Below are 72089 nucleotides of genomic sequence, written 5' to 3'. Positions count from 1 at the left end.
GTTTAAACATGATAAACACTATTCATACATCATAATTTTAAGATCTTCGAAACTCATAATTTTACAATCATTAATGTTAAAATAAAACATACCTTGGTCCATAGCCTCCAAATATATATATATATATTTCAAATTGTGTTTCTCTCTCACAACCCTTACTCTTCCTTATGCTTCAACTTAATTTGATGGATATATTTAGCATAAGCACCATAGGCTGAGATAGGACCAGCCCCTAACCTCTCTTTTATAATCATGTCCATCAAGTGATTAATAATGTATCCTAATTATATCATAATTATAGACTTCTCAAAACCCAAGATGTCATTAAAGTTTTACAAAATTCTGAGATCATTAATCAGAAAACATAATTACAATTATGATAACAATATTTTATTTAAATACCTTTCATATTACCTCGACAAATATGATTATAATTTCATTTGAGGCAATTAATGTCTTACATTCTCCTACTTGGCTCAAGTAAAATTACTAAACGTAGTTGATCATAATGCACATAAATTGGTTATCATTAATATGTAAAAAACTTTTAGGAGTCATGGCGGTTCCATATCATCTTTATTAACATAGTTCCTTCCATGCACTACAATACAAGTTCCACTACACATAATGATCTTTTAGTTGAGAGGCATACATTAGGTCCAAATTTAATCATGTTATCATTATTCCATAACAATTATGTATAAAAAATGGAAAACAAAAATAACAAAAACATTTTCATTATCGAGCTCAAATATTAATTGAACAACATACATTAAGATTTAATAATGCACATTTTTCAACATGACCACTAAATGTTTTGGGCGGCAATCCTTCGTCAAAGGATCAGCTATCATACAGTCGGTGTTAATATGTTCAATTGATACTTTTTGTTTTTGTACGTCTTCTTTAACAACAAAGTATTTCAATTCCATATGCTTAGCACGTAAGAACCCAAACCGTGATAAATGGGTTAAATAAATGAGAGACAAGCAAAATTGGGAATTTGATAGATTTCGTCGACGAAGCCATATTTTGTCGACGAAGCCTTTGTTCTTCTCGTCGACAAAATTCAGAGACTCATCGACGAGGAGAAGCCGAGGAGTTTCAGAAAAATCAGAGATGCCAGATTCGTCGACGAAGCCACCGATTCGTCGACGAAGTCAGTGAAAGATTCGTCGATGAAGGCACCATTTCGTCAACGAATTGGGTCAGGTCAAAGGGCTATAAATAGGAAATTTCATTACTTCTTCATTAAGAAACTTCAAATATCTCTCTCTCTCTCTCTAAACCTCTCCCTACTCTCTTTCTCTCTAGATTTCTTTGCCGATCGTTGATGGAATCAAAAATTTGAAGTTACCACGAGGATCATGGAAGGATTCTCTACAACTTCTTCGAATCGGAATCTCGTTTCGGAAATTTTTGGGTTTCGGCGTAAAATCGAGGTAAGGCTCAGTTTTCAATTATGATCTGGTAGTTAGTAGTTAACAGTCTTGTGAGTATATTCTATACTGAGATTTGTAGGTTTTGGAACTCGGTTTGTTGTTTAGGGGCCTTGGAGTTTGGGATTTGTTATTCGGGGAAAAGGTAAGGGGAACTATGTTTATATTGGTTATTTTTTAAATCGGACTCGGTGGAACTATGATTCACAGTCTTGTGTATGTTTTGGCTACTCATTTGGGGGGATCTAACGAGGAAAACTATGGATTTTTCATTATTACGGTTTTGGGAAAAGGGGGCGATGGGCTGCATCCCTAGTTTTTTTGAAAATCGTGGGTATATGTTGATTTACACTGTGATATTGGGATGGTCGTGCATTGACTTGTTTAAATAGTATTTGTTTGGAAAACCATGATTTAGATTACCAAATGGATGTGGTTTGTTTGGTTATATGAGCATGCATGTGTGTGTGATATGTTAAATGGATAGTAGGAACGGGGTTCCGAATTGTCCAGGTACTGAGAGTGTCCGGCTTTATATCCGAGGGCGTGTGTTTATCACTTGCCACGTAGGCAAGAGTGTCCAGCTCTATATCCGAGGGCGTGAGCCTATACCGGCAGATCAGGCCGAAGGGTGTGGATCCACCAGTTTAGCGTCGGTACGATGTCATGGGAGTCAGGGACTAGCCATGTGCCGGTGGCGCTGTGCTTCACGGGTTGGCTACGGGCCAAAGCCGGATTATCGTGGACCGGCTTCGGGCCAAAGGGTGTGTTGACACCGAAATTGCTGATCATGTGTATGTGTATGTGTGCGTGTATGCACTGTGGAAATTAGTACTGTAATGCATTTAACTGCGTGTATGTTGTATCATGATAACACTCAAATGCCACACACCGATATAACATGTGTTCTTCCTTACTGAGAGGTGTCTCACCCCTGTTGTACGTACATTTTTACAGGTCCTTCGAGTAACCAGAACTAGCGTCCTGGTGTAAGGAGCGTAGTGGCCGGTGTACTGCGTTTAGCACTTAGGTAAGTGTTAGGACTGTAATTTTGGTGGGTTGCCATTTTGAGATATATTTGGGTACCCGTTTGTACGTTTTTGATAGAGTCATGTTATGCTCTTGTATAGACTCTCGTATGGTACTGCATATGTGTATATAAATGACTTTTTTTCCCGCTGTGTATATGTTTGTGATTGGATGTGTTTAGGGTGCCTGGGAACCCCACAAGGTCGGACCCTCATCCATTGTACTGTATCTTTTGGATGTTTTATCAGATACAGAGACAGTTTAGATTACATTTTCATCCCCGAGTCCCATTTCTGGGTTCGGGGCGTGACAGAATGGTATCAGAGCTAAGCAGGTTACTAGATCTTATAGACTTTGTTACGCTTAGTTGTAAGTACATACCAGAGTATAGGATGTGGATATGGGTAGAGTTGCTAGACCGAGATTTGTCGATGGTATTCCATGTTTTTCCTGGAATGACGATTCCAGTAAAAGTAGGGCAGATCATTGATGACTTTCATGTCAGTGTGATAAGACAGACCTAGACCTGGCAGGGAGTAGTTAACACCATTAGTGTAGATCATGGTGTTAACTGTATGTGTCGTAGGGATACTGATAGATTCCTATTGTGCTGCAGAATGGAGCTCAAGGATAGAGACTTGGGAAGTGGCTCCGAGGAGACTGCGAGTGATGAGTCTCCTTCTGTGCCTCGAGGTTTGACGAGGCAGGTGTTATAAGAGATTGGGCAGAGTGTGAGGAGACGTGAGCACTCTCCTACTGCTGCGTGGTGCACCATTGAGAGGTTCACACGCATGCATCCTCCGACGTTCTCTGGGGGACCTGATCCGACGATAGCAGAGGACTGGATAGAGAATACTGAGAGGATTCTGGAAGTCTTGCACTACACAGATAGGCACCAAGTTCTCTATGCTACGTTCTAACTGTCTGGGGAGGCAGGTCGATGGTGGACTGCAATGAGTTTGCTGGAGAAGTAGAGGGGTAGTCTTAAGGAGATGTCATGGAGCCGTTTCAAGGAGGTATTCTTCGACAGATACTTTTTGGCTTCCGTACGTGATACGAAGGCAGATAAGTTTTCTCCTCTGACTCAGGGGAGTTTGACGGTGCAGGGGTATGCGGCTCGATATATAGAGTTGTCCCACTTTGCACCATGTATGATCTCGAGCGAGTATGAGAAGACTCAGAGGTTCGAGAAGGGTTTGAGGAAGGATGTCCGTAAACTGGTGGGTATGCTTCAAATCTGTGAGTTCTCGGTGTTGGTGGATAAAGCCACGGTGATTAAGATCGGTATTCAAGAGGACGAGGTGGATCAGGAATTGAGGAAGAGGACAGTACCTTCTAGTTCTTAGACAGGATCTCATAAGGGATCGTGGAAGAAGAGGAGTAAGGGCTTGGGTTACCGCCAGAATACCGAACGCCAGGATTCTCAAGGGAACTAGACTGGTGGTCGTTGTACGAGGTGCTTCAGACGGCACAAGGGTAAGTGTCGGCCTTTTGATGGTAACTGCTATAATTGTAGTCGACCTGGTCACATGGCTTGTGATTGTCGTGCACCGAAGCGACATGTGCCTGCATTCAGTGGGGAGTGGGGGAGCAATCAGATACCTCAGGGAACTGCTCAGATGAATATAGCTCTGATCAGAGTATACTCTCTTACTCCAGCGGACGCTGAGCATGCAGGTAACGTGGTGATAGGTACCTTGTTATTGCTTTCAAATAAAACTTCTATTTTGTTTGATTCGGGCGCAACCCATTCCTTTGTATCTGTGAATTTTGTGGGACGATGTGGGGTTGAGACCCCAGACATGAATGAGGTGTTATCTGTTACTACGCTATTTGGGAGTGTATCTTTCTGTAGGAAGATGTTGGTAGACTACTCAATGGAAATTCAGGGGAAGCTGTTACCAGCAAATCTGATGGTATACGACATGTTGGGATTTGATATTATTCTGGGGATGGATTGGTTATTCTCCAGTTACGCGGTGATCGACTGTCGTAGGAAGGTAGTAGTGTTTAGACCACCTGGGGAGCAGGGATATGAATTCGTGGGATTGTGTGTGCGTTTGACACCACAGATTCTGTCGACATTATAGGTGAAAAGGTTACTCTTAGACGGATGTCAGGGGTACCTAGCTTGTATAAAGGAATCGCCACGGGATGAGTTGAGGCTAGAAGATATTTGGGTAGTCAGCGAGTTTCCGGATGTGTTTCCAGATGATTTACCCGGTTTACCTCCGGATCGTGAGGTGGAGTTTGCTATAGAGTTACTGCCTGGTAAGGCACCGATCTCTAAAGCTCCGTACCAGATGGCTCCAGCAGAACTTCAGGAATTGAAGGAGCAATTGCAGGAATTACTGGATAGGGGATTCGTTCGACCTAGTGTTTCGCCCTGGGGAGCTCCAGTATTGTTTGTGAAGAAGAAGGACGGGTCGATGCGGATGTGCATTGATTATTGTGAGATTAATAAGGTAACTATGAAAAATCGCTATCCTTTACCTCGTATAGATGATCTCTTTGACCAGTTGCAGGGGATGCAAGTCTTTTCAAAGATCGACTTGCAGTCAGGATATCATCAGGTGAGGGTTAAATCAGAGAATGTAGCGAAGACTACTTTCTGAACCAGATATGGCCACTATGAGTTCTTAGTCATGCCTTTTGGGTTGACGAATGCTCCGGCGGTGTTCATGGATCTGATGAACAGGGTTTTCCATGAGTACCTGGATCGGTTCGTGGTGGTGTTCATTGATGACATTCTAGTATACTTGAGGAGTACGGAAGAGCACGTAAAACATTTGAGGTTAGTATTACAGATTCTGCGGGAGAAGAAGTTGTATACTAAGCTGAAGAAGTGTGAGTTCTGGTTGAGTTAGATTGCGTTCTTAGGCTATGTGGTTACTGGGGATGGTATATCAGTTGATCTTAGTAAGATTGAAGCTGTGGTCGACTAGGTAAGGCCGAAGAATGTGCAGGAGGTTTGGAGTTTTCTAGGACTGGCGGGATACTATTGTTGGTTCGTAGAAGGTTTCTCTAAACTGTCTGGACCTCTGACTTGATTGACCAGGAAATGAGTATAGTTTGAGTGGACCAGTGATTGCTAGTAGTGCTTTCAGGAGTTGAAGCACCGGTTGGTCACTACTCTAGTATTGACCATTCCTTCGGGGGATAGTGGGTTTGTAATTTATAGTGATGCATCTCTGAAGGGCTTGGTATGTGTGCTTATGCAACAGGGTAAGGTAGTGACGTATGATTCTCAACAATTGAAGGAATATGAGAAAAACTACCCTACGCACGATCTGGAGTTGGCTGCTGTTGTGTATGCATTGAAGATCTGACGACACTATTTGTACGGGGTGCAGTGTGAGATCTGCACTAACCATAAGAGTCTCAGGTATTTCTTTACACAGAAGGAGTTGAACATGAGGCAGAGGCGGTGGCTAGAGTTGATTAAGGACTACGATTGTACGATCAGTTACCACCCGAGGAAAGCTAATGTGGTAGCTGATGCATTGAGTTGAAAGTCAGGGCCTACGGATGTATGTGCAATTGTGACTTAGTATCATGTCAGGCAAGATCTGGAAAGCCTTGGCGCGGAATTGGTGGTTGGTGAGCATCAGGCTTATCTTGCTGGTTTGGTGGTCCAACCGACCTTATTTGAGCGTATAAAAGCCACGCAGACTAGTGATGTAGAGTTAGCAGAGGTTATGGAAAAGATACAGCAGGGACTGGCTATGGAGTTTAACATCTCTGAGAGAGGTGTGTCGAGGTTTGGGACTCGACTATGTGTTCCGAATGATGATGAGATTAGAAAGACGATTTTAGAAGAGGCGCATCATTCTATGTATACGGTACATCCTAGTAGTACAAAGATGTATCGGGACTTGCGCGAGACCTTTTGATGGTCTGGTATGAAGAGGCAGATTGCTCAGTTCGTGGACCAATGTCTGACGTGTTAGCAGGTGAATGCTGAACATCAGAGGCCGGCAGGGCTATTGCAGTCTTTGCCTATTCCGGTGTCGAAATGGGAGCATATTTCCATGGATTTTGTGACCGGATTGCCACCAGTACTTCACGGGCATAATGCTATTTGGGTGATCGTGGATAGATTGACGAAATCTGCTCATTTTATACCGATGAAAGTTAGCTATCCTTTAAGTAGGCTGGCAGAGTTGTATGTGCATGAGATTGTGAGAATGCACGGGGTACCAATGTCCATTGTGTCAGATTGAGAGCCGAGGTTTACTTCTTGATTCTAGATGAGCTGACAGGAGGCACTGGGGACGAAGCTTACTTTCAGTACAACGTTCCATCCCCAGACTGATAGACAGACAGAGAGGACGATACAGATATTGGAAGATATGTTGCGAGCTTGTGTGTTAGACTTCGGTGGTAGTTGGATACAGATTATGCCACTTGTAGAGTTCGCTTATAATAACAGCTTTCAATCTAGTATAGGGATGACACTGTTTGAGGCTTTGTATGGTCGGAGGTGTCAATCTCCTTTGTGTTGGGATGAGGTTGGTGAACGTCAGGTGTTTGGACTTAAACTTGTGCAGCAGGCGTCTGAAAAAGTGGGTTTGATCCGGGAGAGGATTAGATCAACTTAGAGTCGACAGAAGAGTTACACAGATGTTCGCTACCGTGAGTTAGAGTTTGAAGTGGGAGGTAAGATATTTCTACGTATTGCTCCGATGAAAGGAGTGATGAAATTTGGGAGGAAGGGCAAGCTGAGCCCAAGGTATATCGGACCATTCGAGGTACTTGAGCGAGTGGGTCCGTGTGACAACCCGAATAAAAATGGAATTTGAATAATTAAGAGGGAGAGAAATAGAAACAGAAACAGGGGTTCGTCGACGCGTTTAGTAGAAAATTCGTTGACGAATACAGGGATTCGTCGACGAGAAAATACCGAGAGGGGGGTTTTGAGCCAATTGAATTTCGTCGACGAAATTTATGAAGGACTCATCAACGAATGACGTGGCTCATCAACGAATCCTCTGCTCTATAAATATGAAAAATCTGATTTTTAACTTACAAAAGAAGCTAACTCTTCTCCCTCTCTCTCCTCTTTGGTGCTCTCTCTCTCTCTCTCACATCATTTTTGGGTCATATTTACGCCGGATCAACAATCCAAGGTCACCACGATGCTCCTGGTGAAGTTCTTTACGAGTTTGTTAGAGCGGATCGTTGGGAAAACAAAATTGGAAATCATCCCTGAGTTGAGGTAAGACTTTTTAAGCCGAATTTGGTTTGACAATAGTTATAGGAAATGATGTACGTATGAAAATACTGAGGTTTAATACTGGAAATTTTTAGTTTCAGGGTATTGATCAGGAAATCCTACAGGGGTCAGGCTAGGATATTTTAGGGCTTTCTCAGTAGCCAGGTAAGGGAATAAACTAAAGCAGTTATTTTCCATACAAATTATTATTGATTATGAGTAAATTTATTTTTAGAAAAGCATATGTTATATTTGTTTATTACGAATGGAATGTACGATTTGGGAAAATACTGATATGATGTTAAGATGTATATGTATGTATGAGATGCCAGAAAATCACGATTTTAGAATATGAAGTATGACTTTTAACAGCGCATGTGTGGCATGAATATTATTTTACGTGAAATGTATTATGATATGAAGGATTTTACGAACAAAGCATGATTTCAGGTATTATGAAAATATGAGTTATGTTGTGATGAATTTGACAAATATATGATAAATGATTTATTTTCAAAATATATATATACCTGAAACGATTTTGGCGCGAGGCCATGTATTTATGTTATCGGCATGAGGTCGTATATATGTTATCAGCACGAGACCGTATTTATGTTATCGGCACGAGGCCGTATTTATGTTATCAGCGCGAGGCCGTATTTATGTTTTTGGCACGAGGCCGTACTTATGAAATTATGAAAGATGCAATATTACCATGTACTATGTGTTATCAAAATCTGGATGTTAGTTTAGTTTAGTTCAGGAGTTCGGTAACGTAACTATATTGTAGATTAGATATCTACATCAGATTAGTGCTAACCATCCCACGAGGGGATGGGAGATGGATAGTTGATGTGGCTTTCAGTAGAGTGTGAACGTCCACCTAGCAATACGGACCAGGGTGTGGCGGGCCCATCATACTTACAGACATATTTGATTCGGCAGTGGTCGGCCAGCCATTGTCGGGTCCTACTTTCGGGCTGCACAACCCATCATGGGGGGTAATACATAACACCAGCTAGCTATTCATCCTGATATATTTTTAGTATTACAATTATAACGGATGTTTTATGTACGTTATGAGTTATTAGGAAATATGAAAATGTATGCTTATTTAATATGATATGATGAATGTTTTCCCGATTTATGAAACGTATTGTATATGTATAATTGCATTAAATATTTATATTGCCACACAGCTGTATTTAGTTTATTTTCCCTCACTGAGAAGTGTCTCACCCCCGAACATTAAATGATTTTCAGGAAATCCAGAGAGACCGGCGGGCCAGGGACGCCGTTGAGTGATTGGAGCTTCCCTACTAGAAGGGTAAGTGTTGAACTAGGATCGGGAGTTTTTGTTATTTGATCCTAGTGTTGTTTTGAATTTTTGGAGGTTGTATATAGTAACAGTATTTTGATGATATAGTAAACTCTAGTATTATGTCTTGTGGTTGGATGTTTGAGAATTTATTTTTACTGCTGCTTAGGTTTCCGTTGTGGATAACAGGTGTCCCCGTTACCCACGGGTTCAGGTTGACCATTTATTCATTATATTACATTTTATGTTAAAGAAAATTAGGGTTGGTACAGTCCGATAGCCTATAGAGTTGCATTACCTTCAGCACTTTCGAGGGTCCACGATGTGTTTCACGTATCCATGTTGAGGAGGTACGTGTTGGATCCTTCACATGTTATTAGCTACGATAAGTTGGAAATTGGGAATACTTTAGCGTATGAGGAGATACCTGTTCAGGTTCTGGACCGTAAAGTTCAGAAACTTTGTACCAAAGAGATACCGTTAGTGAAGGTATTATGGTAAAACCACGAGGTTGAGGAAGCTTCTTGGGAACTAGAAATGGAAATACGCCGAAAGTATCCACAGTTATTTTGAGCACTTGTACATGATCCTACTATGGGTTGGGATAGGTGGTTAGTCGTCGGGAGTGTGTGTATACTGTGAACTCCTGAGACTATTGTATACGTAACCACAGTATTCCTTTGCCATAAGTGAGGGTATGTATGTGTATGTGTATGTGTATGATGGGGCTACGTTGTAGTGGTCGCCAGTTTTCTCTAGAGTTATGTCTACGTATCCGATTGTATGAATGAGTTTGTGAATGAGAGATGGCAAATTTCGAGGACGAAATTTTTGTAAGGAGGGGAGATTGTAAGAACCCGAACCATGATAAATGGGTTAAATAAATTAGAGAGGGGCGAAATTGGGAATTTGGCAGATTTCGTCGACGAAGCCATATTTCGTCGACAAAGCCTTTGTTCTTCTCATCGACGAAATTTAGAGACTCGTCGACAAGGAGAAGCCGAGGAGTCTCGGAAAAACCAGAGATGCCACATTCGTCCACGAGGCCACCGATTCGTCGACAAAGTCAGTGAAAGATTCGTCGACGAAGACACCATTTCGTCGAAAAATTGGGCCAGGTCAAAGGGCTATAAATAGGAAAGTTCATTACTTCTTCATTAAGAAACTTCAAATACCTCTCTCTCTCTCTCTCTAAACCTCTCCCTACTCTTTCTCTCTCTAGATTTCTTCGCCGATCGTTGATGGAATCAGAAATCTGAAGTTACCACAAGGATCATGGAAGGATTCTCTACAACTTCTACAGATCGAAATCTCGTTTCGGAGATTTTTGGGTTTCAGCGTAAAATCGAGGTAAGGCTCGGTTTTCAATTCTGATCCAATAGTTTTGTAGTTAACAGTCTTGTGAGTATATTCTGTACTGAGATTTGTAGGTTTTAGAACTTGGTTCGCTGTTTAGGGGCCTTGGAGTGTGTATAATTTCTAGAAGTTGAGTGCTCATTGTGGCTCATTTCTTTGTGTGTCTTGTCTGCTTTCCTTTAATACAATTTACACAAATGTCAAGGTCAGTGAAATCCAAATCTAGAAGTATTTCACTCTTTACTAATCTTTCCAATCTTTCTTTGAAAATACGACCTAACCGTTTATGCCACAAGTAAGCAAATCGCTCAACTTCATTTAGTGCCAATACTATGATGCGAGGTTAAAAGTGTTTCAACATAATGATTATCAAGTTTTAACTTATATAATCCATCACAAACCATACCACAACCAACCATACAGGTATCCTTAAATAAACTGAAACATCATTTATTAAAATTACAAGTGTATCCAGAAACATCCAATTTCGATAATGAAACTAAATTCCTAGAAATACTAGGAACATAAAAAGTCTCACATAAATCCAAACAACAACCAGTGTCTAGGATTAAACGATAGCTTCAACTGGCACTTTTATTCTGTTCCCCATGAAGATAAACTTCTCATTTGGGTTTATGTTCCGGATTGCAAGAAATCCCTACATCATATTAGAAACATGAGTTGTGCATCTAGAATCAATCCACCAAGTATTATAAGGATTTTCAGCTAAATTTGATTTGAAACCTGCATAAGCACTAGGCTTACCCTTCCTTTCGAACCAAGCTTTCTGTTTCAAGCAGTACTTCTGGTAATGTTCAGGTTTCCCACAGAAATGACACTTGTCCTTACTTGATACCTTCTTTTGGATGTGAGAAGAGGATTCATTATCCTTTAAAGATCCTTTCCCCTTTCCATGCTTCTTTACTTTCTTTTCAGCTCCTTGATTGTTCACATAATGAATAGAGTGAATTCCTTTATTGTTCAGTCATGTTTCCTCTTGAACTAGCATAGTATGCAACTCATGCACTTTCCATTTATCTTTTATGGTGTTATAGTTCATTTGAAACGGTCCATACTCAGTTGGCGATGAGTTTAAAATGATTTGAACAAGGAAATTTTCATTCACATCTATTCCCAAAGTATTAAGTTTTGTCGCAATATTTGTCCTTTCAACAACATGCTCATGCATAGTACGTGAACCATCAAACTTCATGGTGGTTAACATACCTATTAATGTCCCAGTAAGAGACTTATCTACTGTTTGGGAACGCTCCCCCACAAACTTTAAAAATTCTATAGCACTTTCAGTTTTGGGAATAGTTGTCTTGATGTTATTTGCAATACTCATTTGCATAAACATCAAACTTAACCTGTTTGATCTTTCCCAATTGTTATAATAGGTTATTTCTTCAACACTGTTAGAATCAGTAATAGCAGTAGGATGATCACTTAATAGTGCCAAATCAAGATTCAATACACTGAGGTGAAATTGAACTTGTTCACTCCAATCAGTAAAATTCAACCCATTAAACATTGGAACAGATGAAGCATGCAAGTGTAACGATCGAGGCACACATACCACAAAAATTAACCATACTTAATGCTTTGAATGAAACATTTATAAGATCACAAACATAAATATATTAATGTTTTACTTTGGGAAAAGCACTAATGTAAAGAGCTTTAAAATGATGCTAATTAAATTTTAAATTTTAACATTACTTTGGCAACATTATATGTACTCATTATAAGTATCTATTATCTTTTGATAAATAGATAAAATAATAATACATAATAATATTGCCAAAACACTATCCTTATATTATAAGAACAATTAATCGACCTTTGGGTGATTCTTGATGTCTTATAATAATTTTATATCATTCTAGCATCAAACATATGAGTACTTTTGTAGAGACCCGAATAATTATCGTAATTTATTAATAGAAGGAGGAGAGGAAAGAAGAATTAAAGAAGGAATTAAACAGGGTCTCATCAACGAATGCAGGGGATTCGTCAACGAGCACACATGAGGGGCTCATCGAAAGGGACATGTCTCGTCGACGAGAAGATACCGAGAGGATATATCGCAGATCTGAATTTCGTCAACGAATTTCCTTTTTGACCTCGTCAACGAAGTGACGAGACTCGTTGATGAAGACCAGTGTATAAATAAGCCTAAACTTCATTTTTGGTTGAAATTCACGCACAAATTCCTCTCTCTCTCTCTCTCTCTCTCTCTCTCTCGTTCATCTCTCCCATCTTCTCTCTAAGTTTTCAAGCCGAATTCTTGCCGGTTCGACAATCCGAGGCCACCACGACACTCAAGGGGAAGTTTTCTTCAAGTTTGCTGGAGTAAATCGTTGGTGGGACTACCTTTGATTTCATCCCAAATTCAAGGTAAGAGTTGTTATTCAATATTTGGCCTTACCATAGTTATAAGAAATGTAGTACACAAATAAATACTAAAGTTTTGTTCTGGGGGATGTTGTTTTCAGGGTGTTGAGTAGGGAATCCTACGGGTGTAGGACCAGACAGAGTAGGGGTTTTTCAATAATCAGGTAAGGGAAATATGCTATGCTAGGGAATTTTAGGAAAGTTATCAGAAATGTTATGTATGTTTATATATATCAGTTTATTATCGAGTTTTCCAGAATATGAGTTTTTGATATCTGTGTGGCCTGAGTAGATGTTTGCCTGATATAGATATTATATAATTTTTTCCAGAATATCATAATTTACAGTATTTATGGATATAGACAGATATTTATCAGACAAGTATTAAAAATATTTTTCTAGACTAGTATGTTACAGTAATTATAGATTGTCATGTTCCTAAAACCATAACACTCAGATTCACAGATTATACAGTCGGATATACAGTTATAATAGCCAGTTACTACAGATATGTTATACAGATGCTATAGTATCACTCAGATTCACAGATTACACAGTCAGATATACAATTATAATAGCCAGTTACTACAGATATGTTATACAGATGCTACAGTATATACAGTTCAAATTTACAGTATTATGGTTAATTTGGGAACATAATGAAAACAGTAAAAAGATTATAGTAGTATTTATATTTATACAGTATCAGATCCCTAATGAAATATTACTGACAAATTCAGTTAGTAAAGCATGGTACCGTTGCTATTTACAGATCAGAGTGCAACCACATATCTCAGATAGTATGTGGATTCCATCAACCGTGCTCAGAGAGCTTGTAGTCTCCCCAGGACTCTGGGTTAAGGGGGCTCGATTTGATGAGGTAGTTTTTCCAGTTCCGTGCTTAGGAGTGGATGCAGTTTGACCGGACTAAGGAAGGGTAGAGTATAGTGACTTACCTGGTAGGTCAATCAGAGTTAAGTCCAGCCTAAGGGCCGCACAACCCTGTCATGAGGGGTCAAATCATGACATACAATTTTTCAGGGAAAAGTCATAGCTATGCATATGTATACAGATTTACAACATTATAGTATGATATTAGTAATATGAATGATAGAAAACTCAGATGATACTGTTATGTTTTAAATTACGACGGATGCAAAGTTATACTTTATATTAATTCACTTGTTAATACAATTTTGGATATTATTATAGTATTAATGCAACTCGGTCGCCACACACTAGTAATAGCATATTTCCACTTATTGAGCGTCGTCTCACCCCATTACTCTAACATTTTTCAAGTGATCCAATTAGGCGAGCATATCAGGCTCGCAGATAGAGTGACATTTTTATTTGCCCTGTTGATAGGGTAAGCATATTTTGAGGTGTTGTTTTGATTAGGTGGTGTTGGTCGAAAAAGTAAGAATGTACCTATGGTTTAGAAACACTGGATTCTAGTATTGTATTTATATATATATATGGATGTATGACTTTATGTTTTCCGCTGCATAGGTATATTTATTATGTACAGGAATACCTCAGTTCTCTTTTGGGGCCTGAGATGCTATAGCAGGGGTATCAGAGTAATTTATTTATTTATTTAAAAAAATGGTGTAATTTTTGGGTCGTTACAACTTTACTTAATGATTTAGTCACTTTGATGATTAAAATCAAAATATTTTATAACATCACAATTGTAATGACCCGAAGAATAATGGTATTTAAATAATAAGAAGAAAGGGAAATGGAAACAGGAATAGAAGGAGGCAGTCGACTTCGTCAACAACGTTGCATTTTGGATGGGATAATCCCAAGAAATTTTTCAAGCATCGTCGACGAACACTGGGGATTCGTCGATGAGGGTTCTTCAGGATCTCGTCGACGAAGTCCCATCTCGTCGATGAGAAGATACCGAGAGAGGATTTTTGGAAGCCTGAATTACGTCGACGAGGGTTGAAGTTCGTTGACGAACTTTCTACAAGACTCGTTGACGAGGTGACATGGCTCGTCGACGAATCCCACAATATAAATAGGGTTAAACGTGATTTTCAGTGGACTTTCCTGTGCAGAAACTCTCTCTCTCTCCCATCATTCGGTTTCTCCTCCTTTTCTCTAAGATTTTGGACCGGAAAGTTCTCTGCAAATGTGCTAGAGCGGATCGTTGATGGGCTGAGGTGGAAATCATCCCAAATCCAAGGTAAGGCTTTCTACTCAGTATTTGCCTATTTGACAGTTGTAGAAAGTGTAGTACGCATAGAAATACTGAACTTTAGTTCTGGGAAATTTCGTTTTCAGGGTGTTGAGCGGAAAACCCTGCGGGTGCAGGAGCGTTTGATTTATGGGCTTTTCAGGACACAAGTAAGAGGATAAACTAAGCTAGTTATTTTATGAAAATGTATTATATTATTACAACATCTGATTTATGAGAAATAAATATATTTATATAGGATTTATATTTGGAAAATACTGTGAAAATGATGGTATGCTGGATATATGAAAAACCTATTTCGTGTGGCATGAGTAGAAATGATAATGAAAAACTATTTTCTGGGAATGTGTAAAGGATATGGATTTTTATAAAGGAAAACCAGCGTATGGGCCGAGATTTTGATATATTTGCCGGTGTACGAGTCGAGCTATGTGTATGATTTGCTAGCGTACGGGCCGAGCTATGGAAATAATTTGCCAGCGTATGGGCTGTGCTATGAATATGATTTGCCAGCGTACAGGCCGAGCTATAGGAATGATTTGCCAGCGTACAGGCTGTGCTATGATATGATTTGCCAACGTACTAACCGAACTATGGTAAAATGTGAAATACCGGTGTACGGGCCGATGATTTTCATGATATATGTATATATGCAAAATGATATGATTGATTTGATAATTGATGATATGAAATATTCATGTATCACAGTTTCAGTATATGTTATATGATATCAGAACCTAGTTGACTTGGTCTAGGCTAGCACTTGCACGGTACTGTTGCTATGTGTCCATGGTCATCATGATCATGATATTTGTGTTAACGCCGCTGTACGGAGTGGTGTGTGATTGGATGGTCGATGTGGTTTTTAAGAAGTGTGTGAGCGCCCCTGGTGTACGGACCAGGTCTGGTAGACCCATCAGACTTACAGACTATACTTTTGACTTGGCAGTGGTCGGCCAACCATTGTCAGGTCTCGCTTTCGGGCCACACAACCCAGTCATGTGAGGGTAATGCATAACAATAGCCAGCTAACCTACCAGAAATGTTTTGTATTATTGTTATATGAGATGATATATGTTTATGAAAATGCAGTATGTTCTGCCATGTTTTGATGATATATATGTTTTCCTAAATTTGACATAACAGTTTACTGAATATGTTCTGTATGGTATATGTATAACACAGAATACTCATGTTGTCACACATTGGTATTAGTTTATTTCCCTTACTGAGAGGTGTCTCACCTTAAATTTTATAAACATTTCAGGAGCCCTTAATAGGAGAGCGGGTAAAGCCCTGCTGATCTAGTACTGTTAGTCTGCCCTTCCAGATGGGTAAGTGTTTTGATAGGGTCGGTTGTATTTTGTAGAAATGGCCTTAAGACATCTTCTGGGTTGTGTTCTAATACAATGATTGTAGTAACTCTGGTATTGTGATGTATGGTATAATGAGGTGTTTATGATTTATGTTTCTTGCTGCATAAAAAGATTGTTCCGCCTGAAAAGGAATGGTATAGTAGAATCCTTCGGTGGTATTGGCCAAAGACGAGGACGTAGGCTGAGGATAAGTCGAACCTCGTAAAAACTCTTGTCTTTCTCTTTTTCCCTAACTCTTTAAATTCCAGCATACTTATAAACTGCATGCATGTTTTAAACTTCATAATCATAAATACTACGTAGTTTGAAAATTAAATAAACTGAAATTTAATTTGTTTTTGGGATTGCGAAAACCGAAAGAGAATACGTTGGTTGATCAATAATTTGCGGAAACCATAAGGGAGTACGTTGATTAGTTAACACCCAAAAACTCTTTAACTAAAAGTTTATTTAAAGTCCAAGCTTTTGGAAAGAGTGTTGATTGTGCAGCAAATTGAGAAATCAAATTTCATTATCTACAAGGCTTGAAACAAATCCATTAATACAAGACTTTTTATCAGCAAGCATACATTCTAAATCTTTACCTTGAGTGCTGAATCATGCAAAGTGTTCACATTGAATCAATCTTGATAGTGCTGCTGTTCATACGTTAACTTGTGCTTGGTAAATTGATTGGTTAATTAAGTTTTGTTTAATTGTATGGTTATGGATTGAATAATTAACTAAGTCTTGCTGGGTATTAGTTGAATTAATAAGAGGTTAAGAATTCATGAAAAGAATTAAAATAAATTTTAATAATCCAATTCACCCTCCTCTTGAGACAACTCCTTAACTTTCAATAACAGTTATTCACTCAACCAATGACAACAGTACTTTCACTATTAATTATGATAGGTGGTATTGTTTTTTTTCCCAAAATGAAATTCCATACAACATATCTCTCAATCTACTTGTTTCCTCATTAGCTGATGTCGAAGCAATAAACTCAGCTTCCATAGTTCAGTTAGCAATTATTATTTGTTTTTTATATTTTTAATAAATTGCACCACCACCTAAAGTAAAAATATATCCATTAGTAGAAAGAGAATCACCTAACAAAGTATCCCAATCAACATCACAAAAACCTTCAAGTACAATAGCATACTTAGTAAAAAACATGTAACGACCTTAAAATTCTTATCATTTTTTTTTTTTATATATAGTAAACATTCCAACGCAGCGGAAACATATATCATGAAACCATTCATACATAAACTGTACAATACCAGATTCTCGAATATACAGACCATACACAAAAATGTCACTCCAATATTATCTATCCCAAAAACATACACATCTCTGCCAAAAACTCACCCTATAACCAGGGTGACCAAACACTCTCTCTATCCGCGAGCCTGATCTGCTCGCCTATCTGGCTCACCTGAAAAATATGAGAATAAAGGTGTGAGTCAACGCTCAGTAAGTGGAAATATGCTATTACTAGTGTGTGGCAACTAAGTTAAAGATTCTTTTAAAATAATGACTAAACTGTAATGCAATAAATCATCTATAAATCATATCTTTCAAGCATATCTTTCTTTCTTTATTTAAAACATATTGTATCATCTGTTTTCTACTTTTCATACTGGTAATATCATACTATACTGTAAAACTGTAAACATATATATATATATATATATATATATAACTGTGCTTTAATCCCTAGGACTCTGTACGTCATGATTTGACCCCTCATGACAGGGTTGTGCGGCCCGTAGGCGGGACTCTATCTGGTCGGCACTCTAGATAAGTCATCATAATCTACACTACCTCAGCCCGGCCAAACTGCATCCTCTCCTAAGCTCGGGACTGGCTACTACCTCGTCAAACCGGCCCCCTCAACCCAGTGTACTAGGGAGCTGCATACTCTCCGAGCACGGCTGACGGTACCCACATACTATCTGAGATATGTGGTTGCACTCTATCTGTATCTAGCAACGGTACCGTGCTCTGTAATCTGTGTCTATCTGTGTAACTTTCCTCAGGGATCTGATACTATATACATATATACATATATATATATATATATATATATACTCTTTTACTGTTTTCATCGTGTTTCCAAAATTACCATAACTCTATCTTTCTGTACTGTAAACACTGTATCTGTAGCATCTTGATGCCACCTCTGTATATCTATCTATGTATTCTATATATATACTCAGTCTGTGTTCTGTATGTTATGGTAATAGGAAAAACACGGCATGTTATAACATTGTATATATGTGTATACCGTTCTGTAATAAATTGTAATATAAAATACTGATCTGAGCATCTGTATACATGTATTTGGATATATGTATATAATCGTTTCATGAATTATTCATATAAAACTGTATATGATTGTACATTTCTCTGCGAATATAAATCTATCCCTGTATAATCTCATATAATGGAAAACTATATCAAATATATATACTATCTATATCTTTGTATTTAGTATAGTATGATGTTTCATAACAACTGTATAAATTAATTCTTCACATGAAAAGTCTACTTAGGCCACACAAACATTTATGCTTTTTTTTTTATAAAAACAGTATAACAAACTAACATAAAAATATGCTCATGAAATCTCAATTAACTCTATTAAAACTCCTAGTATAGCATATTTCCCTTACCTTAACTTTGAAAAGCCCCTATAAAAATATGGCTCTATACCCACAGGATTCCTAACCCAACATCCTGAAAACACAATGTTTCAGAACAAAACTTCAGTATTTCTTAATCTACATCATTTTCTATAATTGTCGGAAAGTCAAAAATTCAATAAAAGACCTTACCCAGAATTTGGGATGAAACCCAACTTTGTTTTCCCGACAATCCGCTCCGGCAGATTTGTGGAGAACTCTACCAGGAGCGTCGTGATAGCTTCAGATCGTTGATCCGGTGACCAGTGAGGCTGGAAATGAAAAGAGAAGGGAGAGAGAGTCGTAGGAGGGAGAGAGGAGAGAGAGAGCTCGGTGAAAAATGAGAAATATCTCGGATTTCGTATATATATATATATATCAGGGAATTTCGTCGACAAGACCCTATATTCGTGGACGAGTAATTCACAAATTTCGTCGATGAGGTCTTGTATTCGTCGACGAAATTCAGGCTGCCTCAGAACCCCTCTCGGTATTTTCTCGTCGACGAAGCCTTGTGTTCATCGACAAAGTCTACGGCCTCCTTTTGTTTTTGTATCTATTTTTCTGTTTCTGTATCTATTTTCCTCTCTCTTTAATATTTGGATATGGATATTTTCTGGGTCGTTACAAAACAAGTCATATTTTTTTGTACAAACTAAATATTTCATTACACGTTAAAGAGCATTACAATTTTCTCTACCTGACTTGCTAAAAAAACTACTAAGTATTCCTACTACATTTGTAATGTCAGATTTATATCAGCTGCATATCTCAAACTACCAATAATGCTATTATATTGCTGTTGATTAACAACTCTGTTTTCATTCTCAATAGGAAATGAGTGATTACTTGAATCAAAATGAGTAGTAACATGCTTGCACTTATCATAGTCATATTTATTAAAAAAAAATTCAATATAATGCAACTGATCAAGAAAGATACCATCACATTATCTTGTAATTTTCATGCCTAAAATGACATTAGTCTCACTTAAATCTTTTATCTCAAACTGTTTTTTCAAGCATAATTTTTGTTTTATTTATGACATGCAAATTTGAACCAGTGAGCAAGTCATCCACATAGAGGCTAATAATAACATGTGAATCTCCAAGTATAATAGTTTTGGGTTCCTTAAAAAAAATATATACCTTAAATCAAGATTTATCATAACAGACATGTCTATTAGCACTTGAGTCTGCCCACCACCCCTCAATATTGTGGACCATATTTATATCAGTAAGTATCGCAACAAATGGTTCCATAATTATATTAGCTTTAGGAATTGGTCCATGTTTTTGAAATTTACAAATTTGAGTAATATGCCCACTTTTTCCACAAACATTGTTGTTTTGTTTGTAAAGGGTCCTTTGATCAAATATTTTTTATTATGGTTGCCCGTATTCATTTTGTGAGGTCTATTATTATGTTTCATATTTATCCTCATAGGCTTTAATCGAGGGTTCTTATGAGAAAAACCTTTGGGCAAAGTATTATGTTTAGAAGCAATTAAATTTGCCTTTGTGGTATTATCATTGCTGGCATTACCATTTTACCTTGCTCTCTTGCCTCATTAGTATCATACTTATTCTGTAAAGTCTTTCAAATTTTCTTTGCGGAGGAGTAAGTAGTATCATAATAATCATGAAAATGATTGGCTAGACAATTTAAAATGTAATATCGACATTTATACTCATTTTTTTTTCGTATTGTTCCAATTTTTCATGGTGATCAACCAACTCATCTTTTGTCACGCACTGAACCTTGAAATGGGACCCAGGGGTGAATTAAGTAACCTAACCTGTCTCTGTATCAGTATAAAACTTACATGATACCATATACAAGAGGGTCTGACCACGTGGGGTAACGGATGCCCTATATACATACATACAATACATGTCCATACTCATCAATATACGCAGCGGAATATAGTCTTTCTTTACATCAAACTGTACCATACCAAAGTCTATACCATACAGGGTTAAACATACCTACAAATACCATACATACCACGGGTGTCTACAAAATCCATTAGGACAACCCGGTTACAAAATTCGTACCTATCAGGTACTAACAGTAGCTAAACACACCCCCCACTTCCGGATGCTAGGATGCTAGTTTCAGCTACCCGAAGGACCTGAAAAATATTTGTATATATATTCGGGGTGAGACACCTCTCAATGAGAGAGAAAACAGGTTATATCAGTGTGTGACATACTAGTGTCATTTTCATACTTCATAACACATACATACGATACAGTTTGAAACACATACGTACAGTTTCAAAACAAGTTCCATTCATTCCCATACAATTCCATACAGTTTCAGTATTTTCACAAAACCATTCCAGTTCATACGATACTCAAATACATACATACATACATATGGTCAGTGTCGTCACACTACTCACAACTGCACAAGTCACCTAGTCTCACAGCGGTTACGTTCCAACACATTAAACTACGAAGGTTTCCGACTCAGGCCCAATAGTGAATCCATTACTACATATGCAACTACACAAGGTCACCTGGTCTAACCCCGATTACGTTACCATGTGCAAACTACGCTGCGTCAACCTAGGCCCACTGTGGTCCGTTGCTACATTCGGTGACCAACCGAATCATACTGGTGATATTTCGCACCCCGGATATAGAGTCGGCCACTCTTGCCCACGGTAGTTAGTCGCTACAGGGCACAACGTACGGTTGTTAGCCGCCTCTAGCCATTTTTCACAAAACCTGGAATCACTTTGGAACTCACGTCCCTATACATTTCAGCGTACGGTAATAAGCCGCCACATAGTTGTTTTTCACAAATACCTGGAACATTTACATACATACACACGTACCACACTTATTTGGTTTACGGCAAATCATATCGTTTACAATTTCAAGTATACAGTTTATGCAAATATGGATTACGGTCACCTCAATAATACAGTTTAAACAACATAAACGGTTTTCCAATCAAATAAGAGATGATACCCGAAATCCCCAATTTTCCTGAAAACTATAACCCGAAAATCCTGTATTTTTACCCAATAGATTTCTCCAAATAAGTAGTCAAAACATACATACGATAGTAGCCTACAGGCTTACCGATCCTGATTTCGAAAATGAACTGATATAAACAGAATCCCTTTACCTCAACCTGAAACCAAACCATGAACTCTACGGCCCTCAAAACTACGAACCGAGACTCCAAAATCTACAAACCACAATACTAAACATGCTTATAATCCATACTACTACACATATACCGAATTAGAAATGAAAACCAAGCCTTACCTCGATTTTGGCCTGAAACCCAAAAATGCTTGAACCGAGATTTCGATCCACAGAAGTTGTAGAGAATCCCTCCACGATCCTCATGGTAACCTAAGATTTCTGATTCTATTAACGACCGGTGAGGAAATCTAGAGAGAGAGAGAGAGAGTTTAGAGAGAGAGAGTAGAGAAACTTAATGAAGAAAAAAAGTAATTTTCCTTTTATACCCCCTTTGACCCGCCCGATTTTCGTCAACGAAAAGTACCTTCGTCGACGAAAAGTCAAGGATTTCGTCGCGGATGTCGACAACCTCGTCGACGAAGTCTGATATTTAAACTTTTCCATACCTCTCGGCTTCTCTTCGTTGACGAACCTCTGAATTTTGTTGACGAAAAGTCTACTGCCTTCGTCGACGAAATCTGCAGAAATTCCCTTTATATTTTCCGGGTTCTTACATCTTCATTCATTTTTTAGATATCGAATTTTTTCGAATCATTCTTGGTGAGAACATAAGCAATTTTGAGAAGACTAAGGTAGAATAGTACCTTGCCTTTCCACCTTTTGAAGTGGGCTCCTTTAAACTGAAAAAACTTATTAAGATCTCCAACATTCTCATTTGATTTCTTAACTGTAGGCATATATTGAAAGTCCTTATAATTGTTAGAAATTCTAATAAAATGAAAACAATAAAACTCAAACACAAATTAAAATATAAATATAAACACGATTGTTAAATAGACTGAGACATGGATATCTCGCTCTCTTTAAGGAGATTCAAGCCCTCTGCGATTTTTGGCTTAGCCCATGAACCGGTGCAGCATAATTCCTAAAGACTTGTCTCCCTCACGATACAATAGCCTAATTTGAATAGTATGACTCTCAAATTATGCACAAATGGAGGAGTCAAAAAGCTTCATAACAAATACATTTCTTTGTTTGTCAAACTCTCTAGACTTGAATGAAGGATGACATGATGAGAATGATGTGAAAAGATTGGTGTGTAATGTCAATGTAATGACCCCAAAATTATTACCATTTTTTAATATTTATTTATATTCTTTTTGCAACAACATTTATTACTCTGATACCCATAATGATTTTCACTATAGCACCCTGGACCCAAAGTGGTACCGAGGATACCTGTCCATCAATACCAACCATCTAAGTAGCGGAAAATATAAAATATCCAACTATATATACAATACTACAGTTCTACCATGTACATAAATACACATATACATCCCCAAAAAAACATAATGTCCTAGGGACATACCCAAAAATACAACTCTTAGCTTAAAAACTTACCCTGCAGCTAGGGTAGTACTAAAGTCCCCTCTATCTCGAAGCTTGCTCTACACGTCGGTCTAGATTTCCTGAAATGGTTGAATTATTGGGGTGAGACACCTTTCAGTAAGACGAAATATGTTATTACCAATATGTGGAAAATGAGTTTACATGAATAATACATTTACTAATCAAGCTGTAACTAAAATAACATTTTAGGGTAAGGCATATCATAACTCACACCTATGTCACTATTTAATCATACTTTTAGCTATAATAGATAAATCTTGATTTCTGTAAATCTACATACATATATAACTATGAAAACTTCTCTGGATGGATAACTGTATGCATGAATTGACCCTGAATGTAACGACTTGAAAAGAATAATGGTATTAAATAATAAAGAGGGAGGGAAATGGAAACAGGCACAGAATGAGGCAGCAGACTTCGTCGACGACGTTACACTTTGGGATGTAATGACCCAAGAAAATTTGTTAGGACCTCGTCGATGAACACAGGGGATTCGTCGACGAGGGTACAAGTGGGTTTCGTCGACGAAGACAAGTTTTGTCGACGAGAAGATATTGAGAGACTGTGTTCAAATTTTGAATTTTGTCGACGAGATGATGGTGTTCATCGACGAACCTCCTTCTTGGCCTCGTCGATGAGATGACGTGACTCATCGACGAATCTCGCAGTATAAATAGTATGATACTCAGTTTTTTTACGCAGAAACGACAGAAATTCACTCACTCTCTCTCTCTCTCTCTCTTTCTCTCCTATGGCTCCACCTCTATCTCTCTTCGATTTCAGTCTCGTTGTTCACCGAATCAACGATCTGAGGCCACCACAACGCTTTTGGAGAAGTTCTCTCTAAGTCTACCAGAGCGGATCGTCGATGGGATGAAGTTGGATTTCATTCCATATTCAGGGTAAGACCTTTTTGTTGAAATTTGACTTTCCAACAGTTGTAGGAAATGCTGTAAATGTAGAAATAGTGATATTTTGTTCTGGGATATATGGTTTTCAAGGTGTTAAGTGGAGAACCCTGCGAGTGTAGGACCCATCAAGTAGGAGATTTTTAACAAGAATCAGGTAAAGGAAATATGCTATGCTAGGCAGTTCTATAATGATTTTCAGTATGAAATGTATATTTTTACCATGTTATTATTCACAGCAGAACTTTATACAGTTTATCAATTATGAATAATATGTTTTAAATTACTGTGTGGCTTGAGAATATAGATATAGTACAGAAACATGCTTTACAATATTTTTCAGAGTTATGTTTTACAGAATATACAGACAGTGGATGTGTTTTATAGCAATTATAGAACACTATGATTATACAATTTACAAGACCATGACATACAGATTTACAGTTAATTTCTGAAACACAGTTGATATAGATACAGTTTACTACAACATCATGGTTAATACAGTTATTACAGAATCATGGTAAAACATATAGTTGTATATAGAAATGTATTATGTAGTATCAAACCCTGATGGACCATTACATATATTGTAACAACCCGAAAAATAATGGTATTTTAATAATAAAAAGAGAGGAAAATGGAAACAAGAACAGAAGACATCGCACTTTGGAGATAATGATAATTTCGAGGAATTTACTAGGGCCTCGTCGATAAATATAGGGGATTCGTCGACGAGGGTACAACAGGACCTCATCGACGAGGGCGAGCTTCGTCTACGAGAAAATACTGAGAGAAGAATTTGGGCTACTATGAATTTCGTCGACAAAGGGTAAGGTTCGTCGATGAATACGAGAAAATACCGAGAGAAGAATTTGGACTACTATGAATTTCGTCGACAAAGGGTAAGGTTCGTCGATGAATTTCCTTAAGGACTCGTTGACGAGATGATGTGGCTCGTCGATGAATCCCGTAGTTTAAATAGCCCTAAACTGATTTTAATCGCAACATTTTTTCGTAAACCCTCTCTCTCTCTATCCCTACGGCTCCTCCCTCTTCTTCCTTCGATTTCGGCTCCGCCAGTCGCCAGATCAACGATCTGAGGCCACCACGACGTTCTTGGAGGAGTTCTCTTCAAGTCTGCCGGAGTAGATCGTTGGTGAAACGAAGTTGGAATTCATCCCAAATCCAGAGTAAGGTCTTTTATTCAGTTTTTGGCTTTCTGGATGCTGTAGGAAATGATGTAGGCCAAGAAATATTGATGTTTTATTATGGGATTTATGGTTTCAGGGTGTTGAGTGGAGAACCCTGCGGGTGTTGGACTCGTTAATAGTAGGGGATTTTTAGCAGGAAACAGGTAAGGGAAATATGCTATGCTAGGTTATTTAAGAATGTTTTAAGTATAAAATTATAAATGTTCTACCAGAGTATTGTTTACAACAGAGATTTATACAGTTTATCAAATATGATTAATATGTTTTAAAATTACTGTATGACTTCAGAATATAGATATAGTACAGAAACATGCTTTACAGTATTTTCCTTAGAATATACAGACAGTGAATATGTTTTACAGCAATTACAGAAATACCATGATTATACAGTTTTACAGTACCATGACATACATATTTATGGTTAATTACAGAAACACAGTTGATATAGATACAATTTTCCATAACGTCATGGTTTATACAGTTATTACAGAATCATGGTAAAACAGATAGTTGTATATAGAGATGTATTGTATAGTATCAGACCCTATTGGACCATACAGTTTACAAAGCACGGTACCGTAGCTACATACAGTTTATAGAGTGCAGCCACCTATTCAAATAATACGTGGTATAAAGGTCGATCGCATAGAGCCCACGAGTGGACAGGCTCCCCATCAAATATGGGTTAAGGAGGGCTAATCAGACTATGGAGTATAGTGATTTATTCCTGATTGGCCAGCCAGGGTAAATCCCGCCTATGGGCTACACAACCCTGTCATGAGGGGTTAAATCCTGACACACAGTTATCCACAAGGAAGTTTACAGTTATTATTATGTTTATATAGTTTTACAGAAACAAAAAATATATACATATATTAGCAATATTTTGAATAGAAACCTAAAGTACAGAAATGTCAAGTAACAGGTAAAAGATGAAGATTATATTACTGGTATTGTGCTTTACAGATTCATTGATACATGACTATATAGTAATAGATTTTCACAGTATTGTAATTCATTTGCCACACACTAGCAATAACGTATTTCGTCTTACTGAGCTTTGGCTCATCCCAGTGTTGAATTATTTTTCAAGTGAGCCAGTTGGGCGAGCGGACCAGACTCGCAGATAGAGGGGTCACAGTACTGCCCTGTTAGAGAGAGTGAGTATATTTTTTGGAGTATTTTTGTATAGCCCTCACCAGTTGAGGATATTTGGGGAACAGTCATATATGTATATTTGGGGAAACCTGTTAGCACTATGGTATTGTATATAATTATATATGGATATGTTTATTTGATTTCCACTTCTCGCTACTTAGGTTGATGATTAAGTTTATTCCAGTATGGTATTAGAGCATGTTAAATGTCATAGTATAAAAATAAAATAAAAAACCCATTTAAATAGCAGGTCGTTACATATATAGTTTACAGAGCACGGTATCGTAGCTATATATAGTATAGAGTGCAATCACCTATTCTGATAATACGTGGTAGGTAGTTCGATCGCATGCCCACGAGTAGACAGGCTCCCCATTAGATATGGGTTGAGGAGGGCTGATCAGACTGACGGAGTATAGTGGTTTATCTTGGTCGGTCAGTCAGGATAGATCCCGCCTACGGGCCGCACAACCTTGTCATGAGGGGTTAAATCATGACATACAGTTATCCATCTAGGGAAATTTTCGTTTATTATTATGTATGTACAGTTTCACATAAACATGGAATATACTTATATATATTAAAAGTATTATGAATAAAAACCTAAAATACATATGTGTTAAGCAACATGGTAAAAGGTGGTGGGTTAAATTACTTGTATTGTATTTACAGATTCAGTTATACATGATTACATAGAAACAGATTTTTATAGTATTGTACTCATTTGCCACATACTAGTAATAGCATGTTTCGTCTTATTGAGCGTCGTCTCATCCCATTAAATTAATATTTTTCAGGTGATCCAGTTAGGCGAGCATATCAGGCTCGCAGATAGAGGAGGTTACAGTTTAGGTCTGTTAGTAGAGTGAGTATTTTAGGAAGATTACTCAGTTGAGGGAATTTTGGGAAACAGTCGTATATGAATATTTTGGGAATATTTTAGCACTCTGGTATTGTATATTTTCTTGATTGTGTTTATATGAATTCCGCTTCTCGCTGCTTAGGTTGATGGTTTGATTTAATCTAGTAGGTATTAGAGCATTATAAATTTCATAGTATATATAAAAAAAAAAAACAGAACTGAAAAATAAATAGCAGGTTGTTACACTGCATGCTCGGGTTGTGCGACCTGTGGGCTGGACTTAACTCTAGCTGGCCTACCAGGTAAAGTTAAACTGTAAACCTCTATAGTACTATTGGCCTGCTCAACCTGGTCCTGACTGCCAGGGAGCTCTTCGTCTCTACTCTGGGCACAATCGACTGTCATTCCACACTCTATCTGAGATGTGTGGTTGCACTATCTATACTGTATTAGTTACAATACCATACTTTGTAATCTGTTCTAGTCTATCAGGGATATGATACTTTATAATACTATGTTTGTATATTACCATTTTACCAAGATTTTGTATAACTGAAATAACCATGATTCTATAATATTTATAATACCATGATTTTGTAATATTTGTATTTCATGGTTTTGTAGTATCTGAATAATCATGGTTATGTAAAGTTGTATAATCATGATTCTGTAAAACCTATATAATCATGGTTCTGTAAAAACTGTATAATCATGGTACTATAAAAGTTGTGTAAAACTTTGTACTAAATTGATAATTCTCATGTCACACAACTAAATAAACTCATATACTATAATATGTATTTTTTCGCTGTATAAGAAATATATATAATTTGTAGAATTTTTCCTGAAATCCATATTTCTGAATTTTTCTGAAAATACATAATTTCATACCCACAATATCATACTTCTAAATTATCCCAAAAATCATATTTTGAAAGCACATAACTATATATAATATTTTACTGGTAAAAATTTCTAAAACAACTGACATAACATATTTCCCTTACCTAATTCTTGAAAATAAGCCCGTAGGGATTCTATTCCAGTGCTTGCGGCACTTGCACAAAACCCTATATTCCAAAATTTCTAATTTTATTAGTTCAACCCCAAATAATGTTCATATTCACATTCCTAAACCTCTACACTCATTAAATCAAATTAATCAATTAAACATCAATCAACACCTTAATCACTTCCTTATCTTGGTTTTGGGGTGGTGCCTGAGATCCTCCAAACACAATTATGCTCCGGTCAATTTGATGAGGATCGCCGCTAGGCCTTAGATTCGGAGTCTAATCATAGATGGAGTGAATTTAGAGTGAGAAAATGAGGAGAGAGAGAAAAAATTCACAGTTGGGAGAGGAGAGAGAGAACCCTTAGGAATTTACAAAGAAGTTTTTCATGCGGACCTTATATGCTGTTCTGTCCTAGAGAAAAATCGTCAACGATTTTCTTAGGTTCATAGAAAACCGTCAATGCTTTGGTCTTTAACCAAACCAATTTTCACTATTTATCCTTAACTGGCAGCAGTAAAAATATAATCGTCAACGGTTTTCTTGGGCTCTCCCAAAATCGTCGACGGTTTGGCCCTCACCAAAACCATTTTCCTCTTTTTCTTTATTTCTTTATTATTTTTCAGGTCATTACAGTCAATGTCTTAAAATTCTATTTATAGGCACAAAATGACATTTCATTCTCCATGCACTTAATAAATAATATGTATATATATATATTAAATAGATACACATATAATTTTAAGATACACTCGCATAATTAATCTTATGAATTTATGAGACGCATGAATGAATGACCTAATTAACCTTAGGTACATAACCCATTCAAAGATACATGCTTTTTTCCCAATATAATAAATAAAATAATAATATTCAAATGCACTACCATATAAATACACACACACACAGATATATATATATATATATATATATATATATTTTTTGACAGTGGTCCATTAGTTTTTCAAATATAACACTCCACCCTCTAAGTTTACAACATTTGCTAGGTGACAATTAGTCACACACACACACACACACACACAAATATATATATATATATATATATATATATTTGACAGTGGTCCATTAGTTTTTCGAATATAACACTCCACCCTCTAAGTTTACAACATTTGCTAGGTGACAATTAGTCAAACATTAAATAGATGTGAAAACATAAAATTTATTTTTAATAAAATGACAATTTTCTCATTTTAATCAATTTTAATAAAATAACTTAAGAAAATCGCAGTAATTTAATAAATTAAGCTGGAAAAACTATTCAATTAAGTGAAATATGTTTAAAAAATTGAACTTGTAAGTGAATTAGACACACAATTCTTAGGTTGACCAGTCTAACTAGTATATATTTGACAGTGGTTCATTAGTTTTTCGAATATAACACTCCACCTTCTAAGTTTACAACATTTGCTAGGTGACAATTAGTCAAACATTAAATAGATGTGAAAACATAAAATTTATTTTTAATAAAATGACAATTTTCTCATTTTAATCAATTTTAATAAAATAACTTAAGAAAATCGCACTAATTTAATAAATTGAGTTGGAAAAACTATTCAATTAAGTGAAATATGTTTAAAAAATTGAACTTGTAAGTGAATTGGACACACAATTCTTAGGTTGACCAGTCTAACTAGCTGAATTATTTCAAGTCAATCAATTGACATAAGCAAACAACACAATTAAATGATTGTTTCAAAGATTTTGAAAATATATGAAAATAAAAATAATACTCAAAATTCTGAAAATTTATTGGAAAATGATATTGTTCCAACATATTTCTTACATACAATTTCAATGCAAAGTAAATGACTAACCATATTTCTAAAAAATAAAATATAGTTTAAACATTAGCCTGGATTACTCGATTAATCAAATTGCAGCTCAATTTTTATGGGTTTGGTTAAATGTCATATTTAATAACATATTAACTCGAATTAAATAGAAAAAAACGAGTTAACTGGTTTGATCAAAGGTCAACAAATTAATATATAAAGTTTGAGTTTTTTAAATCTACTTGGTATTTATATTTTACACACAAAATAACCAACTTTCAACCTTATAATGTAATCCATGAAGTATGAATTTTGAATTTTTTTTTTTTAGCACTATGTTTGATAGGTTACTTTAATTTAAAAATATTGAACCATTTTTATTTGTTTAGTCATTAACTTTTTATGGAAATTATACCTAACAAACATTTGGTAGCATTACAACTATTATGTACTTTTATGATTTATTAGTAAATTTTTTTTATATATATTTTAATTTTTTAAATAATAATATAATTATTTTATGATGTTGACAACAATTGGTTGGCCCAAAGGAATTGGACAAATTGACTATTTAATTCGAAAATTGGTTAGATTTTCGATTTGTTTATTTAGTTTTCAAGACATTATCTTAGTAGTTTTCTTAATTTAATTTATTAAATAGATGTTGTTAGCCCTAGTGGCTAAGGGTCCTCGTTCCAGTTTGTTTTGATGACAACAACCCATTAGTGGTTCTTAGGTTTACTAATATTTTTCCTCAAGTTTAGCTTAGATATATAGGACATTTCCAAAGCAAGCACAAGGGTCAGACGTATATCAAAGAAGTAATGAGCAAGTGACCATTACCAAAGTTCAACACATAGAACAACCAGAGCATAACCAACCAAAGCGTATATGAAATCTCACATTGTTTGTATAATTGTTAGGTTGTCTGAGAGGTAGGATTAATGTTGTAACTCTTATATGTGTGACATGTTCAAGAATAACTTGCAAGAGACAAGCAATTGCATATGCATTTAGTTTATAAAAGGTTAGAACATGAAAATCGAGTTTACACATGCATATCGAGTCACTTAATTGTATAAGATATCAAAACATCTTTAAAACATGTTTTATCAAATCAAAACATCTTATAAATGGTAAAAATTAATTTTGGACAATATTGGATTTTAACTTTAACAAAAACTATTTTTGAACTAGTCCAAATTCATTTAGGTCTTCTATTCAAGTGAAACAAAGGGGCTCGTCGACGAATACAGGGGATTCGTCGACCAGCTCATACGAGGGACTCATCGACGAATACAGGGACTCGTCGACGAAGAGATCCCGAGAGCACCTAAAATCTCATAGGTAACTCGTCGACAAATATAGAGGATTCATCAACCAATGTATGAAGGTGGATCGTCAACGTATATAGGGGACTCGTCGACGACGAGTTACCGAGACCTAACTGAAATCTACAAAGAATACTCGTCGACGAATATAGGGGATTTGTCGACTGATGCATGTGTATGACTCGTCGACGATTGCATGGACTCGTCGACGAGTGTCGGGTGACAGACAACATTTAATGCACAGTAATGACTAGTTTTGGGCTTGTCTTTTCTCCATTACTCTCCAGCGCGTCGTTCATCTCTTTGGCCTTAAATATGAGCCATTAGCATCCATTTCAAGTTAGTTAAGCATTTTGGTGTTGAGCATCATAATTGAGCATTCATTTTAGGGTTTTATCTTTCTTTCAAGCTCTCTTGCTTTTACTCTTGTTTTACACATCATTTGCAAAGGAGAGAGTAGTGTGAGGTTTAAATTTGTATTATCATCTCAAGAAGGAGCACCTTGTATTGTATCTACATCTTTTGCTTCATTGTATTGAGAGGTTCTTTGTGAGCCATTGGAGGGTGCTTCTTGGTGAACACCATAGTTGTAAGCTCTTAGTGAGCAGTTAGGTTGTGTACCCTTGTTGTAAAGGTTTCTCCGGCTTGAAATGAGACTGTTTAGTAGATTTGGGAATTCTTGAGTTGGTCTTAAGGCGTGGACGTAAGCTTGATGCCGAACCACGTAAATATCGCCGTGTTAAGCTCTTCTCACCCTATCTCATTTATATTGGTTACTTGTTATCATTTGCTTTGAATATAAATTGTGATATAATACTCTTCCTTCTTGCCAAGATAATTTTTATTTTGTAGAAAAAGTTATATATCCGAAAAAGACATCTATTCACGCCCCTCTAGACGCACACCCGGACCGACATATGTCAATTTAAAATATCACTTTATTAAGGATACAATTTTCATTTTTTTTACGTATATTAACAGTTGGTCAACTAGCGAAAAATGTTCATATTTTTAATTAGTTTAAACCTTAGAAAGTTTTTTGGTAATTTTCAAAACCACGGGGGATAGAGTGTCATATTCGAAAAGTTGGGGAGTGTATATGGATTTTACCCTTCATAAAAACAAACTAAACATTTTTCTTTTATTTTATGCACCTTTTATTCGGAACAAAGACTTTATTCATACAATTAAGGAGCAACAAAAGGATTTTTATAATCTATTTTTTTTACTATATATAAATAGAAATAGAATATAAATAGTAACAAATACCAAATAGACCTAAACAAACACACCTTTATGATATGTTTATATACTATATAAAAACAAAAACATAAACCATAAAGCTCAAATGGTACCAAATAGAGCTTAAACAAACAGACCCTAACCAAACGAACCAAAATTACCATTTTACTCCGGCGGCACAAAAATACCCTACCCGACTTGAAAATTGAAACGTCAAAGTTGGTCCTTTCTGCGACTCAAAAAGTCACAGGCCCAGCGAAGGCACGAACCTGAACCCTACTCTCCTTCCCTCCCTCTCGGTTCTCCCTGTCCAACCCCGTTCTGCTCTTCCCGTCGGCGCCTCCGTAGCTCCCCGCGCCGTAGTTTCCGGTGCTCCCCCTGTAGCCAACTCTGTCGATTCCTTTTCTGGTACTCTCTATCCCTCTCTCACTGTATTCATCATCTGTTTTAATTTACTATCAAATTTGCAAGAAGTCGGATTTTGAGTTGTTAGTAGTAGTTGTTGGAGGCCACTGTGGATTATTGTCACATGTTTGCCGATGAAAATAAGTAAACATGTTTTCTTACGCAGCCCGGTGAACACTGAAAGCTGAAATGGAAATTGAATCAAGTTCGAAGACACCCGAGGAAGGCTCGTCGATGCAAATGGATTTCAAGGAACCGTTGAAGTCCGAAACAGAAGTGCGTTCTCAACTTGTAGTTCTCTTATTTATTAATGCAGTGTTTGAGTATAATGAGTTTGGGACCTTGCATTTGAAGTTGTGTGAATTTAGATAGATTTAAAAAAACAAAAAAAAAGGGCAGCCCGGTGCACAAAGCTCCCCCATATGCGGGGTCGCCAACATAAATTTTTTTGTGGGTGTAATGTTGTTCGGTAATCAGTTTTCAATTATGTTTCTTTGATTGTTGTGTATTTATTTATTTATTTGTTTATGTTTGCCATTTTCATTAACTTGAAGGATAAGGAAAAGGAGGAACTTGCTAAGTCAATGAGAAGCCTACAGATTGAGGAATCCTCATCCGGGCAGGCAGGAATTTCGTCAATTAATTTCAAGAGAAAACCGGTTATTGTTATTGTTGTTGGAATGGCAGGTATTCATTTACATATTAATACACCATCATTTGGCGTAGTGGAATACCTTTGTCACTTGTAAAAGACAAAAAGGAAAACAAACTGATTTTAATCTCTTAAAAGCAAGGAAAACACTTCCAGAATGTTGATGAAATTAAAAATTGATTTCTTAGAATTTGTAAGTCTGAATTCTCTGTTAGACGTTTCCATTTGATATGACGTAAGAGCAATATCTCTCCCTGGAAAAATTAAATAACAGTTTGAGAAATGTTTCAATTTGGTCAGGGAGTGGCAAAACAACATTTCTCCATCGGTTAGTTTGCCATACACAAGCTTCAAAAATTCGGGGTTATGTTATGAATCTTGACCCAGCTGTTTTAACCCTTCCATTTGGCGCAAACATTGATATAAGAGACACTGTTCGATACAAAGAAGTCATGAAGCAGTTCAATCTTGGCCCTAATGGAGGAATACTGACATCACTTAACTTGTTTACAACAAAGTTTGATGAGGTAAAATCATTAGTAGTTTTGGAGCTCCCTTTCTCTATTTTCCCATGTGTACATGAACTTGTTTTTGTGGATATTTATGGCCCTATTCTGATCCACTTTGTTGTGGACATAATCCACTTTGTTGTGGACATACTAATCATTCAAGGTTTGTTGAAACCTTGCAAATGTATCATGTTAGACCCAGCTATCTTGTATAGTGTTTTCTTAATTTTCAAAAATTAGATTACTTTTAACCACGTAAACTGTCTGCATTAAATGGTTACAGTCTATAGGATTAGTATATGGCACATAGTCTCATTTACTTTTAGTTTCAATTCTTTGGGGCTAAAATTTTTGTGCTTGTTGCGTATTGTTCAGCTTGGATGGGTGGTAGCCAATGTGAAATTCCTCGACCTGCTTGTGTTTTGCTTTGAACTATTTGCTTTTTTGTGTGATGTTCTTCATTTTATTTTCATTGATTTGGTCTATGTTAATAAACTGTTTATGACACCCAATTTCAGGTTATTTCAGTTATTGAGAGGCGAGCAGATCAGCTCGATTATGTTCTTGTTGACACTCCTGGCCAAATAGAGATATTCACTTGGTCTGCTTCTGGGGCGATAATTACTGAAGCTTTTGCTTCAACCTTTCCCACTGTGATTGCTTATGTAGTTGACACGCCTCGTTCAGAAAGCCCAGGTACTTTCATGAGCAATATGCTTTATGCTTGTAGTATCCTCTACAAGACACGGTTGCCTCTGGTTTTGGCGTTCAACAAAACTGACGTGGCACAGCATCAATTTGCTCTGGAGGTATACCTGTGTTTAGTTACAAGACTTCTTATGTGATAATTCAAATTGTTCATTAAACTTCTGCCATGTTTATTTCTTAACCATATGACATCTTTTGTGCTGTTTTATTATGTTCCTTTCTTGTGGATTGCCAGAGAGTTGGAGGCACAATTAGACAACTGAATTGAAAATTTAGGGTTCACATGAGCATTCTTGTCAAAGTTTGATATTGAATATATGTTATAACTGTAAAAGATGTATAAATTATATGGTGCATGGGGGATTTTTGGTCTAGAAATAAGTAAGTAATATGGGTGTGAGCAGCTGCTTTCTTTAGAGGGAGTTGTAGGATATATTAGGTCAGGATGTCTTAAATTTATCATCACCATCTTGGGGTTGAGGTAAATAGGATTGTTCTTTAATGCAATGGTTTGGGCTGTTATTCGGCTTAAAAGAACATAAAGATCATGGATATCAATGAATATAAACAAACAGCTCAAGTGTTAATGCATTTTATAAAAATCCTGCTGAACAAACATAGAAAAGAAGATCTTATGTAAAAAGAAGCAAATTTGGGCAAACAAATCATAGATTCAGTGTGACAAGTAATGAAAATGAGGAGAGAGAGAGAGAGAGGACAACTACGATTCCATGCTCGAGGCACTAGAAGTCTAGAACTCCCGAAATAGGAATGGCCAGATCAAAGGAGGCATTGGCGGGTGAAATCAAAGGGAGAGAGTTGCATTATCTGTGAACGAATGATGATGTATGCATAGGCATTGAAGGAAGAGGAGAAGACTTCGTTGACCTTTTTTTTCCCCCTCTTTTGCTGCTGAGAATAGCTGTTTGGAGATTATTTTTGTTTATTTTTTCCAAGGAGACGAAAATCTGAACTCTCAAAATATTGAGAAATTTAGGTGCTTAACTAAATTAAGTAATTACTGTTGGAGATTTTCTTGATTATTGTCATCATGGACTGGCGAAACACCATTTATGGTCATGTAAGAGCATATAAATTTAGCATGAGATTATTCTGAAAACTGGCTTGTTTACCTGAATTTGCAATGTGATTGTGCCAAAAAAATGATGTGCTGCATTGCAATCCCAAGCCAAAGAACTTCCAGTTGGAAACATGAGGGAAACAACTCTTCTAAACGGAAGTATAACTTCAGATTGTCCCTGTTTTTTAGATTTTTTATTGGCTTCCAAGCCGTAAATTTACATCAATTCCTTTCTCAATTTGTTGTATGCTCCATTTTCCCTTGAAATTTCTGTTATATTAGTAGTAGGTGCAATCGTGTTATTTTTTAATTCTTGTCATGTGCTCCATTTTGAAGTACGAAAACTTTATTTGGAGAGCAGTTCATCACAATAGTGGGAAGTTTGTAATACATGTTCTAGAAATCCAATATGGGGTTTCTACACTGTAGGCCAACATGTGAGAGAGAGTCCTTTTTCTATTTCTAGAGATCCCAATATGGGATTTCTAGATTGTAGGCTTTGCAACATGTAGGGAAATTAACATGAAATTCCCAAAAACTTGTGAGAAAACAAAATAGAGAAAACCACACGCCAAAAGAAAAATAATTATACGCATAAGACAGTATTTACGTGGTTCGAAAATTTTGCCTACGTTCATAGAGTTGTAAGGATTTCACTATTATCAAGGAAAAATACAGAGTGTGGCAGTACAGTTTTTCCTCTCTCTCTAAAACAGTGTAAAAAAAAAAAAACACTAATCACCAAAACAACGGTTTCTATATACATCTTGCGCACAGGATTCACAATGGGCTACAAAACGGGCCCAAAAATTTTCTCGGGGGCACCCCCACGAGGCTTGTCCATGAGCGCTACACATTAGACTCCACAAAGCCCAACACAACACACCCACACTTACAAGCTATCTATATGACAAATTATTTTAAGAAAATTTAGATGATGGTATTCTTCCCAACTTATAATTTTTTCAATAGAAAATTTAGATGGTGGTAGTCTTCCATCATCTTTTTTCCTATTTTTTTTTGGGTCAAAATCTATTTGTATTGTGTTATTTTCATCAATTCATCACTTTCTATTCTACTCTTTTGGTGGGCACATGTTTCTTCTTTTATATAATCATTGCTTAATTTACTATGTATTTAGAAAATTAAGATTATGATAATCTTGAGACTTTTTTTTCAAAAAAAATCTCTCTATTGTCTGATTTTCATCTCTCTGTCACACTTTCTATTCAACCTATGTTTTAGGCAAATGTTTCTTCTTTTACATAAGCATGGTGTCACGGACCCCCAAAATGAGACTCAAGTAAGGGCAGTGTGGCACTCGTTGAGAGCTCTCCCTCGACAAGTCAGCCAAATCTCACACGTTCAAGCCTGTAAGCACGAGCACCAGGTGAGTCTCAATACTCAAGAAAAACAAATAACAATAGGACATCACACGAGCAATATATTCTTATACACCGAATAAGACTATAAAAATCAGAGACATCGCAATCCAAGGCAACAAAACACCACAATGAAAAGGACTACTTGTATTATTCAACTACAAGAGAATAACCATACAAACGATAACATAGATAATAATATATTCATTCTAAATCCCTTGAGAATACAATTATAGCTGTATCTCTCTCCCCTTTTTCTCCATTACATTGTCACTCCCTAACATCCTTCCCCACTCATTTTATCGACGTCCTCGTCGATGTGTTGTAGAAGGCCTTCTCACTCTTCTGATGTTGAAGTTGATGTCGTTGTCTTCGAATTTCTGAAATCTTCAATCTTTTGTATGGCATGCTGAAGGTTTTCTGCCTTTTCTCAACTATTCTCTTCTTCCCTCAGCCCCAGCCACTGAACCAGAAATTGTTGTTGTTGACGACCTGCTGCATTGACGACTCTGTCTGCAATGATCTCCTGGACATCTTTGTTTACAGGCTGCCTTCTGGAAATTGTTGATCCCCTTATCTTTTGTCGGTGTGGATGTGCTTCATCTGTGTGGAATGACTTTAAATTGCTTACATGAAACACAGGATGGACTAGACGTCTGTGGCTTTTCATTGACTCGGGTAGTTCAAGCCGATAAGGTGCATGTCCCACCTTCTTGATCACTCTGATTGGACCTTTTGTAACAACGTGACAGCCTTTTATCCTTGCCGTGAAGAAAGCGAAATGTCTCTGGCGGAACTTTTACAAGAACCAGATCTCCAACTTCAAATTGTTGTGGTCGTCTCCTTTTGTCAGCCCATTTCTTCATGCGCTTCGATGTTTTTTCTAATTGAGCTCGGGTGATTTCGATGTTTTGCAACCAATTTTTCGTGAATTGGTATGCTGCAATTTCCTTTGTATGGACCATCCAGAGTGTGCGGGAGAGTCGATTGTCGACTTGTCACAATCTCAAAAGGGCTTTTATTAGTTGCAGAAGATTTCATAGAGTTAAACAGAATTGTGCCGTGTCCAGTAAAGTAAGCCAATTCTTCTTATTGGAGTTAACAAAATGTCGCAAGTATTCTTCCAGCATCTTATTAAAATGTTCGGTTTGACCGTCTGTGGGTGATAGCTGATGGATAGATAAGGTTTGAACCTATCAAGCGAAAGAGTTCATCCCAAAATCCATCCGTGAATCTGACATCTCTATCACTTATTAGGCTTTCTGGAACACCCCAATATTTCACCACATGTTGGAAGAATAGCTGAGCTGTCTTCTCTACTGAACATGACTTCGAGACTGGTACGAAAGTTGCATACTTTGAGAACCGGTCAATCACCACCAAAATTGTGTCATAGTCCTCTACCTTTGGCAACGAGGAAATGAAGTCCAAAGAGAGACTCTCCCATGGCCTGGCAGGAACTAACAATGGCTCCAATAAACCTGAGGTCTTCTTTCTTTCTAGCTTGTCTTGTTGACAGATCAAGCAAGTTTTGGTATAACTCATCACATCATCTTGCATATTCGGCCAATAGTACCCCTGTGTAATCAATGCATGAGTTCTTCGCCATCTCGGATGACCAGCCACAATGTATCATGACACTCTTTTAGTAAGGTTTTCCTCAAGTTTCCAGCTTTGGGCACATAGACTCTCCTGCCTTTAGTCATTATCAGTCCATCTTCTACCCAGAATTGTCGTGTCTTCCCTTCTTCTATTAGTTTGCTCAGTGACTGCGCTTGCTGGTCTGTACTTAAATGTTCCCTGATAAGATTCTTCAAAGGTAACGCCACCCTACTAGTTGATAAATGACTGATGAGTTTCAATGCTGGCATTTCGGTTTTTCTACTTAAAGCATCGGCCACTTCATTCGTCTTCTCCGCTTTGTATTCAAAATCAAAATTAAATTCAGCTAGCTTCTCCTGCCGACAGGCTTGTTTTGAAGTTAGTCCAGGTTGTGACAAGAAGTGAGTAATTGCCACATTATCGGTTTTTACCACACTCGAAGAGATAGTGCCTCCACACTCGAAGACAGTGTACCACCGCGAGAAGCTCCTTTTCCTGTGCTGTATAGTTTTGTTTGGCACCCATTAATTTTCTACTTTCAAAAGCAATTGGATGCTCTTCCTGCAAAAGAACTCCCCCTAATGCAAAGTCAGAGGCATCTGCTTGTACTTCAAATGACTTTGTCACATCAGGAAGGATTATCACAGGATCTCCTACAATCTTTCCTTTTAATTCAACGAATGCTGATTGACACTCTTCTGTCTACCCCTATGGTACCCCCTTCCTCAGTAAATTTGTTAACGATACAACTCTTCTGGAGTATTCCTCTGTAAACTTTCGATGGTAGTTGGCTAGGCCCAAGAAAGATCGCAGTTCTCTAACTGATGTAGGTGCTCGCCATTCATTGATGGTTTGTACTTTAGCTGAATCCATCCATATTTGGCCCTCCTCAATGATATGCCCCAAGAATTTAATACGTTTTTTAGCAAAAGCACACTTCTCCCCTTTTACATATAACTGATTTTCTTTGAGTTTTTGAAAAACCTTCTGAAGGTGATATTTATGTTCTTCTAAGGATGCGCTAAAAACCATTATGTCATCAAGATAAACAACCACAAATTGATCAAGGTAGTTCCGAAAAACCTGATTCATTAGAGAACAAATGGTAACAGGTGCATTTGTTAGCCCAAAAGGCATGACAAGGAATTCAAATGCTTCATACTAGGTGACACAAGTGGTCTTCAGTTCATCTCCCTCTACAATGCGCACTTGATGATATCCCGATCTCAAGTCCAGTTTAGTGAAATATTTAGCTGTACTTACAACAACAACAACAACAACAACAACAACAAAACCAAGCTTTAGTCCCACTAAGTGGGGTCGGCTATATGAATCCTTTTCCGCCAATTTATGCGATCATGGACCATTTCTTTTGATAGATTCAAAGATATTAAATCCTTACTCACTATCTCCTCCCAAGTTATTTTAGGTCTACCTCTACCCCTTCTACTGCCCCCCACAGTAATTAAGTCACTCTTCCTCACAGGTGCACTATAAGGCCTACGTTGCAAGTGTCCATACCATCTGAGTCGTCCCTCCCTTATCTTATCTTCTATAGGAGCTACACCTAACTTACCACGAATATGTTCATTCCTTAATTTATCTTTCAATGTTATACCACTCATCCATCTAAGCATCCTCATCTCGGCAACTTTTACTTTTTGGATATTATGTTTCTTCGTCGCCCAACATTCTGATCCATATAGCATAGCTGGTCTTATAGCTGTTCTATAAAACTTCCCTTTCAATTTTAAGGGTATTCTACGATCACATAGAACACTTGAAGCACTTCTCCATTTTACCCAACCTGCTTTAACTCTATGCATTACATCATCTTCAATTTCTTCTTCAGCTTGCATAATAGATCCAAGGTATCGAAATCTACAAGTGTTATTTATTTCTTCATCATCAAGTTTATTTTTGTCTCCAGTATTCCTCCTATCATTACTAAAATTACATTTCATATATTCTGTTTTATTTCTACTTATCTTAAAGCCTCTAGATTCCAAAGTTTCTCTCCATAATTCTAACTCAGCCTCTACTCCATCCCTAACTGGTCAAAAATATCAACAATCAATGGAATGGGATACTTGTTGCGAACCGTCACCTTATTAAGAGCACGATAATCTACACACAAGCGCAAACTACCATCTTGTTTCTTTGGAATAACATTGGGGCCCCAAAAGGTGCTTTTGAAGGACGCATGAACCCTGTTGCAATTAGATCATTCAGTTGCCTTATAAGTTCAGCTAACTCAGGCGGCGCCATTCGATAAGGGGCACGTGATAGCGGCTTTACCCCCGGCAAAAGCTCAATTTCGTGGTCAATCTGTCGTCGAGGTGGTAAAACCCTAGGTAGCTGTTTCGGGATTACCTCCTTGAACTCTTCTAAAACTTCCTTAATTTCAACTTGATATTTTCCTATCTCTTCATCTTTTGAGACTACCGGTAGAACCACGAAAGAAGGTTCTCCCCTTTTGACTCCCTTCTTGAATTGGAGGGCTGAAAGCAACTTCTCCTCATCGAAATTGTTGTAGGCCGCGGGGACCGCACAAGGTGTAACTTCCCATTATCACAAGACAATCCGCAGCTTGGATCGACATTGAGCGTGTCACTTTAAGAAAATCCATCTCCAATACCACGTCAAAGTCATCGAGGGGTGCCACGGTGAAATCAACTGTTCCAGACCATGACCTCATTTGGCATGCCACTTTGGGTGCCACTCCCACCGTGGTTAACGCTTGAGAATTCACTGCTTTTAACTTCCCCACATCCTTATTTACTTGTAATTCTAACCGTTGAGTTTCTGAATCAGCAATGAAATTATGGGTGACCCCTGTATCAATCATGGCCTTGATTTTCCTTCCATTCACAAGTATATCAATGTACATTGAGCCCTTATCCTAAGACTTGTTGGTAACTACTTGGCGCTCTAATGCCCCCAAAAATCTCAATGCTCCCACCATATTCTGTTATTCTTCTGGGGTTGCTGTCGAAGTTTCGGTTTTCCCTCGAAGGGCCTTTAAAGCATTCAAAGCTTTTCGTTCAGGGCACTCCGCCACTCGATGCGGTCCCATGCAAAGAAAACAAGAGACCGGTCGACGCTCCCCCCCCCCCCCCGTTCGTCCGCCCCTCCACTCCCTATTCATGAGCACTCTTTTATCTTTCTAAGAACTATTTGTTTTCCTATCCCTTCCCCCATTTGTGGGCTTATACACTTTATTGGATCTGGAATCATTATTGGCGGACGTAGGGAAATTTCGCTTCCCAGAATTGTCTGAAAAATCATCCAACCGGTCAACAGCATCAAGGGCAGAAGAGAGATTACCGGCACCTTGTCGACACAGTTCATTCCTTGGCCATGTCTTTAAACTCTGAAGAAAATGAAACAGTCTATCCGATTCGGTCATGTCTATGATGTCCAACATCAAGGCATGGTATTCCCGTACACAACTTCTTATTGAGCCGTTCTGTTGCAATTCCATTACTTTGCACTTTGCTATGTACTCCACATTTTCTGGATAGAATTGGGTCTTCAACGCCTATTTCAATTCCTCCCAAGTGTTAATGACACATCTATTGTGCTGAATATCATTCCATTTAGTTCTCCACCATAATTTTGCATCCCCAACCAGATATACCGTTGCCATATTTACCCGGTCCACTTTTAGATCCACTCGTGAGCACGTGAAGTAGTGCTCCATATCAAAGAAGAAATTATCTAGCTCCTTTGCATCTCGCATACTCCCAAAACTTTTAGGTTCCGGTACTTTCAATAAAAAACTCTCACTTGGTTCTGCAATCGACCTTCGAGCTATCTGTGCCACTACATTCACTTTCACCGTCATCTTTTGTAAATCCCTCTAAACCTGGTCCACAACACTTTGGACATTGCCCATCTCCTTCAAATCTTCCTTCAAAGTAGTAATAGACTCCTTAACATCTTCTGCAAGGAAATCAAAATTATTCGTTGGCTCCCGTAAGGAGGCCTCAAGCTCTATTGGCTCTCCCCGTTGGGACGAAAGAGATGACAATATGCCCTCAATATGTTCCAGCCTACTCTTAAAGGCTTCCAATTGCTCGATACTCTTCTGGAAGGCCTCAAGCTCTCTTGGCCTTTTCTCCAGGGATTTCACACGTGGAATGAATTTTTCAAGTTCCTCAAGTCTCTCTCCAAATTTTGATACTCCATAGAGATTTTCTTTGGGGTTTTCTTCAGCGGCCTCAAGCTCTGTTGGCACGCCTTTCTCCTTTATCAATGTTGTCACCAACCCTTGGAGTTCACCGCACGTTGTCTCTTGGGTTACAAGTTTTGTCTCAAGCGCCTCAATGCGCTCCACTTTTCTTGACTTGTTTCTCATATTACCACTCATGGTGCTCGCACACACTGTGCTCTGATACCAACTGTCATGGACCCCCAAAATGGGACTCAAGTAAGGGCCATGTGGCACTCGTTGAGAGCTCTCCCTCGACAAGTCAGTCAAATCTCACACATTCAAGCCTGCAAGCACGAGCACCTAGTGAGTTCTCAATACTCAAGAAAAACAAGGAACAATAGGATATCACACGAGCAATATATTCTTATACATTGAATAAGACTATAACAATCAGAGACGTCACAATCCAAGGCAACAAAACACCACAATGAAAAGGAATACTTGTATTATTCAACTACAAGAGAATAACCATACAAACGATAACACAGATAATCATATATTCATTCTAAATCCCTGGAGAATACAATTATAGCAGTATCTCTCTCCCCTTTTTCCCCATTACATTGTCACTCCCTAACACATTGCTTAACCTACATTTAAGTTCTCAAAAAATACACAATGTTGTTTTGACTAACAACATAGAATATCAGCTCAATCTAAATATTTCATTATATCCATTAATTCAAAAGGTTCAAATAGGATTAAAAGCTTCATATCTCATAGTTAAAACTGATTGAATTTGATGTATGTATAATTGATTTACTAAATAAAGCCAATCATGGGAAGTAATGTACATTGTACACTGTTAATGATTATTTAGTCATTTAGCATTATTATTATGTGTTGAGTTTTGTTAGTAACAAGTGTGAGCTAGTAAGGGTATTATGGTTATTTCCATTGTTCTTGACATATATTATAAAATAGAGGGAGAGACCTATCATTGAGTTTAGGTCTTCCATTTCACCCAATTATTCAACATGGTATCAGAGCAAGATTCTAATACCTAAACCCTAATTGTCACAGCTATCATAAAATGGAAGCCCAAAACCCTAAATCTACTGCATGTTTACCATTGTAGAAGAATTTACAGTAACGCTATAGCCCTAAAAAAGGCCAGCAGCTGCTGGAAGCAAGAGAAGTCGCAGGAATATTCCTGGGAGACACTGCCAGTTCAGGAACACAAGATCTACAATAGATTTTGCAAAAACAACACCATAGTCACCCACAGACTCAGCCGATCTGCCCCCTACTAAAATCTCATCTCCAGCAGCTTCCCCACGCGCCCTCACATCCCGGTGAAAGGCTGCCATGGCTGACCTTACACGCTGTCGTGTGAAGCAAATTTCAGGCATGTTTCTGTCCTGAATTCTTCCAGCAGGGCTCGAATCCCTCTATAAACATATTGTTGAAGTTTTTCGTGATGTTTTTTGTTCAAAGATCTTACCTTCGGTTGCTCATTTATAACATCCTAGAAATGGTTGTTTGGTGCTTCTCGAAGTTGTTTGTCAATGTTTATTGAGCCTGAAAGTGGTATTTGCTGCGTTTTTGATTGGTACATTGTTGGGTTGTGGTTTGCATAAGTTGTGGAAGGTTGTTTATGTTGGGATCGAGTTGGTGAATTTGAAAAACATGGTGCCCGCTGTGTGTTTTTGATTTGCTGCTCTATTGAGGTTGTATTTGTGTTGGGATGGAGTTCCCAAATCCCAAAAGTGTGTCTCCCTCGTCAGTTACTTGTTTGAGTGAACAACGTACTATAGCTGTTTTAGAGGAAGAGAATTTAAGAGGCCGTTTGATATCACTGTCAAAAATTAGAGAAATGAAAACCAAAAACTAGAAACATAAACTAAAAACTAGAAACTAGCAACTTGTTTGGTTAACATTTATAAAATTAATACAAATTAAAAATTTAATTTAAAAAATGCTCATTTTCTTCTTTAAATCAGAATATTATAAAAATATGATTAAAATAATACAATTACAAATAATTCACATTAAAAAAATTACTATAATAAAAATAAAATTTATTATAGTAAAAGTATTTTGTAATTGGATTTATTATTATCTTTTAAAATATATGTATATTTTTCTTCTAATTATATTTAAATTTTAATGATCATTTAATTTTGATTTTAATTTAAAAATGTATAAAATGAATAATTTAATCCAAAAAAACTATTTCTGGATATTAAAATTTTTAGCAACAGGTTGTCAAAACAATTGAAAACTATAAAATCTAGTTTTCAGTTGGGTTTTTAGTTTTTTGGCAAACATTTGAAAATCAACAACAGAAATAAAAAACTAACAATAGAAATAGAAGACTGACAACAGAAACAAACGCGTTTTTATAATCTATTTTTTTTTTATTGTGGAGAAACAAAAATAAAAAATAGGAAACAACAACGATACCAAATAGGCCCAAGTTCTTGCGGTATTAGGCATACCAACAAGCATCTCATCACATTGCATCTTTTGCTAAAAAAAGTAACCGTAGACACATGCCATCTGGTATCTCTCCCACTAGTCCCTGGTTTATCGACTTTGCTGCTACTGACCATATGACAGGTGTCACCAACTTTTTTTCTACTCTCCAGTATTCTACAAATCTACCTCAAACCCTTGTTGATGGGTTCACTACTATTGCTAAGGGATAGGAACATTAAATCCTACTCCCTCTAGATTTGTTTCTTTTGTTCTCTACATTCCTGAATCTCCCTTTAATCTTATGTTAGTAAAATTACGAAGTCATTAAATTGCTCTATAATTTTCTTTCCTAATTTAGTTCTTATTCAAGATCTGAAGACGAGGAAGATGATTGGGCAAGACGTGAGGCTGATGGACTTTATTGCTTTGTGTCGCTCTCTTCTCCTATTTCTTGTAGTGTTGCTGTCACACCACATCAAATCCATTGTCGCCTTGGTCATCTATCATTGGACAAGTAAAAACAGCTAGTTCCTACTTTGAGTTTTGTGCCTACCCTCGGTTGTTAGTCTTGTCAATTAGGAAAGCATCATCGTGTTCCCTTTGCCTCCCGAGCCAATAGAAGAGTCGATAGCCCTTTTATGTTAGTGATACTTCGTCACTTTTGTCAGTGACTATTCCAAAATGACTTGGTTGTATTTGATGAAATATCGCTCTGAGTTGTTTAATATCTTTTGTGCCTTTTGTTCTCAAATAAGAACTTAGTTTGATATGTCTGTCTGAATACTTTGTAATGATATTGCTAAAGAGTACTTCAGTACTCAATTCATTACCTATATGAAAAACCATGGCATGAACCATTAGTTATCTTGTACCCACACTGCACAATAGAATGGAGTTGTGGAGAGAAAAAATAGACATTCTTGAAGTATCTTGAACCCTTTTGTATGAAATGAATGTCTCCAAAGTTTTTTGGAGTGATGTTGTTCTCAGTGCTTGCTCTCTCATCAATAAAATGCCATCTTTTGTCCGTGGTGGTAAAATCCAATATTCAATTATCTTCCTGAAGGCTCCTTTGTTCTCCCCTCCTCTTGGTATATTTGGTTGTGTGTCCTTCGTTCATTAGTTAAATCCAGGGAAGGATAAATTGGATCCTCGTGCTATCAAATGTGTTTTTCTGGATTATTCCTATACACAAAAAGGACATAGATGTTGTGTTTTTTTGGATTATTCCTATTCACAAAAAGGATATATGGATGTTATAGCCCCCACTTTATATCAATTCTTTCTTTGTTGATATCATCTTTTTTGAGTCTACACCATACTATTCTGATTCCTTGAGTTCTGTCAACCTTGATGAGTCTTTTCCTCTGCCTAGCCTTCCTGATCCTAACTTATTTCCTTCGTCTTGTCCTCTTGCATCTTCATCCTGTTTGAGTCCTTCTCATCGCTTGGATCGTCTCAATCTGCAAGTGCACACACGACGACTCAAGGGAGGAGAGCCTCATCCAGCTTCCACTTCTACGCCTCTAGTTTCCTTGTCAAATGATCCTCTTCCCTAAGTGATTGATTCTTCTATTACTGTTTGAAAGGGTGAATGCACTTGTATCCAACATCCAATCTCTAATTTGTTTCTTATGATTTCTTTTCACCCTCATACTATTGTTTTGTTAGTACCCTATCCCTCTATTGCTCTTCCCAAGTCTATTTCTAAAGCCTTATCCCATTATGGATGGAGGAATGCAATGATAGAGGAGATGCATTTTCTACAGGATAATGATACTTGGGACTTGGTATGTCTTCCTCTTGATAAGTCTGTGGTTGATTGTCATTGGGTGTATACTATGAAGATTAATCCAAATGGTTTTTGGCTTGAAGGCTAGCCTTGTTGCTGAGGTATATATTCAGGTATATGGCCTGGACTATTTAGACACGTTCTCCCTGTAGCCAAATGTGCCTCAATACGTTTGTTCATCTCCTTAGTCATCACCTATCATTGGCCTGTACACTAGTTAGACGTGAAGAATGTTTTCCTATAGGGTGATCTTTAGGAGGATGTCTATATGGAGCAGCCACTTGGGTTTATTGCTCAGGTGGAGTCAGGCTTAGCATGTTGGCTCAAGAAGTCACTATATGGTTTAAAACAGTCTTTGTGGGCATGGTTTGGTTGCTTTAGTGCCGTAGTACTCGAGTTTGGTCTTTAACGGTGTGCAGTAGATCTCTTTGTATTTTATCGTCATACTTTATTTGGAAGGATTTTGCTTATTGTGTATGTGGATGATATTGTGATTACTGGTGATGATGAATCGATGATCAAGGTGTTCAGAGCCTAAAGCATTTCCTGCAGACTAAGTTTTAGGCAAAGGATTTGGGACCATTAAAGTACTTCTTGGGTATAGAAGTAATGAGATCTCATACCAGAACCGTCTTGTCACAGAGAAAGTACGTTCTTGATCTTGTAGATAAGATTGGACTGTTGGGATCCAAGCCCGTTGATACACCTATGGATCCTAACAACAAGCTAGTGCCAGATATGGGTGATTTGTTGCCCAACCTAGGATGATATTGGAGACTTGTTGGAAAGTTGAATTATCTCATGGTCACTTGGACAGAAATATATCTTTCGCAACAAGTGTTGCGAGTCAGTTTCTTGATTCTCCAAGAATAAGCCACTAGGATGCAGTAATTCGCATCTTGAGATATCTCAAAGTTGCACCAGGGAGAGGTTTCATATATCAGGATCGAGGTCACACTAATTGTCGCAACGTCCCGGAGCGCGTGTGCCCCGGGATGGCGAAATAAAATTATGTTTTTACACATTTTCGGGAAAAAACAAGGATTGTCGAAGTCGTTACTAACCTTTTAGTGTGGTTAGAACACATGATTACTACCCGGTTAAGGGTAGAATGGGCCTACGTTACCAGAATTGGGGTCGGGAGTTCGGTTATGCCAGGGGAAGGTACGAGCACCACCTACGCGCCCGTTCTTACGAACGGTATCTAATTAATTTGGAATTATCCCTAAATTAATTTAAAAAAGTCTTTAAGATCGTTCCCTATTAGTGGATTTTTGAAATACACATGCAAAATAAATAAATAATACAAAAACATACGTGATATATATATTCCCTTAGAACTAAAAGGTATGTGAAGCCCAAAAGCTCATGCACTCGCATTAAAATCATAGGGATAAAAATCAAGAAAATATTTAAGAAAATACACTCCCAAATTTTGAAATTGTAGAGAAATTTTTTACAAGAAAGTACTAGTATGGGAGGTTTAAATATATATTAATAGGATAATAATTTAGGATATTAAACTATCATAATGCCTATAATAATAATAACACATATCTACTAAAATATTACAAATGTTGAAATAGGTAATAAAATACCATATATATATATATATATTATTAAGATACTAAAGATACTATAAACAAAACGTAATACCATAAATATTAGGATACTAACAAATATACACTAAATAGTAAAGATAATCATAATAGTAATATGTAACCTAGAACGAAATACTAAAAATGACATAGTATTAAAATATAACCATATTCTTAATATAAACACTAAATATGAACAATAATAACCCTACATGTGAACATTAATAATGACAAAAAAAAAAAAACCTAAACTCTAATATTGGATATAACCCTATTGTGAACATTACGTGTAACATGCCTAAACATATAAATAACAAACGATGACGCCCTTTAGTAAATAAGTATTATGATAATAAAAATATTAAACACATAATGGACGCAAAGAAACGAAAACCCTAGAAATACGTACCAAACATTATGAACAACATACACCTTATAACATGAACATTAATATTTTAATAAATACAACCACAACCCTAATATTCGGTATGCGACTTGAATACAACATTTAAATACCAAAACTTATATTATAACTTTAAAACTCCCATATCAATATGATTAATGCGACAAGATTTTAAACTTTAACTGTTAAAATGAATTTCAACCATAAAGATTCTACAGCCATGTCTAATATTTAAGAATAGATGAATGAATAAATAAAAATGAACAAATATCATAAAATTAACTTATTTAATATATACAATAAAATCATGACCACAAGATTCAACCTTTGAACATTGAAATAAGCCCCTAAAAAGAATCCTACAAAACAGAGAGCAAACGAATTAATATTTACATTAATAATAAAAAAACAAAACAGAACAAGAGGGTGATAGCATAAAAAAAAAAAAAAAAATCTTCACGGTGAAACCAAAAAAAACAGGGACTCGTGCACGTGTGTGTTGTGGCCGGCATGCAGAGGATAACCTGGGGATACCGCCAGAACTGGGTCGTGGTCGCCGTGCGGGTGGCTTGGCTGTGGGAGGAAGCAGGGGGCTGGAGTTGACGGACGGTGACGGTGGTTGCTGCTGTGGCTGGAACAGGGGAGAGGGGCAGCAGAGATGAACTAGCAGCAGCGTCTGGCGGAAGAGGAGAGGAACAGGGTGGCCTGGCTGGTTGGTGGCCGATTGCAGAGGTCCAGTGGCTCACAGAAGGCTTCGGCTGGTGCTGTGGAGTTGTGGTCGGCTGCTTGTCTGCTGAAACAGGGGTGGCCGGAGGAGTGTTCGGCTGGAGCTGCAGAGGAAGGGGTGGCCTGTGCTGGAGAAGCAGGTTCGTGGAGCAGAGGGTGGTCGAAATGGAGGTTGCTGGGGGACCGGCTGCGGAACAGCGGTGTGCTGCGACGATGATTGGCTGCCAGAGACGAGGGCTGGAATAGCAAGGCCACAGGTCGGTGGAGCAGGGCTCGGGAAGAAGAAAAAGAAGAAGAAGAAGAAGAAGAAGCCAGTTTTTTCTTTTTTGTATTTTTGCTTTGGCTCCCCCCGTTGTGGTATGTGAGAATGAGCCTATTTATAGGCTCTTGCCCAAAACCCTAAAATAATAATAATAATAATAATAAGGTAATAATAATACTAATATATCAAATAATAATAATAATAATTATAGTAAAGTAATAATAATATTACTACTAATAATAATAAAAAATAAATAATAAAAATAATTATAGTAAAATAAAATGAAAATAATAAAAATACTAATAATAATAATAATAATAATAATAATAATAAGGTGTCCACACTAATATTTAGGGATATATTGATGCAGTTTGGATTGGATCACCTTTTGATAGAAGATCCACAACCGGGTATTGTATCCTTGTCGGTGGTAATTTAATATCTTGGAAAAGTAAGAAACAAATTGTGGTGGCCAGGTCGAGTGCTGAGTAAGAGTATAGGGCTATGGCACACACTAAATATGCACTTGTTTGGTTGAAGAACATGTTGAAAGAACTAAGTTTTCCACATTCTCAGCTTATGGAGTTTCTGTGTGATAATTGAGGTGCTATTTGTATTGCCTCCAACCTGGTCTTCCATGAGCGGACAAACAAAGCACATTGAAGTTGATTGTCACTTTATTCGGGAGAAACTTGTACAGAAGCTCATTACACCCACTCATGTGAAATCCGAGTTTCAACTTGCTGATTTGTTCACTAAAGCCTTGGAAGGTGCTTGTGTGAAATTCATTTGTAACAAGCTAGGAGCATATGATATATATGCTCTAGCTTGAGGGGGAGTGTTAATGGTTGTTTAGTAATTTAGCATTATTATTATGGGTTACAGTTTCGTTAGTAATAAGTGTGAGTTAGTAAGGGTATTATGGTTATTCTGTTGTACTTGACATATATTATAAATTGAGGAAGAGACCTATCATTGAGTTTAGGTCTTCCATTTCACCCAATTATTCGACATACTCTTGTCAAGATTTAGGCAAGTGTACATACTATCCCATCTTCCTAGGAAATCTATTGTGAAAATTCCTTGATAAATTTGATCATGCAATTTTATAACCTGTGGACTCTACATGCAAAGCAAATGCATTCTAGTTGTCTGAAAAATGCAATATTGCAAATACTGTGGGTGCAGTGGATGAAAGATTTTGAGGTATTTCATGCAGCTTTAGAATCAGATCAATCATACACATCAACTCTTGCAAGGAGCCTCTCTCTTGCTTTGGAAGACTTCTATAAGAATCTACGATCTGTTGGAGTGTCTGCTATTTCTGGTTCTGGAATGGAGGCATTTTTTAAGGCTGTTGAAGAAAGTGCTGACGAATACATGGAAAATTATAAGTATTTCCTGAATTCCTCTCCATCTTTCTTCTTATTTGTTTTAGCTTTTTGATTGGCTGATTTTGTTAAGTCTTGATTTCCTGAATGGGCGATCAGCCATTTATTTATTAGTTATGCTGCTTTTACTTGCATGTGCAGGGCTGATCTTGACAAGAGACGAGCAGAAAAGCAACGTTTGGAGGAAGAGCACAGGCGGGAAAACATGGAAAAGCTGAGGAAGGACATGGAGAAATCCGGGGGAGAAACTGTGGTCTTGAGCACCGGTTTGAAGGACAAAGTGGCCACTAGCAAGGACATAATGGACGAGGAATATGAAGAGGAGGAAGACGGGGAGGATGATGATGTCAGGTTTTCTGAGGAGGAAGATGTTATAGATGAGGATGAAGATGAAGAAGTTGCCAGCTTCTCTTTTTAACTCTGCTTTTCTAGGATGATTTTCCTGAAACAAGGCCTTGTATAGCATGTTTATTGCTAATCGAAGTACCCATGGAACAGGCATGATCGTTTGTGTTAGGTGTTCCTCCTGGGTGCCGTTTGTGCATGCCTGCATAGAAAACCTTTGCTATAGGTGAGTAAATTTTCTTTTTGCCATTTAACAGCTGTTGGAGTTGATGACCGACAGTTTTATCTTTGCTCTCAACCTTTACTGCACAAATTGTTGCTTGATAAAACCTATGGTTGTGTTTTGGTTACCATTGTTTTGGGGCTTCTTCTTGTTGCTGTCGCTTCTTGTTAGTGGTGCGCGTTTTTTTAATTGTTCTTTTTCTCTATGGACTTCCAATTTTGTTTTCTGAATCATGAAATTACATCTTCAAAATGCCAGTAAGGCAGTTTTGAAGTACTGTTATTTAATTTTTGTAGGATTTTTTGGATGGTTAATTTGATCTTGACAATATACTATGCATAAACGTTTGTTTTGCATTAAATGGGATCTTGTACAATTGGATTAATCTAAAAAAAAATTGTATTTCTTATTTTTTTCTAGTGTAAATTTTTTTGTGTTGTGCAATTTTCTTACAAGGATAATATCGCAAAATGTAGTTTCTTTTCTTTTCTTTTCTCTCCTCTTAGTTGAAAGTAAATAAGAATTAAAATAAATATTTTGAGATTCTTCTTTTTTTTTTTTTTTTAAATTTTATTTTATTTTTATTTTTAAGAGATGCACATCATATCACCGGCAATTGAACAAGAAGTGCTCATAGATAATCACAACTATAAATGACAACAAATATCTAAAGCATCAAATGCTCACAAGGGAATTTAAATTTCCGTCCCTACGAAAGAGAAACAAGTGTGAAGAGTTAAATTATTGGATCAAGCATCGAGATCAAATTTTAATAGACAAATAAATACGAGAAATATTAGCTTCTCTTTCACAAATATAAGGCTGGGGTAAACCATGGCAACACCTCTCCTTCCAAATCCCAACTCCCCTTCTTACCATTACCTTAAAATCCCCCCTCCCACTCTTTTTAAACAAGTCAAACCCCCAAAGAGGCTAGGAGACAAATCATTGGCCAAAGTTTTGAGTTCAATTATTTTCTCTCCAATTCTACTCTACCAAACACACCTCAATTGATGGAACTTGTGCCCTTATAAGTGAGACTTGTATGGAAGTCACTTTTTGTGAATGATATGTGATTTCATCTTGTAAGGGCACAAGTTTTATCCTAATTGTTAAATTTAAATGGCCATCACACAATCCTTCATACAACAAATAATTTATCATAATACACATGAAATTTTTGTGATCAATATATTTTATAATTTAATAATAAAATACTGTTGTAGAGGTTATATCCATAGCATAAGAAAAATAATTTATAAACACATGTTTTTGCAATCCCTTATTCCATCCCGATAATTAATTTTTCAATTTAATTTAACTAATTAATCTCTAAATAAATTACTAAAAATATGTTTCTATTGCACAGTCAACTAATAATACTTATTTTTGAATATATACGATCACAAATAAATAGTAAAAAAAAATAAAAATCAACCGCTTTATTATAGATTGAAAATAAAACCATGCAAGTGTGAGCTTGCCTTTTAATGAGTTTTTTTTTTTTAATTTATAAATTGGTATCTTAAATTGCATACACTATTATAATAAATATGTTCTTTATTTATCAATTATAAAAAAAAATATTTCAAATGATTTTTATAACTTTATTTTATTCTCAATTACAAATTTTATTATTTTTATTTTCTAACAATCAAACATAAAAAATAAAATTTTTAATTATGTATATTATATATTTTCTAAGTTCTTTATGAACCATAAATCAACCACTAATCACGAATCACTCATGTTGTTTCTTTTTATCCAATTATTAATTTATTATTACTAGAAAGTAGAATCTCAAGTTCTCAACAGGTGAAATCATCGGAGGTGGTGTGAGATGAAGACGGGTCGGCGGCCGATCAATCCCACCGGGAAAATAACTCACTTCAGTATGAGCGGTTTTTCACATAATCCCCGGAGCCAATTATAGCTACTCTCTGTAATCTTGAGATTTTGTTCCGATCCGATTTCTTCTTCACCCCGGATTTTCCAGAATCAGCGGCATCGCATGTTCTTCGCTCAGCTCGTCTTATCTAATCCGAACTTCTCACTATAAATTGGATTTGATTCACAGCTCTTCTCATTTCCCGAGAACCGAACAGCTTCACAACACCGTACATAAGTCAACTTCTTCTTTGATTCTTGTTCAATTCTCCTCAATCAATGGCGAAACACGAAGAGCTCCCAATTCCCGAACTCTCGTCGCTCGAGCCCGTCTATGGCGACGGATCTCTCCTCGAAGAAGCGCAGCTTCGGTTCGACAGATTGAAATCCAAGTTCGTCCAAGTCTTCAGCCACCCTCCCGACCTCTTCGCTCGATCTCCAGGTCTCTCTCTCTCTCTCTCTCTCTCTCTCTCTCTCTCTCTCTCCATTTAAGTGTGTGCGTCAGTGTGTAAATAAGCTTATCTATCACACGCGCACACAGACACACACCGATATATGTATGTATGTTTGTATGTATGTATATATGTATGTATGTATGTATATGTATCTGTACATGTTTTGTTTTGACGGAGATTTGAAGATGATGAACTTTTCTGTTGTGGCGCAGGGCGGGTGAACTTGATTGGAGAGCACATTGATTATGAGGGGTACTCGGTGTTGCCGATGGCGATACGGCAGGACACGATTATGGCTATTCGAAAGCACGACGCAGGCGAGGCTCAAAAGCTTCTCAGAATTGCGAATGTTAATGATAAGTATACAATGTGTACTTACCCTGCTAATCCTAACAAGGTATACATTTTCTTTTTCAAGAGGTAGATACATGCGGTTGATTTATTCGAACTTTTCTCTAGTTTGTTTGTTGTGCGATGATGTATTTTTCAAGCTTATGTTAAGTATGTGACATCGCATCCATCCTTCAATTCTTGAACTTTAATTTCCATGCCTTGTTAATTTTTTATTTTTTATTTTTCAAATGTAGGCCATTTTTATTTATTTAATTTTTCTCAATTCTCAACACTAGTGATTCCATACAAAGCTTCAGGCCATTCATTTAGATGGAAAGTAGTTCCAATTTCCTGGAATTTTTTTAAAGCTAAGTGCATTTTGATGGTCGAACCTCTGTAAATTTAGTCCTATTTTAGTTGTGGCATGCAAAACTATTCACACCCGAAAATTGTTAGCTCAAATTTATTTTTATCAAGAAAAAATTGGAACTATGAAGATATTCTAGCAATTATATGATTGCTTATTTGCCAATAACTGATTGAGTATAATATGGGCAACCGCATCGCCCCACCCTCCAAATATTTTCCTGCATCGGTGAAGTCAGCATTCCACTCTTGATTTTTTTTTTCCAGGGTAATCTTTTTCTTGGAAAATGGATATTTTCCTGCTGTGTTCAAATAAAAGTAATTTTTGTTTTGCACATGCTTCAATCTTGCCAGAGTTGTGACTACTGCTCTTTTTTCTGTAAAATCCATGTCAAATGATTTGAAAATATTTTGGACAGAAAAAAATTTAAGTGTTCATACAAGTGCATGTGTACATGCACACAAATGTCCACATGCGCTCTCATAGTTTAGAAGCTGTGGTTTTCAATATGATGCAAGTTTACAAAACTATACTATAAATTGGATGAGCAGACCTGCATGCTGTAGTTTGGATCTGTTCATTCTCTATATTTTAGCATGACATTGGTTATGCTTCGATTTCAAAACTCTAGTGATGGTTTCAAACCTAATCTCACTAGATGTCTTTCTCCTCTTAACTGAGAAAGTTCTTTTTTGTGGCACCAGAATTTGAACACGTGCTAATACATTATGCTCCAACCCTGATCTGATTGCTTTGTGCACTGTCAATTCGTTTTCATTAATGGCTACATTGCTGTTTATGAAAGAACGTCTCATTAACTTTGTTGTTCATTTTTGCAGGACGTTGATTTGAAGAATCACAAATGGGGCCATTATTTTATTTGCGCGTGAGACATACATCCTGACTTATGGTTGATGTGCTTTGCAGTTCTTATAATGTTGACTACAAATTTTTTTTTTTTAAAAATATATGCATTTATGGTAATTTAAAGTTCTTTATTAATATATGGCATCAAGCTCTACACTTGTTCCTTCAACAACCTTGAAAAAAAATTCTACCCTGTCATCACACATGTTTAATATTTTATCCTACATTTATTATCTAATTGTTTTTACTATTTGAAATTGGCAAAAACTTAAATCCTTGTATGTGGTTTGATGTTCACACTCATTGTTTACATGTTTGTGTTCTTGACTAATTTTCTCTATTCATCTCCCCCTAAACTCTATTTAGCTATTAGCTTCTCCTGAATTTAGCTAATTATTGGGAAAGCCTACTGACTGCTTCACTTGGTAAAATTGATGTTCTGTGTTTTGCAGGTACAAAGGTTTTTATGAATATGCTAAATCAAAAGGAGTGGATGTCGGTGAACCTGTTGGACTTGATGTGGTTGTTGATGGAACCGTTCCTACAGGTGTACTTTCCTTTCATTCTTACACACACTGCGATGTAAATGCTGTTCTGGAGGGAGTTCATCAGTTGATACTTTGAACTATTAGATATGTAGTAGTTTTCTTGTAGATTATATTTGAATCTGATCCCTGTATTTTCCTCATAGGGTCCGGACTATCGAGCTCTGCAGCTTTTGTCTGTTCTGCTACAATTGCTATAATGGCTGTCTTTAATGTGAACTTTCCAAAGGTATTCTGAAATATTTCATTTATTTTATTATTTTGTTAATGGAAACATCTATATTAGTCCCAAGTGATTTTTCATAAAGTATATAGTCTTCTTAAAGTCTCTTGCAATGGCAACATTTCTAACTTCAACTTTTTTAGTTAAAATTTCTAACTTCAACTTTTTTTTTTTGTCCTCAGAAAGAAATTGCCCAACTTACATGTGAATGTGAACGACACATTGGAACACAGTCTGGTGGAATGGACCAGGTTATACTTATCTTGTTTTGTAATTTACGCTTAATTTCTTGTGTTTGATATTAATGAAGGATATTGTGTGAACATGCCAAAATCCCCCTTCAAAGCATAGCCTCTTCAATGTTCTAGCTATGTTCTAGCTTCTGTCATGGATATTGGATAACACTTTATGTGGTTTGTGTTGCCTTCTATTAGTTTTGAACTTCCCATTGTGAATATATCCTTGTTTCATGGACGGTTGATGTTTATTTGGATCAAAACAAATATATGTTGTTAGTTTTGTCCTTTCTTCTAGAACTTTTCTGGTTCTGGTTGTGGTGTCTAGTGCTCTATATTGTTTAGGCCAGCACAATCATTTATAGAAATTGTGCTTATTCCACCTCACTGTCACAGTTGCAGTGGTGCAGAGTCCACAGACGCTTCACCTAGTTATGCATTTGGTATGCATGCCTACTACACTGATTTCTGTGGAAAAGGCAAACAAATTTTCTTGTCTAGCTATTTATTTTCAAGTGCTCATTTGCATGTTTTCTTTAGATGCATATGAGAGCAGCTACACAGCATAGTATATTAGCTATGACCAAAATCTAAATTTGCTTTTGGCTACTTTTATATTCTAAACTTTCCATTTTGGAAATTACTCAACGTTTTTGCTTTATTTTTGAATTTGAAGTTATTTCTAAGTGGGAAATTTCCTCATTATTTGAACTTTGGATGCTTGTTCAATGCAGAAACATGATAGCAGAAAAATAGCTTGTGTTGCAAAGTTGCACGTTCTCTCATGAATTAAGTCATGATTATTATGGAATTGCCCCCTGTTAGAATTGCTGGCTTTTATTTCACTCAGATGGTATTGACAATTTTCAACATCAGCAATAGAAATGTTTTCACTAAATGAAGGGTGATTTTTGCAGTGTTTTTCTATTTATACATTCTTAATTATAGAATTATTCAACAATTTCAGCTGCAGCTGAATTCCATTACAAATTTTAGCTCACAGTTTACTGTCTATTGATTGTGACCTGAGGATTTGATGTGGAGAACGTGGAAGTAACAATGTCTGAGGCATTTAACTTTTTTTAGTGGTCAACAATATTACAGTTTCTATGGAAGAAGATAATATGGATGAGATCTGATCATTTAGAGGATGAACTGCCCTTTTAGCATTTCTAATAATGACTAACAACTCATAATTAGTTTGTCGTGCCCATTAAATGGCAAGTGACAAAATTTGTTGGTAAATGACCATAACTTACCAGCCTATTGCTGATTCACTTGACAGGCAATCTCAGTTATGGCCCAATCTGGGTTCGCAGAGCTGATTGATTTCAACCCTATTCGTGCAACTGATGTGCAACTTCCAGCTGGTGGCTCTTTTGTAATAGCCCATTCATTGGCAGAATCCCAGAAAGCAGTAACTGCTGCTACAAATTACAATAACCGTGTCGTTGAATGCCGGCTAGCTGCTGTAAGTGTTACCTTCCCTAAGCACAAAAATATGTCTTGCTTATGTGGTCTAATAAAATTTTGATACACACAAAGCAACATCTCAAGCATATGTTCCCGGGACTCCGCATATGTGGGAGCTTTGTGCACTGGGCTGCCCTTTTTATACACTCATGCACATGCACACATTCATCCCAGACATTAATAGTACATACAAATTACATTTCAGTGTACTTATTCTCCTGCTAGAGACTCCCTGGTGTCTTCTATCAAGCCAAGAGTGAAAATACCTCCTCATCTCTCTCTCTAAAATTATGTAAAGATGGTAGTTTAGGATCCATATAATAGGTAGATTAGTATTCCTGGAAGATACTAAGGCCATCTGAAGAACCATTAATAAAGCGTTTACAGCTTTTGTTCTTATTTTTTTAAGCTCTTGCTCTTGTTGTCCATTCATCCCTTCTAATTGGTAAATGTTTATACAGCATGCTGTTTATATGTGATAACATATCATGTTACTTTAGGTCTTTCATTTTGGATTTCATCTCATCAGGATTGTTGAAAATTCTCAAAACATTGCGGTCTTTTATTTCTATTTTCTAATGCACTTTAATATGTAGAAATGTGAGTGGTGCACATGTACTTTAAAAGATGGGAAATTATTTATGCTTATTTGACCTCAGTCAAGTTTGGTTTTTTTAGAGGAGTGTCAATGGAATGAACAGGGGATTTGTAATTGTTGGAGGGCAGATTATGATGTTTTTGCCTCCTGAAAATTGAATTGCTTACAAATATTTGAGCACTTCCTAAACTGCTTGGAAGAAGTTTCAAGAGAAAAAAGAGCATTTTAACCCACTATTTAAACTGCTTGAAAAAAGAGATGAACCCTCTTTTTATCTCTCAAGAGTAAATAGTAGACTTGCAAGTGCTTGGAGCGGTCTATTGTTAGCTCTAGAAGTCATCTTCTATTCATAATGTTGCTCTGCAAATCTTCTGCAGATTGTCCTCAGTATAAAGCTCGGAATGAAGCCTCAAGAGGCAATATCCGCTGTAAAAACTCTCTCTGACGTTGAGGGGCTCTGTGTATCATTTGCTGGCGCCCATGGCTCTTCTGATCCTGTCCTGGCTGTCAAGGTATTTTTTCTTTCAATGCTCTACTATGATATTCTTGCAGATATCCTTTTTGTTCCTCTCTCTCCTACCCAAAAAATAAACAACAACATTATATATATATATATATATATAGGGAAACAAAACGAATCTGAAAAAGCCTTGTCATGTCATGACTGTCCAAATCAGATTGTTAACACTACTTCTTTGCTCCAGGAGTATTTGAAAGAGGAACCATATACTGCTGAAGATATTGAGAAGATAATTGAGGAGAATCTTCTTTCAGTTTTCAGCAATTCTCCAACTTCTCTGGATGTGCTAAAAGCTGCCAAACACTTTAAGTTATTTCAGGTGATTCCTTAATTTAGGCACTGGTTCGAAAGTATTATTTTAGTGTATGATTGTGAATTTAATTGTGACTGAATTAAGAAAGGCGATTGGTTATGATTATTATGTCCATTTTAACTGCTTAAATAATGTGATATTGCCAAGCGACGACTTGCTGAGGCATTTTTTTTTTAGTACTTGACTTGAAAAAGATTGTGCTGCTTATGATTATGGGATCTGATTCTGTTCAATGTTAAATCTTTCTCTACATCCGAGATTAATATTTTCATTCTGAGGTTACTTTCTGTTTCAGTGTAAAATACTTCCTTAGGCACTGGAACTTTTAGTAATCTACAGGTGCATGTTTGTTTAACTAATTAACCATAAAAGGGTTTCCCATCTTATGAATAGCCTTGCTATTTTATACTGAATTTCTTGATAATTTACCCATAGACTAAAGTTATCAAAATTTAAATTTTCTTAAACAGTGCTGATAAGGAAGGGTAAGACTATCTAAATTAATTATTTGCTCGAACATGTATTTGAAAATTTATGGTGTTATTTGCTGCGTTCTCTCTGATACAATGTGTTGATGGTGTTGGACTAATATAAATTCATCTACCAGAGAGCCTATCATGTGTATTCTGAAGCAAAGCGTGTACATGCTTTCAAGGACACAGTATCATCAAAATCAAGGTGCGTCAATTTAGATATGTTCACTACCATTTCATGCACAGGCTATATGCATATGCGCTTGCGATGAATTTGTGTCTGTATTTCAAAATTTTCAGTTCCTAAGCTCCAGTTAATGGAGAACTTTAACAATTTAACCTGTCTTAGCCAGACATATTGGAATCTAAAGTTCTTTCCATTTGGGGAATTTCATGCACTGGCACAGTGTACGCTGCATTGGGCTTGTTGATTTGCAAAAAATAATTACCAGTTCTTTTATGGTCAAAGTATTTTTACTTTTTATTTTAATTTTTAATTCACAAATTTGCCCCAGGGAAAAAGGAACTGTTATGTTGAAGAACGCAGTGGGAATAGGCTCAAAAATAGCAACTGAAGTTCATGTTTTCTGAATTCTAATAGTAAAACAACTGTTCTTGCAGTGAGGAGGACATACTAAAGAGGCTTGGTGATCTTATGAATGAGAGCCACTACAGCTGCAGTGTTCTATATGAGTGCAGGTATTATTCCATCTCCGCAAATGAAAATCACAAATCCATTAAAAGAATGTTAACTTGTTATATCACCAAGCAGCACCTGCTGATTTCCCCTAATGTGTGTGTGTGTGTGTTTTTTTTTTGCCTTATTTTCCAACAAAAATAAAAAAAATTTTATGTGCAATACTTTAAAAATGTTGTGCCGTTTCCTTTGTTCCCCTAATTAGCTGCCCTGAGTTGGAAGAGCTCGTCAAGATTTGCCGGGATAATGGTGCTCTTGGGGCGAGGCTCACCGGAGCTGGATGGGGTGGCTGTGCTGTTGCTTTGGTTAAAGAGGGTATTGCTCCACAGTTCATCCTTAATTTGAAGGTTAGTCCTCTGTTTTTCAGAGTTAAATGCACTTTTATTCACTCAAAAATTTAAAGTTTTCTATGCAGGTCACTGCAAATTTCCCCCTAGCAGAAGCATTGTACATTCTAAATTGTTACAAATTCATTCACCATATTTTATAAATTATTGCAATTTCAGTCCCATAATTGCGCCAGATTCGTATTGAAGTACAATGATTTGGAATGCACGATGAATGATCAAATTAGAAAATTTTAAAAAGTTCTAGTCACCAAAAGCAAAAGGGCATTAACTTCTGTTTTCGTACGGTTTATGTTCTATTTTTCTGCTTCATTGTTGGAAAAATTTTGGTCTTCATCACGATTCCATGTATGTTTCAGGAGTCTTTCTTCCAACCAAGGATCGAACGGGGGGTGATCAATGAGAATGAGCTTGGCCTCTACATTTTTGCTTCCAAGCCATCAAGTGGTGCTGCCATTTTTAAGTTTTAATAGTTTCTTCATCACTTGCTTTACTCTTGCTCTCCTCGCTCTCAAAAAAGAGGCAGTGTGAGAAACTTTGGCCGGTTCGGCTTGATGTATGACTAATTAATACTTTTAATTAAGTCTCATTGGATAAATTATAAATTTGATTCTGTTCTTTACATTTTCTCCTATTTCGATTTGAGTCCAAAAAAAAAAACAGTTTCTCTGTCTTAAAAAAGTAAACAAAATGTAAATTATCAATCTATTTAATACCGTAATAAAGACGAGCTCATTTTTTAGATTTTTAAAATTTTCTAGAAATGTGTCCATCATCCTCGGATTTAATTTGAAATTATGCCAGAATTATTTATAATTTTCATTTTAAATAAATTCAATTGTTTTTAAAAAAATTTATTTAAGAAAACTCTATTTTAAAAGAGTAAGCATATTTATCTAAGGAAGTTCCCACTATATTATTGAGTTAAAAAAAAAAATTAAAAATAGAATAAATCCTTGGAATATTTTCAATATCTTTCCAAAATTTTTTTTTTAAAAAAATAAATATATATTACTAAACCAAGGTACTAACTAATTTTACGCTCATTAATTGGTAAATATGCTTGTTAGCACAAGCTTGCATGGCAACAATAAGTGTGCGTGACACACAATCAAAATGTGGGTCAAGTCACTATCAAAAAATGTGATTAGACTATTAGTAATTTTTATTGGGTCACTTACGTGCTCATATTTGTAGGTCATCTTCATCTCGTTACCTCTTTCCACCCTCGCAAACTCAAACTTAAAACCTCCAATACAAAAATTTCATACTTTAATCATCGGAATATTTATGAAACAGACTATTGTAAAGTTTGAGCAGCGTATTCCTTATCCGTTATTGGTTTTAGTATAACAATATATCTTCTACTCATCAAATAGTATTGGAGATAAGGTCGTAAATTTAGTTCTCGGTCAGCATCAACAGACCGTCATTGATGAAGATTTTGGAGGTTGGAGTTTGAATTATTTTAGTAAAAATATGATATTTTTGCGATGAAAAGTTGAATTATTTTGTCACAATCAACTGTAATGTTAGATGCATTGTTTTTCTTAAAAATTAATGCAAATGTGTGTTATGCTGTATAGATTACTTTTTTTAATCCTATTATATTTCCCTTTTGACTCATTTCTATGAAGCAAAATATAGCATTGTTATAAATGTCAAAGGTCTAGGACATTATCTTCAAATTCAGGGAATGACTATTCACTTTGTATGTATAGATTAAAATAGGGGTTAAATAATATTGCATAGATTAGGGTTCAAAACTTATATATATATAGGAGCAATTGGATTTGAACCTTGAGAAGGATGACAAGGCTGAGAAGGGGTGGAAGATGGGAGATTGACTACCTACCATGTCTAATCGAGGAAGAGCAAACCTCTAATATACTCGAAAAAATAAAAATAAAAATTATAAAAGGGATATAATAGGAATTAGATAATATCTCATCAGTTATAGTTTGAAACTTTCACATTAAAGTTTTAAGATTTGAACTTTGAAAGGATAAAAAGAGATATAATATGGGAGATTAATTTAGTCGAGATTATAATAAGGGTATAACACGAGTTAGATAACATCTCATCAATTATAATTCAAAACTTTCATAACCTAAACCTTACGAGTGACGAGAAGGGAAACGAGATGAGAGAATCTCTCTCCCTCTCTCTCTCTTTCTACTAAACAATTTTTGGTCTATTGATATTATTTGTCGAACAATTTCTGATCTATTGATATTAGATCTTATTTGACTTGTCTCTTACAATTCTTGGTCTATTAATATACGTGACCTAAGTTTGAAACTAGTCGATAACCTTATTTGTCTTTGTTTCCTAAACCTAAGTTGAAAAAGTTTTGGTCAATTTGATATTATTGTTTGCAATTTGATTTTATTTTTGAAGCCAATAACCAACCAATATTTTACTATGCTATTTTAAATCAGCTTTACTCATTCATAATTAATTCATACTAATTTTTCCTATAGAAGATCAATTGTTTTAAATATTTTGACACACGATATCTAATATTAACATATTGTATCAATAGTAGCATCCCTAAGATTTATAAGCATGCTTCTTATTAGGGATACAATTAAGTACCTTCATCATAGAAAAACATATATAAAGTTTAAGAAACATTTTCTATTTATAAAACTATTATTAACAAAGAAATCATCTCAAAATTTATCATAGTAGTTAAGCTTATGATTGAGACAAAGTCAAAACTACAACACAAGATACAAAACATAAGAACAATATTAGTACTCATTTGAGTTTCGAATTTTTATTTTTATTTTTGGCTATAAAAAACATAAACCCAAACTTGGATCATTGACTTAATTATCAGTCTAGGTTTTATTTTTTCAATTTTGGATGGGTAAGGTTTTTTTTTTTTTTTTTCAAAAGATTTTTCACACAATATGATGCCCCAATTAGATCATAGTAAAGCAAATAGCATTGTTAAAATTAAGAGACAAATTGCTTTTTATCATTGAAACAAAAAAATTAAGAGAATAAAAGAAGATGAATGATGCCCTAATGAAGTGAGCGACCATCGAAAAAACCTTGGTCAATATATTTATATAATGCGTATATATTTATTTTTTTATCTCACATTTGTTGATTATTCTAAAGAAGCTTTTCATTATAAAAAAAAATTTGTGTAATATTAAAACATAGAAGCTTGTGGCTAGATCGAGGTTAATTAGCATTTTTCATAGTCATAACAGAATGACTCATATTCTCTTAATAAAAATAAAGAAATTTTGATTTCCAAGAGTATCCTCCAATAATAAAATAAGAATGTCTTTGATTTTTTGAATGATAACTTATACTTATTCAATGGTAACTTAATAAATATTTTTAATAAGGTAATTAATCATGCGTTTGAACACTTCTACTTTTAAATTTTCCCATATAAGGTATGTGAATTTGCAATGAGGATAATTGTACTGACACAACACAACTTCTTGTGAAAAAAGTTGCACGTACCTTTAAAATTATTTTTCATTTAAGATTTCTTTTAAATCAAGGATTTGTTTGTAAAAGGAAAATAAAAAAGAAATTATCTTTTCATTCTGAATTAGATTTGAATTTCCGTGAATTTTAACAAACCAAAATACCAATTATATTGAGTTTCATCCAAATTCACAAAAATCTAATTCCAGCCACAAATTCATACTCCCAAACACAACCTTAAGAATTAATATAATAAATTAATTTGTATTTTCGTGTAAAGAATATTTAGTGTTTTATTCAATCACATACACAAAAAATAGGGGTTTTTTTTTTTAATAAGTAGTGTAGATAAGAATTTAATTAAATTCTTACAATAGATAAAAATAAAAATAAAGATAACTAATTTTTATAAAAAATTAAATGAATGCATGTTGCCCTAAAGATGACAGCTTTAGGTTTTCCATACTGGAAAGCATTGTTTGGCTAAATACCTTCCTATAATGATTTTTATAGTAATCTTATACTCTAAAACGTGATGTTATTTTAAGAATATTATCTAAATATCCCTAGTGATAATAACATTACATATAATATTGTTAGAATAAATAAATAAATTTATAATAAATAGAGAAAATTTCAACCTAATTCGATAAATATGCGTCACACCTGATTGTATGTGAATAATATTGTATAAAATAATTTGATAATTTTTTTAAAAAAATTATATATATTTTTAAAATGAGTTAACAGAAAAAGAACTCATGTAATCGACTCCACCTAACGGGACTTAAGGTTTGTTATTATTATGTTACTTTAAAATGAGCTAATAATTTATCATAAAAATGAGCTAATAATTATTAGCTTATATCGATATGAGATATTGTTATAATACCATAAAAATATAGGAACATAAAAATTTTTTAAAACTATAATATATAATATGACACAAAAGCACTATACATAATCTTATAAATAAAAAAAATAATAAGTAGACTTTTCATTATTTTATTTTATAAAAATCTCAAAATTTGACTTCTTTCCATAATAATATTAATGACTATATTACAAATTTTAACTTGTGATTTAATCCCTAAAATCTTAATTTTTTTTATTTAATAACCGATTAATGATATTTTAAAAATCATAAATCAATGTAAAATTTATTATTTCAAGGGTACTTCTAGGTTAATAGTTCCATTTTAAAAATTTATCTTTTAGAAATTATATTATTGTTCATTTAAATTATGTTTCATAATAAGAAGACGATATATGAATTACCTATTTTATTTTGAGATGTATATTTTATTTAATATTTTTAATGAAATGAATTTTTTAGTTCCAAATCTTGACTTATTCTAAATATAATTTTTAAATGGACATTTATCTAATTTTATAGAATTTATTTTTTAAAAATACTTGTCTTACTTCTAAAAAATATTAGTTTTTTTTTACAAAATCATTTACTTATATGAAATTTACATTATCCATAATTTTATATAAAATATAGATTAAGAAAAATGATTAGAAAAAAATTTAAAAATATACAAAATAAATAAACAAAAAATTAATTTTGCACATCATGAATATTTGATTTTCTTAATTTTAATTTTATTAGAATAATTTTTCATTTTTAAAAGTATTTGAAATAAGAAAAAACTACAATAAAAAATAAAATTTGTTCTTTTTTTTTTCAAACTAAATCCATGATTCGAATGGGTTGTAAAAAATTGTGTTTTATAGAGTGAATTTTAAGTTTTGAATTTATTTTTCTATGAAATTTGATGAAATATATATAAGTTCATATTATATTTTACTTCAATTTATAAAAATATAAATCAAAGTTTCAATTTTAAGCTCTTCTAAAGATTTAAAAAAAAATAAAATAGTTGGGGGGATATTTGCAAAATAGAAAATTTTGGGGGCATCGAAACGAGAATACAAGGAAAGCAAAGGGCGCCAGCTCAAATGCCGTGTGTCGGTGACCACGGCCTTGACTGTAAAGAATCTCTCTCTCTCTCTCTCTCTCTCTCTCTCCCCTGCACTCTTCGCCTTTTGAATTTATTAATGCAGAGAGTTGTTGAAATCCACAGCTTCCCCCCAAACCCTCACCCTGACCCTCACTCTCGTGCGTTCATCCTCATCTTTATCGCGTATTCCAGAGAGATCTCCGTGAATGCTAGCATTGGATCTGCTGTCTCTTCGCTTTCTTCGGAAGGTAAATTCTTTGCTTGCTCTGTTTATCACTATTATTTCTATTTTTGGTGTTGCGGTTTTTTAAAGTTGTTTGGATTTTGATGTGTGAGGAACTTGTTGGTTGGAAATGCGCTTATCTGCTTATGATTTTGATGGGCGATGTGAGTGTCGGTAATTTTTCTTTATCTACATTTCGAGTGTGTTTGATTTTGGGTGCCTGCTGCGGTAATGCCTCTGCTGTTTTGTCAATGGTTCTATTACTCGATTTCGTGCTTGTTTTTAGAGTTCGCATTGGTGCTTAGTTTCTCAAGCTTCTTTGCCTTTTTGGTTTTTTTTTTTCTCCCGTTTCAGCTTGTTTCCTTGGTGAAATTCTTTGATAAATACTGCGTTTTAAACGTGTGGTAATCCAATTATTTTTTTATGCACTTACTGGGTTAATTCGTACAGGTTTTTGTTAATGCTTGGTTCCCTGGGAAGCTTGTGTGACAAATTGGTTTGAAAGAAGGGACAGTTGGTAGTTGGGTAAAACAAGTGAGAAACTGGGAGTACTGTTTTTGTATTTGTTTTAGTTTTTGCTTAGTTAAATTGGAAAAGAGTGAATTCATGAGTTTAGAGATCTTTATTAACGGCCTTTTCTGTCGTTTTAAAAGTATTTCATAGAGGAGCTATGGGTTGACTGAAAAGACTTGGAACCTTTTGGTGTTCTGCGGGAGATTTTGTGGCTTGGACTTCCTGGGTTTTGAGGGATGGATCTTATAGATTTGAAGGATAGAGATTTTGGCACCGATCTTGAAAGTGGTGGTGGGACAACTAGTGAAGAAGATGAAGTAAAAGACAGTTTGGGTGCGAATCAATCAAAGACATTGATTGCTAAGGTGTGCAGTGCATTTGGTGATGGATCAGTAAATGGCAGAGATGGGGTAAGTTCTTGTTGTGATGTCTTGACTTTCAGTGGCGTTTCTGTGGAGAATGTGAATGTGTTGACAGACAAGAAGTTGGAAGAACAAGAGACTAAAGTCCTTGTGGAGAAGGAAACAGTGAAGGAGAAGCGTAAAAAGTCAAGTGCTAAAAAGCCTCCCCGACCCCCCAGAGGTCCGTCCTTGGATGCTGCAGACCAGAAGCTAATCCGAGAGATCAATGAACTTGCCATGTTGAAACGTGCAAGAGTTGAGCGAATGAAGGCATTGAAGAGGATGAAAGCTGCTAAGGCATCATCATCCAGCAGCAACTTATCTGCCATGCTCTTCACAGTATTCTTCTGTCTTGTTATATTCTTTCAAGGTAATAATACTTAACATGAATTTGATACTATTTACCTTGTTCCATGTGTTAAAGGATAGCCAATCATCTCTTGCATAAATTGGTCAGTGCACGGGTAGAACTGACTTGTGTGTCTAAAAGCATTCTGGCTCTTGATTTCCAATATGGATGATACGTAACTAAGTTTCTTTGAGCCAGCTGTTGGCAGATTTTTAATCTTTCATTTACTTTTGTGAAGTATATGGAGATAATTTTTTCTTTCTTTTCTTCTGGCAGTTAAGGTTTAAGTAATCTTTACCATTATGTAATAGAAGAATTGAACCCTTTTTTGGCATTAATTCTTTTGAAAATATCAACTGCATTGTTTAGGAAAATATATGGTCTGTAAACCGGTAACTGCTAACTCATCTATTGCTGCCTTAGATGAAACGCACCATGCATCAGGCTCTCTGAATCAATTTCTGTGAAGAAAACCACTAAATAACTGTAAGTGATAGAAATGTTGTGCGGTGATGCACACAGTCAGAGACTCAGAGCTGTATCACACTACTGCCTCCCTGGGTTTATTTTCTTGATGGCAAAAGCAATATATTGAGTCTCTCTGGGTTGTTTATTGGCTACAACTATTCCCATAATAAGATGTTGTGGGTGCACAATGTCAATAGTATGGACAATGTATTTTCATGGATTCTTTTGTATTACTTTATTTGACAATGTTGACTTTTTGTTCTTTTTGTTCACGACAAGCCTTAGTTTTGGGGCTATGTTTGAATTATGTGAAGGGTATCCTTAAATCATTTGCCCATTTATTTTTTGTGTTCATATTTGTTTAGCTCATTTACATTATCCTTTTACAATGATGACCAGTTTTTAATTTTTTCATTTTAAATCCTTTTTTATTTATTGTTCCTTTAATTTTCCTATATCTATTTGTTATTTAGTTTTCAATTTTTTTAATTTAAAACAAATAGCTAATCATTTCTTTTCCTGATGTTCTGTTTGAGTGTTGAATTGCTGGGAAGTAGTGAAGTTGTTATCTCTGTCACATGGGTAGTTGCATTTGATTGTCAAGTACATTATTTTTCTTCCCCTTACTCATCAGTCATTGATGATGTTGATCTATTTATTCTCATACATTCTCCTTTGATTTACAGTGAAGACTTAGGAATTTCCTCTGGAAGTCCAAATTAGATTCTTGTATTGTTAAGCCATGCAAGGTGCTTTGAAAGCCACCAGCTTTGACTGAAATGTTGTTTAATCTATTTGGATGGGAACAGCTAATGGAGGCTGACATCCTTATGTAAGCTGTTTGGTACTCCTGTAAAGCACAAAGCAGGAACTCTCCTGATATAGCCAACTCTTGGTTCTTGCATTCAAGGGTTATTTTCATTCTTTGTTTGCATTTTGAGATGATTTATCCCTCTGTAGTTTGAAAAATTGTGAAGGTAAAAGGATTATTTGGCCTAGTAGTAAGAACAAGTACTGGAAATCTTGACCCAATGGATAGTGTTATGAAGGATTGAGTTGTTTGGGAGTGGCTTTACATTCTCATTCTCACCTTTGTTGCCCTTTCAGGAATGTTGTCGAGGAGTTCGCCTGGCTTCCATGGTTCTCCTGAACCAGCTGCAGGAACACCGGGTAATTTTATTTCAGTTCAGTACTACAGGAATTCATCTGCAAAGCACACCAATGCCCCTGATTCTGGTTCTCTAGTGCCATGGGCTAACTTAATAAATACTGTTTAATAAGGTAATTATCATGCGTTTGAACACTTCTACTTTTAAATTTTTCCCATATAAGGATATTGTGATTGCAATGAGATATTGTACTGAACAACACAACTTCTTGAAAAAAGTTTGCACTTACCTTTAAATTTTTTTCATTTAAGATTTCTTTAAATCAAGGATTGTTTTAAAAGGTGAAAGATAAAAGAAATTTCTTTTCATTTCCTGATTTAGTTTGAATTCTCAGGAACACAATTTTAACTAACCAAAATAACCAATTATATATGAATTTCATCGCAAATTCACAAAATCTAATTCCAGCCACAAATTGCAATACTGCCCAAATCACAACCTAAAATTAATATAATTATCAGTAATTTGTATTTGCGGTAGAATATCTAGTGTTTTATTCAATCACATACACAAAAGAGGGTTTTTTTTGTTTAATATAGGTAGTCGATAAGAATTTAATATAATTCTTACAATAGATAAAATAAAAATAAAATAACTCATTTTTATAAAAAATTAAATGAATGCATGTGGCCTAAAGATGACAGCTTGAGTGTTACCATACATGGAAAATGACATTGATTTGGCTAAATACCTTCCTATAATGATTTTTATAGTAGTGCTATACTCTAAAACGTGATGTTTATTTTTAAGAATATTTTCGAAATATCCTATGATAATAACGTTACATAATACTATATTGTTAGAATAAATAAATACTAGTGTATAATATACCAATAGAAAACTCTCAACCTAAATTTCGATCATATGCGTCACACCTGATTGGTATGTGATATTTACTGTATAAAATAATTTTGATAATTGTTTTTTAAAAAATTATATATTGGTATTTAAACTGAGTTAACATGAAAAGAACTCATGATAATCGTCCATCCCCCTAACGTGAACTTTAAAGGTTTAGTTCATTACTATGTTTACTTTAAAATGAACTACTAATATATGATAAAAAGGGAGCTGAAGAATTATAGCTTATATATCGATTGATATATTGTTATAATACCATAAAAATATAGGAACCATAAAATTTTTTTTAAAAACTAAATAATAATAATGGGCGCGCTAAACGTCACTATTCCATTTACACATTCCCTTATAACTAAAAAAATAATAAGTAGACTTTCATTATTTTTATTTTATAAATCTCAAAATTTGACTTCTTTTCCATAAGATATAATACTAGATTAGCAAATTGTTAACTTGTGAATTTTCCCTCAAATCTTAATTTTTTTTATTTAATAACCGATTAATGATTTTTGAAAAATCCATAAGT

At 35.8% G+C, this 72089-nt stretch overlaps 3 protein-coding genes across 3 annotated transcripts; all 3 read left to right on the top strand.

The window, feature by feature from the left end:
- The first annotated feature begins 33293 nt into the window (after positions 1–33293).
- On the top strand, positions 33294–52952 carry LOC131150876 (GPN-loop GTPase QQT2). The gene is made up of 7 exons (XM_058101923.1): positions 33294–33514; positions 33678–33787; positions 34066–34198; positions 34464–34690; positions 35191–35481; positions 52052–52257; positions 52396–52952. Exons 2-7 carry the CDS (start codon positions 33701–33703, stop codon positions 52670–52672), a joined length of 1221 nt encoding a protein of 406 aa, XP_057957906.1. The 5' UTR covers positions 33294–33514; positions 33678–33700; the 3' UTR covers positions 52673–52952.
- Positions 52953–54317: 1365 nt separating this feature from the next.
- Positions 54318–62761, top strand: LOC131150875 (galactokinase). Its single transcript, XM_058101922.1, has 13 exons — positions 54318–55151; positions 55377–55561; positions 56704–56750; positions 57184–57278; positions 57423–57505; positions 57682–57750; positions 59021–59206; positions 60184–60318; positions 60511–60645; positions 61247–61317; positions 61734–61811; positions 62015–62156; positions 62516–62761. Exons 1-13 carry the CDS (start codon positions 54989–54991, stop codon positions 62624–62626), a joined length of 1500 nt encoding a protein of 499 aa, XP_057957905.1. The 5' UTR covers positions 54318–54988; the 3' UTR covers positions 62627–62761.
- Positions 62762–67604: 4843 nt separating this feature from the next.
- On the top strand, positions 67605–70810 carry LOC131150421 (uncharacterized). The gene is made up of 3 exons (XM_058101124.1): positions 67605–67827; positions 68253–69086; positions 70641–70810. Exons 2-3 carry the CDS (start codon positions 68552–68554, stop codon positions 70808–70810), a joined length of 705 nt encoding a protein of 234 aa, XP_057957107.1. The 5' UTR covers positions 67605–67827; positions 68253–68551.
- The last annotated feature ends 1279 nt before the right edge of the window (positions 70811–72089 follow it).

The sequence above is a fragment of the Malania oleifera genome, chromosome 3, assembly GCF_029873635.1.
Source record: "Malania oleifera isolate guangnan ecotype guangnan chromosome 3, ASM2987363v1, whole genome shotgun sequence".
NCBI classification, from domain to species: domain Eukaryota; kingdom Viridiplantae; phylum Streptophyta; class Magnoliopsida; order Santalales; family Ximeniaceae; genus Malania; species Malania oleifera.
The sequence above is the reverse complement of the archived record's forward strand: the minus strand, read 5'-3'. Positions and strand labels throughout refer to the sequence as shown.

Excerpts from the sequence above, each read along its gene's own strand:
- LOC131150876 (XM_058101923.1), top strand. The coding sequence starts at position 33,701 with ATGGAAATTGAATCAAGTTCGAAGACACCCGAGGAAGGCTCGTCGATG. Across the intron at positions 34,691-35,190 it reads TTACAACAAAGTTTGATGAG|GTTATTTCAGTTATTGAGAG; the intron begins GTAAAATCATTA and ends ACCCAATTTCAG. Across the intron at positions 52,258-52,395 it reads GAATACATGGAAAATTATAA|GGCTGATCTTGACAAGAGAC; the intron begins GTATTTCCTGAA and ends TTGCATGTGCAG.
- LOC131150875 (XM_058101922.1), top strand. The coding sequence starts at position 54,989 with ATGGCGAAACACGAAGAGCTCCCAATTCCCGAACTCTCGTCGCTCGAG. Across the intron at positions 59,207-60,183 it reads TTGAATGCCGGCTAGCTGCT|ATTGTCCTCAGTATAAAGCT; the intron begins GTAAGTGTTACC and ends AATCTTCTGCAG. Across the intron at positions 60,646-61,246 it reads AACACTTTAAGTTATTTCAG|AGAGCCTATCATGTGTATTC; the intron begins GTGATTCCTTAA and ends TTCATCTACCAG.
- LOC131150421 (XM_058101124.1), top strand. The coding sequence starts at position 68,552 with ATGGATCTTATAGATTTGAAGGATAGAGATTTTGGCACCGATCTTGAA. Across the intron at positions 69,087-70,640 it reads TCTTGTTATATTCTTTCAAG|GAATGTTGTCGAGGAGTTCG; the intron begins GTAATAATACTT and ends TTGCCCTTTCAG.